Raw genomic sequence first — 60,948 nt, 5'->3', positions numbered from 1 at the left:
AATAAATAAAAAAGCCTAGGTTTTTTTGGAAGGAATATTAAACCTTGTGCTTCAGGATAGAAACCAATCTTTAATTAACTTAAACTAATTACTTAAGCAAGGAAGAAACTTTCCCTATGGGCAGTTTATCCCATAACAGCCTACAGCAGGATTTCTTGCATCTCCCTCTGAAACGGCTAGTACAGGCTACTCAGAGAGAGAGGATACAGGACTAGATGGACCATTGTTCTGATCAAATATGGTTACATTCTTACCTAACTGCTTTGTAGCTGCTGCTTGCAACACAGTCTAAATGGAACCCCCTCCTCAAAAAAGAGACTTGGAGAGTTTTTAAAAGCATGTTTATGTGACTGCACATCAATGTTTGTGTAAAAAGGGATTTATGACAGTTTATACCACAAAGGTTACAGTAAGAAAAAGCACTTCTTTATGACAATAATTCACAAATTCACAAGGATCACTTTAATATACAAAGCAATTACTACCATTCTGAAACACAAAGCAGCTAATATGTACATAGTGTTAATAAAATGCATTATAACTCAGTACAATTTTTTTTTAAACACAGATAAAGCACAAAAAGATTAAGTAAAAAAAAAATTAAAGCAGGGATGTTTCTAGAATGTAGGGAATTGTAATAGGAACTTATTTCCTGCATCAAGGTTTCTTTGTTTAGTAATTTAACTCCCACAGAAATGCTGGAGTTAAGGTTGAAATACCCTGTTTTGTGCTGATAGTTTTGGGTAAAGGATCAGAAACGGGGTGAGGTGAGCTTTACCCTCGCCATCTTAAATTAAAAAAATAATAACAATAGTTAATAATAATCCTTGCTCTAGAAACCTCCCTGAAAAACATTGTTCTAAAAACATTTCAAATTACAAATCTGGCCTAGAAATGATTTATTTTTGACATGAACAACTGATATGTGGACAAGTCTGTGCGGGGTGTGTGGGGACAGTTGCTAGTCCCCACCTCTCTCTGCCCCTTCCCTTCCTCACCCCAGAAAGTCCATACGAGCAGTAGAGTGTTAAATTTCATACAAATCTGCAGTTCTATAATTTTATTTATTTTTAAATATAAATAATTTCATTACACACACAATGGAGTGGCACCTGGATAAGATACAACTTGGGTAGAGCATCCTGCTGTCGCCGATTCTTAACTTTAACCATTTGCAGATGGCCAATGGGCACAAGGCCCTTTTCTTGTTGGTTCCCCACTTCGTGTTATCCCAGATTTCCCCTTACTTCCTAGAGATGCTGCCTAAGGCTGAGACTCAACGAACGGATTTTGATAACAGTATGCTTCCAAGTCACAAGTACAGCGAACGGTCAGCTTCTGTTAAACGTGCTAACCTTGGATCATTAGCCCCCTGCCCCCACCCTCTTCCCTGCCCAATGTATGTCTCCTGAGGACAGTAAACTTTCCCTGTTTCTTGCTGGTGAGAACGAGATCTAAAATTACAATCTTATATAGTGAGCCAAAAAGTGCAGCTGGGACCTGAACTTGCAGTACCAGAATGTAGACAGGCCAAGGTCTTTCAATTCTCTTCACAGGCTATGATTTAAATACACTTACAAAAAACACTGCAAGCTGAAAAACCTGAAACACAAACCCTTTTTGCAAACTGAAGCTGGTCCCTCTTCCCTAAAGATACAGAAATATTCAAGCTACATCCATCAACAGAGCTGAACCTACCATGAGCAAATGCCAGCTGGAACTTCAGGACCCTGTCTGTATATCACGTTGAATCCTCCCAAACTAGCTCAGCTTTATGATACGTTCAGGTCCCTCTCGGATCAGTATCTTTTATAACTAGCAAATTCAGAAGATCAAGGAAACCACTCCTTAGTCACAGTCCACACAAACCGTGAATGTACAGGACATTTGAAAAGCTCACATTCCAAGGATCCAGGGTATAGCTAAGTCATCAATTCCCCTCATTGCCACTGCAAAAGAGAGTTAGCTGTGCATTTTTTTAAAATTTTTTTTAAAAGCTGAATGGGCGTGTTATCATTAGATGCACCTCCATTTCCTGGTACATAGAATCTGTAAATCCTTTTGCATTTGTTTTCTTGGGATGCAGCTCCGGAAATGTGCTGCTATATCTCAAACGGGGGACAGGGGACTAATGTGACTGAAAAGGTTTCAGTTTCCCTTCCAAATTAATTCCCCTTTCTCACTTGAGTTCTTTGAACTAGTTCTGTTTTGTCTAAAAATAATTTAACATTCGTCCTGTACGTGTTCCTAAGAGACAGAATGAGATTCTTATACGACACCCTGGTATCTAGCCTTTTGGTACTGCCAGTTCAGATCCCCTGCCATTTTGAAGTAGCCCCTGCTGAAAGTCAGGTGCTAAGAGGCTTCATGCTGAAAGCTCTTCATGAAAGAGTCAACAGATCTGCGGAGAGGAGTGAGAGTCACAAACAGGTAGTAGGTCTGTAATAACCATGTCAGGGAGCTTTTCAAGCAAAGCCAATATCCAATTGCTCTAAGGTATTTTTCTTTTTGTCAAAGTGCACATTTTATCAAACATTTACAAAGCATATCACGTAACAAAAATAAATATACAACCTTTCCTTTAGGTCACTGGCGAATGGTCTGTCACTAACTCTGTTCTCAGGGCAAAAAATGGCAATACAAACAGGATCTCAGAAATGCAGAGAAACCCTCCTATAACTGCCACAGGCTTGTGACCACTGATAATGAACTCACTTTAGAGTGTAGACTTGTTCTTGCTTTAACCTGCAAAAAGCACCGGCTGTCTGTTTTAAAAATAAGCGGAGACCAGTTTTAATTAACAGATGACTGCCTGCAGCTGCTGTCTACTGGAAGCCCAGATTAAAAAACGGTAGTACAAATTTAGATCAGAAATGTTACGCATAGGGTGGTTTGTCCTTGTTAAATTAATCTTTATTTTTTCCTGAGTCTTTGCATGGTTCCAAACACCCCACCACCTTTCTGGTCAACATTTAGTACCAGACAAGCCAGTAGGTCTGAGACACAAAGACAAACCATAGAACAACCAAAAGCCTACAGATGACTTTGTCCTGAAGAGCATGACTGGCTGGAATTGTGCTTTCAGATACTAGCAATGCTGCTGGCAACTATCCAAATCTGGTGAAATCGTTGGTCAAATAAAAATGCATTGCCCCTACACCACGAGATAAACAAAAAAAAGTCTTACCGGTGGTTTCTTAGTAAAACCCCTTCCAATAATTTTTGCCTTTGTTATATAGCTGCCAAAGACACAAAGCACAAAAGTGAATAATTTTGAGGGAGGGGGGAGTTTTTAAACAATTGTTTACATTATTTCAAAATCTCCATCTAAGAAAAACACAATAGCCTTGAAGGATGAAATAAAATCCTTTAAAATGGGTAACTGAACAACAGCACAAAAAAAATAATCAATAATAAGCGCCTGAATAATACAGCCCAAACCTACTGAAAATGTAAGCGTGCGCACACTCACACACACACACAAAAGTAAAAATTGTTTCTGACCTCAATATACTATAATACTCAGCATTCCTGACTTAAAAGCTCTCAGAGCTGTAGATTATATACTGTGTGTGTATATATATATATATATATATATTTTACATATTATACATATGTATTTTTTCCAAGAATATCTAAATTAAGAGAGCACCTCTGACAATATCTAAACTGCCTGCTTGGTGCCTTTGTTTTGAAAAATAATGACATTACAAAAATTATATTTGAAATCAATTCTTGTTTATTATGAACATAATGGATCTAGCCCTTTCTAACCCTCTCTTCAGTTAAACCAGGCTATCAACGCTTGAAAACTCACAACCATAAGATAGAAAACAAGCCTCCCATTTAGTTTCAGCAGAAGTTCTGATCTACAGCAAAATGGCCCTAATTTATAAAAGCTAACTACCCCCAACACCTTGCTGTTTGTTACTGGATTCCTGCATTGTCTTTTTCTTTCCCTTTTTGGCCAATGTGAATAGTAAAGCATATACTGGTAAACTCAGCCAGCCCTGTACTTGGTCTAATATGATAATTTTTATTCTTGGCTTGTTTCATTTCCATTAAAGAAATCCAAGTCCCCAAATCCTCAATGCTGCATGTACAAAAAGAAAGATTCTTGTAGCTCTTTGGGTAGTTTAGAAGGCTTAGGTTTTTGTGTGTGCGACCTTAATGCTGATGAGGGTCTGGATTGTTAACCCTGAAGATTCTAGCCACAGGACATGTACAGCATGGACATTAGCAATGCGAGCTTTCCCACACTGCCCAGTCAATATGTTTCCATATGTCCTGGAAGTAGCACCTCTGGGGCTGATAGTTCAGTCTCCACAGCCTATTCCGTTCTTGGTCTCTCTCTGCTGAGAGATTAGTAACAAAGGTACTAATTAGTGCCAATTATCTAAAAGGAACTGATCTGAGATCATCAACTAATTTCATGCGGGTTCACCACAAAACCCAAGTTTTGCAAATAGATGGTTCTGTAGTGGGAAAAACCCTGCTTCAGGTGGAGTATTAAAAAGCTGTTTTAATTCTCAGAGCTGGAGTTATTACATATAATTGTTTAAATGAGGCAATCAGTAGTCCATGCCTGCAATATCATCAGGGCTTCTGCTTCTAGCACTAATTCTGAGACATTTATAGTAAGCTCTTTGTCTAGAGTGGGGGCACAAATTCACTCCAATATATGTATTCTCCATCTTTAAGAATCTGCCAATTTTAATAAAAGCACATTTGAGAATTTGGGGGCTTTCCTTAAGTTTGCATCACTAAACTCATAAAGTGACCTCTACATTTAAAAAAAAATAAAATAAAAAAAGGAAAATCAATCCTCTACTGCAGATAAAAATAGGCCATGTATAAAAACTACTTGACAATCCTAGATTTGAAAACTTATCCTTTCATAATCCTGATATTCATGTTCCAGTTTTGTTTAATTTGACATACAAACAAAACTTGATCTGAAGTTATCTCTGACCCAAGATTAAACAATGATGCTACAAGTTTAACCTGGCACTTTCTTAAACCTCTTGGAAACCGAATGCCCTCTGAAATAAGAAAGCCAGAACTTTTAATACTGCTAACAGCTGTTTGAGTCAATTGGTTACAGTCCTCTCAGTGACTTTTATTATAATGCCATCTTGGCTGTCTCACCATTTAAAAGGATCTTAAATTTGAAATTTTACCTTAAACAGATTGAGTGAACAGGAGAAAATATTAGCTAATACTTAGATAGCCTAGGTATTAGTACAGACCATAGTCTTGTGTGTATGTCTATATACACAAAGCTTGAAATAATAACCAGGACCTGAGATCCAGAGCAAACTTATTTAATCAAATGACCAAGTTAAAACATCACAGTCTGGCTTTAAAGGGCCAATACACAAACTAAGCATGATTTTTTTTGACACACAATGGAATTCCTAATGTTGAGTACAGAGCTCACTGTTTTTAACATGATACATCTACTGTTTCTTGCCATGTATTTCTGGAAAAAATAGCTATCCCCTCAGTGCATACTCAAGGGCCCGATCCTGCAAATGTCTGATGCATGTGAGCAACTTTACTCAATAAGTAAAGTGTTTGCTGGATCTGGCCCTTTACATTAAAACGATCCGCTGAATAAGTTATGTACATTTATGGTTAGGACAGGCAGGTTCATAGTCAATATTTTCCCCAAACAGAGTTCTTGCCCTAAAAGTGGGATTCAGTAGGGAATATTTAGTCACATTTGTAGTCCTCATATTTGAAGTTGTCTTACAAAGATGAATTTTAAGTAGAGAGGGAGGCCTCAGGGTTTGAAAAAGAATTCAGCAAACCAGTGTTCAACATAAAAGTAATGCAGATAACCTACGTGTTTGAGTAGAGCTGAGACATTCAGAGGAATTCCATGTTCATCAATGAATTTATACATGGAGTTGGTGAAATAGTTGTCTTGGATAAAAACAGGTAGGGCTTTAAGCATTACTCTTGTTTACTATGTAACTGTCTTCTAAACAAAAGCTGTTCACTATTGTACCTTTGGGTACTTTGAGTTCATTTCCCATCCAATATCTCGATGTTTCACTCAGTTGGTGATTTCTTTTAGTGTATTCAAAATATTGAACACACAGACACACACACATACACCTACTGCAAGAAGCAACAACTGACAAATAAAGGAAATGGTTTCTGAGGTATGGAGAAGCTTTTATCAATCTAGAAGGCAGAGAGATTACAGATGACACACCAAAAAGCCTCCTGGGCTAGTTTAATAATTTTCTCTCCATACTAAGAATCTGTATATGGAGCTCCCTTCGTTTGGCATGTCACTCAGCCATATATTTGAATTGTTTATAATGAATATGTATCAATTTGGCAACCATTGCTTCTTCATCGCGCCATACCTACTTTTATATATATGTGGTCCACAAAGTACTTCAGGCCAAGAGGATGGGGGTGATTCTGTCCCCAAGGCAATCAAAAGAGGTCAGCACAAACTCTTAAAATCATACAAAAGACCCTCCCCCCCAAGTCTTCACAAATGAACATTATTACTCCTTGAAAATGCTGGGGGGCACGAGAAAGAAGTCTTTTCTTCTTCTTTTTCACGCTCAGGATAGTTGTGATGAAAATAATCTCTTGGGAGGAGAAGTGGAGGCAAGTGTTTGAACATTCACAGTTTAATGCAAAGCACAGACGAATTAAATTCTGTAGTTGCTTTCAGGCAGTTTCGCGCATAGAAAAAAAAGAAATGTTTAGAAAATAAAAAGTTTACTTTGTCTTTCTGGTTGTGGGCAAACCCAGTCTCTATCCCACCTTGACAAGTGAAAATGGGATCCAAAATTAATCTGATTTGTGGCAGTAAAGGTCCTTAAGTGCTTTCAGCTCCTCAATCAGTGTCTTGTTTTGGTTTTCAAGCACAGCCACTCGGTTTTCTAGACATTTTACATATTCTTTCTTCTTCCTGCGACACTCACGCGCTGCCTCCCTGTAAAGCAAAAAAGGCCATTCAAACCCAGAACATTTGAGACCATGAGCTGCTTTCGAGTTTGATTGTTCAGGTCAAACTGCCAAAACAGTATCAGTGTTTTCAGAACCTGGCTATAGAATTAGAGGTATTTGTAATTCAGGAAGAAATTAAGTAGATAATGATTTACATCTCAAATCACGAACATATCAAAATCACAAGGATCCCTCCAATATATAAATAGCAGCAAATAAACACTAACAAAATTCTGCCTGGTTTAGAACTTAACTCTGAATGGTATCGTAACTATGGTGGCCTTTGTGTTGAGTGCATCACTTTGCTATCACTTCACTGGGTTCTATAATAAGGATTAAGATGAGTAAAAAACCTGCATAAGAGCAATGTTCATCTTACTAGTAAACCCATCCATTTGCTATGGAACAACTGAATAATGACAGCAGTGATAAACAAATGTTTAGTTTTGTTTACCCAATGCAACAGAAGCTATACTTAAGGCACTCATGTATTTGCCCTCTACCTGTACCAAACCTTGTTAACAATGCCCTCATTTTACTGATACTGTACATACTGTTTACTGATACTGTACACTTAATATTACAGCATTTCATTCTTAGCAACCCCTGAAGAAGCTGGCCAGCCAGGCTGATTCTGTTGAACAGATCAATGACACTATATTGACGTGACATTTAAGATCCCGAAGAAAAGAAAACACTGAACCAATGGCTGCATCAGCATTTCAATTCAACTCAGATCTTACCAGTGTCTACTGTATCCATAATACAGGGACCAAGAAGTGTTGAAGTAAGCTTCAACACAGTAAGCCGCAGGGCTGCTTTGTAAACACTGGTTCTGGAGCCCCCTAACTCAGATATCAGCCCTCTAAGCACAGTGCTGCTACCAGAATGCTAAGAGCATCAATGAAAAATATCTCAACAGCGCCAAACTAAGTGCTAAGCATCCTTGAAGCAAAAGCTTTACTAGTTCCTAAATTATGAGCACCAAAGTGCAAAGGGAAAACAGGTGTCAAAAAGCCACAATATTGCACTGAAGCAATCAGAGGCAAGAACTTCCAACATGAATAAATGTGTACCAGACCTGACTGGAAGGCTGGATGAAAGATCTGTAAAGGATACGTAGCTAGGGGGCACTGGGATCTGGTAAAAAGCTGCGGCAACCAGGACATTTGGAAGGCAATATTTACATGCAACAAGGAGTGGGTGTGACAGCCAGTCTCTGCCTGGGTGTGCTCCCTCTTTGAAGGGGAATTCTGGAGTCACCCACCAGCTGGGGGATCTCCGACAGCATGGCTGTGATGATCTGGATCACTCTGCACAAGGCCTGGATCTTCTGGTGATCCCTTGAGAGGGTGGAGTTGGGGCATGATCCCTATTTCTGTAATGACTTTCATTCAAAAAATCTCACACCACCCCTGTCGGGTACATAAATAAGATCATACCCATTTTACAGATAAGGAAACGGGGGACCAGAAGGGTTAAAACTAGTCACCAAAGGTCACAGAGGGCTTGATTCATTTCCCATTAAAATCAATGGAAAAACCCCACTGACATAAATGAGTGATGGGACAGGTCTAAAATCACACAGTGGCAAAGCCAGGAAAAGAACCCAAATCCCCTACTCTACTCACATGCCTGAAATCAAATTACACCAGAAAGGAGGTGGGAGACACTTATCCTAGCAGACCATTGTATACTGTGTGTCATCTGGAAGCTACGTAAGACTTCTGTGTAACTGCCATAAAATCAATTTATGACTGTGACCCAGGACCGCTTGATGCCAACTAGCAGAGTGAGCACACAGAGGTGCATATGAGTTATAGCTAAGGCTAAGATTTTGTCATGGTTATTTTTAGTAAAAGCCATAGACAGGTCATGGTCAATAAAAAGAAATTCACAGAAGCCGTGACCTGTCTGTGATTTTGCTGCTGCGGCTCCACATTTTCCCCCTCTGCCCACAGCAGCTTGAAGCTGCAGGGTGACCATATTTCCCAAGGAGAAAATGGGACACTCCCAGCCGCTCGTCCGAGGTGCCTCTGCCCTCGGCGCAGCTGTCACTCATTGCTGGAACCCTGCAGGGATCCCGCTGGCTGCCAGCTCCAGTCCCACACAGAAAATGTTATGGAGGTCTCTGGAAGTCACGGATTCCATGACCTCCGTGACATAAACATAGCCTTAGTTATAGGGATTCCCTGGGTCTGGTATTTACATTCTAGTTCTCCAAAGAGCGTCATGTAGTTTCTACTGAACGGCAACGCCTGTGTCACAGTGGCCATCATAATCTTTGTGAAATGTATGCACAGATAGGTAAGGAGATATATATATATATATGTATATATATATGAAATTATGTTCTTAAGGTCTTATAGTTAAAGGTAGGTCACCAAGAGGTAGCATGCCTGAAATCAAATTACACCAGAAAGGAGGTGGGAGACACTTATCCTAGCAGACCATTGTATACTGTGTGTCTCACAATGGAAGTCGATTTGCATACTGAGTCAAAGGCTAATGAAGAGATTGTGGGGACTTTACCAGAAGAAATTAACAGGAAGAGGTGAACAGCAGGGGAGAGAGAACACTGTTTGCAGGTAAAGAACATAAGACAGGGCTAATATATCTAGGGGTACAGAAAGCCGCCCTGACATCCTTCATGTGGGGGAGACAAGCTGTCAGCAGGCTTGGTCATGAAAAGAAAGTCTCAGCTATCCTGGTTGAAAAACACTTGTGAGCAGGATTTTGAGATAAGCAGGACCTCAACAGACAAAGGAGTATCATGTTAGTTGAGTTTTGGATCTACAATGCATGTTATGATTTTGTTTTCTATGAAACCCTTTGTTTCCATTAATCCTACTTGCTTCTTCTCGAATCTCTATTCTTTGTTAAATAAGCATATTCTAAGGTGTAATTAGTAAACTGTGGGATTTGGTTACTATGGGATCTGGCAATTCTGAGTGTCAAATGAGTAAGGGGCTGGATGCCACAGGGAGATGCTTAGAGGACTTTTGTTTGGCGCATACCTATTGCTAGCCTAAATGAGGGACAGGGGTGCCTGTGTGGGCTGAGAGGGGAGTGCTTGTGTTTCCTGTGTCTGGAAAAATCAGAGAGCTGGCCCTTGGCAGATACAGGCAAGGCTTCCTCATGCTAAGAGCGGGTGGTAGGGAGGTGCCTCACAATGGTGACCCTTGAGAAGCGTCACAATGATCCTATGCAGAAATACCTATGTAGGGACCAGAAAACGTCATGAGGGAATTTCTTCTATCATTGAGAGCTGGGAGAAGAGCATTCTTACACATTCCCTTGCAGAAGAAATGTGAAGTATTATTAGGGATGCATTTGCTACTACTTCAGGGTTAAGGGTGCATTCTGAAATTGGCTTAAAAACAGGACAAATTCCTGTTTTTCTCTATATAAAGGTGACTTTTTGTCTGAAATTTCAGCCTTTATGCCCTGCTATGCAGTTTTTAATTTCTTTTCATACATTTTTAATATGAATTGTCTGAAATGGGCTGTGTGGCTGAAATTTGTCCATGATGGTCTCTTTTTGTTATTTTTAAAAGAAATCTTGTCTATCCAGCCCAAATTTGATTTTTGAGAGATTAATCTTGATTGGATCTGGGGTGATGGGCAGATTTTAACAATATACATATTTAGGGTCATTTTCAGCCATTATTTGTCATAACTGAAAGATCCTTTTAAGAACAGGAAATTTACACTTTGCAAAATCACATTTATTACAATACTGTCTATAAATATTTTATGTAATCCTTCATCATATATTGTCTTCCCATCTATCTCAGGCATTAGATCATTTTTCCCTCCTTCTCTGATGTAACTCCGCTTTTGAAACACCTATTAGTTAGGCAGGCTAAATAGGCAATGTGACTCCTGCAGAAGACACCAATATCACATGGGTAGGGTTGATTTCCCATGTTTTCCTGATATTCTCCAAAACTGCAAAGCTTTCTTTGATTGTGGGTAGGATTCTTAAGGGACCTCACAATTTTAACTATGTTTTCTCAAACAGAAGAGGCTCTAGAGGGTAAACAGTTCCACCAACTATTCACTAATATCTGAAACCTGTACTGAAAGAGGAGACGTGATCTTTTGGTTAAAGACCTTTTGAACAGGTGAATTCTGCAGTTCAGCACTAGTTATTTCTTCATTCGTACTACTCAAACAATGCATAACACTCTGTTCATGTGACGTCCCCTCACAGTGTATCCACGCCTTACCAATAAACAGAAGATAAACTCCCCTAGGTAACACAGTTGGCTTTTTGGAATAACAAGTCAGTCAATCAGACCCTTCACAACCCCCAGGATTTCTTTCCCATCACAGATGACAGAAATTATTGCCATTTTCTTGGATTATACTGTTTCATGCAGAGGTGTCAAACACATGGCCTGTTCTGCAGCTCAGATAGGTCAAGGAGGGCCCAAATGTGAGGAGCTGAAGCGGGAGCCTGAGCTTGTTGGGACAGAATCAGCTAAACCCCTTTCTCCTTCTCCCGCTCCCAGCCAGCCACTTTCACCTTTACAACATCTGGACTTGAGCAGGCTCCTTCCCAGCCTCTCTCTGACCTCATGCTCCTTATATATGGCAATATACCTATCTCAGAACTGAAAGGTCATCGAGTCCAGCCCCCTGCCTTCACTAGCAGGACCAAGTACTGATTTTTGCCCCAGATCCCTACATGGCCCCCTCAAGGATTGAACTCACAACCCTGGGTTTAGTAGGCCAATGCTCAAACCACTGAGCTCTCTCTCCCCACCCTCCTTATTGCCCTCCTTCCCCACTTTGTAACAGGCTTGGGGGAGTGGCTGTTTCTCTCCTGCCTCACCAGTTCCTGCTTCTCCAAACATCCTCACCCCATAGCGTAGTTTCTTTTTCTCTCTCCCTCACCCTATCTGCTGCCACTGCTGAGTCCTGAGAGTCCAGGCTCAGAGGAGCAGCTGCTTCTCTGGCCCTCCCCTTGGTTCCTGCTGCCTCCAGAGAATAGAACCCATGGGGCAAGTGCCCAAAGGGGATGGGTGAGATGAGAGAGAGAATTCACCGAAGTGGGAGGTGGGCGCAGGGACTAGTGATAAGGGGAACGCACAGAAGGCTAAGTTAAAGAACAGAGGAAAGGAGATTGCATAAATGTATTTACTTAACAGATGCTAGTTGAAAGGGTAACTCAGCCCTTGCAGAATGAACTGACAGACAAGTCTTATGGCTTCATAACCACAATATGCTGAGTCACCAGATGTTGTTTGTGTTAGTTGGCATCTTTAAAGAAGTCTGCCCTTCTTCAGATAGTGTTTCATAAAGGGGAGGAGAATGGCCAGGAATCTATTTGCATAAACAATTACACACACACTCTTCTCTAGACCTGTTAGAAATACAAAACGTGTATATTGCACGAGTTAAACACTCATTACTCTAATTCTATACACAACTAAAGCAAAATGAACACTACACACATACCTGTTCTTCATTAGACGCACTTCTCTCTTTCGTGCAGCTTCCTCTGCTGGCTGGGTAGGAAGTGCTGGGGAGGAGGCCATGACCACGCCAGGCGCAATGGTGCTGGTGGGTGCTGTGCGAATCTGGTAGGTCTGCACATCTCCTGAGGCAGCTGAAAGGGAAGTATAGTGTTAGGTTACACAGCACTGTGAGAATCCTGTCAAAACACTCTGTGAATAACACCTAGTCACCAATCTAAACATAACCAGATAAAACGAGGTGATGACTCTAGGCTACAATATAGGAGGGATTAGCATTATCTGGGTTATCAATGGTAGTTCATTCCTAGTTTAGTATATTTATGGTTGCAATCATTCTTGCTGAAGAGGGCTTAGCTTGTGTCTGACAACTAGGTTTATCTGCAGCTGCTAGTCCTACTGTACATTTTTCTTCCATTGGATTTTTGACGGTTCTATTTTGTGAACAGGCTAAGCAACCATAAATCTAGCATGGTAAGCAGGAAATAGCTTTTAGGATCTTCCTAGGCAAACAGTACTTTTTAGGTGAACTCCAAATGACTAACTGCAGATGCGAACTGGTAATTGCATGTGTAAGTATCTGGGGGTTTTGTGCAAAAATGTAGGATTTGTATCCATAGCAGGCACATGTGCAATTTAGACACTAATCGTTGAAACACAGCCCATAGCACAATACTATTTCTTTAGTATGATCAGCTTTTATTTACTTGGGAGTCTATTGCATTTTCACTATTACTTGGAAAAAGGTCTTTTAAAAAAATATACATGACAGAAGATCAACAAGACATATTTTCCTCAGACACATACATTAACCTTAACATACTAATATTCATCAAGGCTTGAAAGTCTCTTCCTTGAATGATTTGAACAGAGTCAGAGCAAAATCAGAAACATCTTTTTTTAACAATGTCTGTTTTGTACTGCCAGAAAGAGCATTAAAAAGGAACAGTGATTTCTAACTGGAGAGGGCAGTAAATTACTAGTAAAGGAAAATTCCCCTATGGAAAGAACACTGTGAACAGATCTCTGCCCAAAGAACAGGAAAACATTCCTAAAACTTTACTTCTAATTTATCATCATTGCAGATAACCACTTGACAGAAATTAGGAACTCTCAAGAAATTTGTGTCACAGGTTTTGGGGAACAGATAGCAAACATTCTCTTGAAAGAGCTGAAGGAAATAGGGTATGGACAAAGCAAAAGTGAACTAGCTTTCAGGAACCGAAATAAAAGCATTTTCTATATCCAAAAATATCTTAAGTTTGTTCTGAGTGAGAGAAAATGTGACATGTTTTTTTCTGGAATTTATTTGATCTGTTTTAGAATTTGATCTGTGCCAAAACTGTTAATTCCTTTTTCTGACATATTTGAGGGAATTATTTTGGCAAGTTAAATTCCCCTAGGACTAAACATAAAATGATGGATTATTCTTACCTTGTACAACAACTTGGTTACTCGGTACAAGAATCTGTTGTCCATCAGTGGTCTGTGCGTATTGTAAAATGGTGGTGCCAGGCTGGGTTGCAGCTGCGTTCGTCATGGTCAACGTCTGGAGGCCCTGTACTCCATCTGTGCCATTGTTAGCCAGCTGTATTGCTCCTCCTTGGGTGATAGCAACTGAAAACAAATACATTTGATACAATAGTTAAAAGATTAATTTATTTGACATGGTTATTTACAGTTTACAGCCGAGTTACAGAAGAACGGTTTGAAACATCTGAGTTAAATCCCTTGCACAACTACATATCTTAACATCAGATAGGTCACTGTAACTGTAGTCATTCTTCAGCAGTGACCTACTATCATTTCATTCAGTACCATAAGGTTGCTACCTTTCTGACAGACAAAAACATAGACCAAGAATTGCCTCTCCTACCAATCACATCTCTAAGGGCTAGTCTACACTTACCGTCCGGGTCGACGCGGTGAGTTCGACTTCTCGGAGTTCGAACTATCGCGTCTGATCTAGACGCGATAGTTCGAACTCCGGAAGCGCCGCGGTCGACTCCGGTACTCCACCACTGCAAAAGGCGGTGGCGGAGTCGACTTTGGAGCCGCGGACTTCGATCCCGCAGCGTCTGGACGGGTAAGTAGTTCGAACTAGGGTACTTCGAGTTCAGCTACGCTATTCACGTAGCTGAACTTGCGTACCCTAGTTCGACCCCCGCCCTTAGTGTAGACCTGCCCTAAGAGAAGCTACATCCCTCCCAATGTAGAATTGTAGTATTTACTGAGTTGATGATTTTCTTGTTGGCTACGTGCTCTTTTCTCTTTTTTTCCTTTTGCTCCTTTCTCTAATTCCTCTCCTCTCCATGCTTTTCTCTTCAATTTTCACCTTGCTGTGTCCATTTTGTTCTCCAGCGTCTTTTCCTGCTCGAATCCCCTTCTCATGCATTGTTTCCACACACACATATCCAGTCTCTCATTCCATCTAATAATTTTGTTTCCTCTTCCCTTTCACTCCCTCAATCCACTAATTTCCATCCCAGTATTCAGGCTGCAGGGGGAGCACATCTTACACAGATCCCCTCATTCAGCGCCTCTAGAGTATTTCTCTGCTTTTCCACACATATATCAGGATGTATCAGGCAGAGCAGATATTTGCAGGAAAAGTATTTGTACATCAATGGTAGAAGTGGAGTGTCAGCAACATCAATCTCTAAAAAAATCAAGAGGCAGACTGGGGAACCGACCAGGGAGCAACTATAGCACAATGCTTTTAAAAGGACACTTATAAGAGGAATAAGTCATTTGATAGATCTTCTCTTCCCCTTCTTGTACACTTAACAGTGAGTTCTCTGTTTGTTTTAGCTGATGTTTATAACTATTGTTTTATTGCTGCATCCTCTTGTTATTTTCCCTAGTGATTTGCATCAAAGGTGACATATCCATAAAATGTAATGAATAAAGAAGTTGCAAACACAGAAATTGAAATTTATTATGCACTTCAAATAAGGTTATGGAAGCCCTGCTTTTTTCTTGTCTATCTGAAAATGTAATTGCTACTTTATTATATATTATAAGCGTTAAAAAATTTTAAGCGAAAACTACAGAAATATTAGCTAAGAAGGAAAATTCTGAAATGCCCCAATAGCTTTCCTCTCCCAAGAAAGTTTTGAATTAAGCACTCTAATTAATCCCTTTTGTACCTTGGAAAGTAGAACATGTACCATACTAACAGCAACCAACAGGCCTTGTGAATGTAAATTATACATTTTATACGTCCACAGCTGGAATGTACTTAAGTCACAGACCCTAGTATATATATAATCATGGAACAGGATTAATAAGGCTTCTGACATTGCACAAGGGTCAGATTAAATTAGTGTTATATTGACTTCTTTTACCCCAGCCCAAACAGTCAAGCAAGTAGAATTTAACAGTTCTCTCTCTTCCGGTCCAACTACCACAACCAATAATAAATGCAACTACGTACTGTACTGCCCACTGCTGGTTTGGTAAATTGGAGTTGGCACTGTTACAGTGGTGATGGCAGGTGCTGATGTCTCCTCTTCGGACTTTTCTTCTTCAATCCTTGGCACTCCTGGGGCGTCTGAGGACAAGTCATTCAAAATTTTTCTGGCAAAGACAGTGTGTTGTAAAAATTTTAACAAAAAGTGAAAGTAAAATCAATTCTACTGGCTACTTGGTGCTGGGGAAAACTCAGAAGTGCAGCAAATAAGGAAATAAAATACATGGGATGGGAAGAAAAATTAAAGCACACTTTAAAACGATGCTAGGTAACCGTGTTAAAAATGCCACAGGAAAAGGGTGGTGTGGAATCAATCTAGAACAGTCTGTGTGTTTCTGCATACTTGGATCTAGAACTCACATTTTCCCTTTTTCTTCAAAAACTTCATCTTTGATACACTTTTTACAAGTTTCCTGCTCTCAGTCACAGAACGATGTGAAAAAAGAAAGCAAGAGTATTTAAAGCACCAAATCTCCTCATTGCCACCATCCACATCCAGAGGACGTGTTCCTGCTGCAGAAGCCACCAAGGCCTAAACTTCACCCAGGGACTTAAGTTTCAAAAACTTAGCAGAAATGATTGTGAAGTGCAATCAGCTTATGACCTAGCATCTGTTCAGAAGACAAGGCTGGGCATTTTAATGAAAGTCACACAATTAAGTCCACAGATTAGGGTAATTGTTCTGCTTGAGAAAGCTTTCCGACTTGCAATAGTAAAGGGAGGGAAGAGCAATTTGGGTTTAATTACTGAGTTGGCTTAATTATTCAAAGCCAAAATGGACAAAACAAAATACTGTAGAATCTCAGAGTTATGGACACCAGAGTTATGAACTGACTGGTCAACCTCACACCTCATTTGGAGCTGGAGGTATGCAATCAGGCAGCAGCAGAGAATCAATCAATCAAATCAATCAATCAATAAGCAAATACAGTACAGTACTGTGTTAAACTTACACCACTAAAAAAATTGAGAAAGTTTAAAAAGAGATTTGACAAGGTAAGGAAACTGTTTCTGTGCTTGTTTCATTTGAATTAAGATGGTTAAAAGCATTTTTCTTCTTCATAGTAAAGTTTCAAAGCCGTATTAAGTCAATGTTCAGTTGTAAACGTTTGAAAGAACAACCATAATATTTTGTTCAGAGTTACAAACATTTCAGAGTTACGAACAGCCTCCGTTCCTGAGATGTTCGTAACTCTGAGGTTCTACTGTAGTCATAAAGGCCATGGATCTCACTGACTATGACTAGAACTGACGGGGATAGATGCTCAACAAAACAGCTGCCCAAAATGCTTGGGTCTACCACCTGCTCTCTGTGCTGCAACTGGACTGATAACTCTCTCTACCAAGAATCTGGAGGAGTGGCAAACTCTCTTTTATTGACTGCATGCGCCATCATATGCAACTGCAAAAGGCTTCTTTAGGCAACAAGGCAAATTGGGATTTTCTTTTGTTTTTGTACGAAGCGCTATTCGTTCTGTTGTGGACTGCACCCCTAGTTCTCATCCAAAAACATTTGAAGAACCCAGGCCCAGACTACACTGAATTTTCCTGCCTGGCTTTGGTAGCCAAACCTATATATTCCTGTATTCCAAGGAGGCTAGTCAATTACCAAACAATCTGAGACAAAGACAGAGATAGAAATAGGGCTTTGTTGTTATTAATTAGACTCTGTTAGTACCTAGGAACCCCAATTGAGGCTCAGCTCCCTATTTTGCTAGGCACTACACAGACAAGTAACAAAGACAACAGTCATCTCCCTGGAGAGCTTACAATGTAGGCATCGGACAGGTGATGAGACAGAAAGGATGAGACAGGTGGACAAAACAGATAAACAAGATGGGGGGTTGGGAGGATGAGGTAATAATAAAACTGAACAGCAGTTATCAGAAAAGCAGAAATTACAGCTCACCACTTTCCTAACCAATGCCAGATGGGCATGGTGGGTACTGTGGCAGAGGTAAAGTGTTAAGGAGGAATTTCAAATATGATAAGGTGGTGGCTTTACAAATTTAGATGGGGAGTTTCTCCCATGCACATGAGGTGGTGTGGAAAAAGTGAAAGATATCTGAGTTAAAAATGGACAAGCAAAGTGAAGGTGGGGTCATCAAGGAGCTGGTTATGGCTTCCTGATTCTGTGGGCTGATCTCTACCAGCCCTGTCCCTAATGTAAATTACAACAGCCTGGTTATGTTATCTGAGAACTGGCAGAACACTGCTGTACTCTGGCCCCGACCCTTTCTGTTCCAACATGATCCTTCCGCTGGGGTGGGGAGGCTGGCTGGCATAGGAGCCAGGTACACCAGCTTTACATCAGTTGAGTTTCCTCCTGCCTAAATGGCACATAGAAGCTGGCTTGAGGGGGACAGAATCTGGCCCTAAGTGGCTTCCCCAAAGCTACAGATGGAGTCAGTGTTAAATGTGGGATTAGAATGCATGAGTCCCTTGTTCTCAGTGCTCTGCCTTGTTCACTAAACTCTGTTGCCTCATTTTGCTCAACTGCCTTTTCCTGTGGTCAGAGGTCATACTGGGTGCTCAACAGCTCAGCTGCAGACAGCTGACTAGGAGGAAGTCTGTGGCAGATTTAACACCAGTAGCCCTCCCCTCCACAGCTACAAACACAAGTGGGGCACTTTTAAAATCTAGAAGCCTGCCATCATGGCTTTAATTGCTCCCCAAAGACCCTGAATGGCTATAGAAGGGGACACAGAATAACGAGTTCTCACGCCTGTTGACTGGCTTATATTTTCAAGCCAATTTTCAGAAAAAAGGGCTAGAAACTTATAGCTGGATTTTCAGAAGTACTGAGCACCTACAAATCACTTTGACACTGAGGGGAGCTGTGACTGCTTATTAAAACTGCGTCGTTAATATGTTTTAAAACAAAAGATGAGATTCTCATTTTAAGGGCCCCCAAATCAGAGATTTAGTGTGCATATGATTATGGGTCCCAAGGCCAATTCTGCTCCAAATAAGTGATTCCAGTACTGTCTCCATATCTGCTACTGACATTGTCCCTGCACATTTTCTGAGGATGTGGGGCTCATTCTAGACCTTCACATGCCAAAGTAAGGATACATGTCAGTTTCAGCACACCAAAAAGCATTGCTGAATGGAATTACATATAATCAATGGCTCCACGGGACTGCATTTTAAAAATGAATTCATTACTCAAAGACAGAAGAAAATTCCGCCCTGCCAGAATGAGCTGTTCTTTGTAACATTCATGGGCATTTACTAAAGGAAGACATGAATGTCTGATTTAAAGAAAACTACCAGTTGTTCTGCTGCATAAGTGCCTGCATGCAAGGTAGAGATGCCCAAGGCTAGTTCTAACTCACATCCAAGACCTTCCTGCATTTTGAAGAGAATAATACATGTAAACTAGCTTGACTAGGCCACTTCCCTCTCTGCTGGACACCTGCAGCCTGTTTGGTTATCCGCTAGTTTTCCCCAAGAAGCACGGCAAATTCTAAGAAATACCACCTACAGCAGTTATAATGAGCCACACAATGTCATGTTTCCACTGGACGTCTCAGGTGAAGGAAAGAATTAAATCTGACTGTTGCTAGTGTTTCAACATTAACAACAAACAGAAAAGTTGATTCTACAGAGACTACAGAATATACAGCAGCAACCTGCCTGCACATTTCAGTGGCGCGCCAAGAATTAAATATCTGTTTATGTGACTTCTAAGGCTTCTCTCACAGTTGTACCTAAATGCTACACATATAGATTTATTTAGCATTGAACTTATTCTCAGCTGATTTTCTTTCCTATCTCTCCATAATGGCAGATGTTTTTCCTCTTCCTCCTTATCTTATTCTGCTGATCTCCTGGCATCCCACCAGAAATTGGTCATGGAAAGGTCACTGAAGGAATATTTTAGTAAAAAAGGTAGATCTCATATTAACTACAGAAACACACTATTTGTCTACCCATTTGTCGAATAAATGCATCAAGCAAAATGCTTCAGCTTTTAACATCCATACCTGTAGGAGGGTCGTCTGGAAAGGATCTCTCTGCGTTTCTGAGAGTCTGTGACACTGTCCACTGACTCCTGTGAATCTTCACTTTCTGCAATAGTGGAGATCTGTAAATAAGAACAGAATAAATTTACCATTGTAAGCAAGTTTAACAAGCCACTTCTACAGTAATAAATCTACCACTATAAGCAAGTTTTCACAATATGCAAAAAGACATTATCAATACAAGTACTATACAGGACTTTGACCTCGAAAATCAAAAGTAATAGTTGATCACTGGTTACTGGATACATAGATGCCCAAAGTCAACCATCTAGCTTCAGAAATGTATTTAACAATTAAGTCACTCAAATGAGAGAATATATAATGGGCAAATTATTATAAATAATGGTTCCACCCACTTTTTTCTTTCCATAACTCCTTCTTTCTATCCTGCTTCCATCCAGTCCAAAGAACCAAAGCAAGGTAGGCAGTCAGGTCTGGAGACACAGTAACTAGAAGCAACGTGGGATTGAAAGCAGAAGGGTCTGGAGACAAAGGGAATGAGGAGTGCAGTTGTGACAGAACCAATTATAAAACTCTACAAGGATATGGAGGTCCTGCAGGAGCCTTTCCTGGTTTCATGCTGTATACTTGGTGCTTAAGGCCTCCTGGGTGCCATGCTAAAGGGTTATACAACCATAGCAGACTGTGAAATATTGGCCTGTAAATATCACCATTCAAAATGCATTTTTATACTTCATCATCCGTTCTGAATTCCAGCATGATTTCAACATCACTCTCTTACCTTGAATCACTAGAGCCAGAAACTAGTGCCACATACCACCTGAAAATTGTGCAGCTCCAGATTTCTAACTGGGTAAAACATTAAACTCTAACTCCAATAGTCCGAGGGAGGTAGAGCCTGACAAAAGTACATAACTGAAGCAATACAAGGAAATAACCAAGATCATTATCAGAATGATCCAATTTTAAAGTGTGAGTGTCACCTAATTTTTTTTAAATCATTACTGGTTTAAATACCTCTATAAAAAAAAATCTCAATAGTTAGCTTTTAATTTAGTTTAGTTCTCATCTCTGTGGGTTCCCAATGCCCAAAAAATGATTTACCACCCTTATCTTATGTGGTCAGTAACAGCCTAAATAGTTCCTGCTTCCATGTTCAGCAACACTGGATTTAAAAGGTAATTTAAAATGTTGCTCAGAGACGGAACCGCAGTAGAGATTAAGACTAAGGCTTTCTGGACTACTGAAGCCTTTCTCCAAGTCTTTAATAAATTCTGAGATTGGCTTTTCACCCTGTGAATCATGAACTGTATTGTCTTTCGTTTATACAGCATCAAGCAATTATTAAGGTTTTATAAAGTTAACATTCAAAACATGAATATTAAAATCACTTATCGCAACCTGCCAGAGGTAGAAATACACACGTAAACCAGTACAAATGTTTTCCAAGAAGCAAAAACTTTGATTCCTGAACATCAGCCACATTAATAATTCAGCAATCTCTAAAATTCTTGTTGTTGTTCATTTAAGATACAGAAATGAGACATCTTAGAAGTCACTAAACAGACATAAAAATGGTCTAGTAATGTTAACTTTGCAGCAGGTAAAAGCCAGATATAGAAATAGTATCAGCAAAAAAGCACAACCTAATAGGCTTACCAACTTCTAGAGGGAAATGAAACTCAATAATGTGTAGAAACGAAAAGCAGATAAACCATAAAGAAAGAGACAAAAGGAATGGGATAACAAGTACAGTACAGACTTTCCTTTCAGCATATTCTAAGTTGACATGACGCAGAACACACATAAGTTTGATTAAGGTGGACTGATAAGGTTATATAGAATGCATGAGTTAGGAGTTTGAAATCCTTTAATACATACCTGAACCGTCTGGACCTGTGGAGACTGAATAACTGATGGCTGGGCTGTCTGAATAACTCCATGGACTTGAACTGTCTGCCCATTAGGCAACTGTACTAAGGTCACCGTTGGGGCAGAAGACGTTGCATGAGCTGTCGGCATAGATACCTACAAAAGAGAGAGAAGGAATATGTATTAGATTATTGCAGCATCTCATTATTTGACTACCAAGAACATTCTCAGCAGTAAAAGGATGATGCCTCTTCTCCTAGGAAGGGCTTTGATAACCAAAAACGTTTAAAAGGGACACCAAAAAACAAACAAACACACCCCTGTCTAGGCCCAACATTTGTCCTAATTTGTAACTTAATCTTCTGAAGAATGTCCCCCTGGCTCTAAACATCTTGTTATAAAACCACTGCCAAAAAATGAAGGAAACACCTCTATTTTGAGGTAATGTGATCAAAACCTAATATGCGCCCTTCCCTTGCAGCAATTAAATATTGCTAGAACTGTGAATATTCCTACAGTGAATATTTCCTTCCAAACACTGGAATGGGTTACCTAGGGATGTGGTGGAATCTCCATCCGTAGAGGTTTTTAAGGCCCGGCCTGACAAAGCCCTGGCTGGGATGGTTTCATTGGTGTTGGTCCTGCTTTGAGCAGAGAGTCGGACTACATGACCTCCTGAGGTCTCTTCCAACCCTAATCTTCTATGATTCTATGATATGTTGCTGACTCTCAGGCAGAAACATATGGGAGCTGAGCTACTTTTGTTTTCAAACTAGAAAATGCAGGAGAGTATTTGCCAACTGTAAAATGTCAAAATTAGTTAGGGAGTCAAATTTTCAGACTTGTTAGAAAGTACAGCCACAAAGTAAATCAAATCAAGTAGCTGGCAATGTCCTTTTAAATAAAGCCCACAGACCAACTGTTCAAACGGAGTAACAATGCATGCTTTTAATGGAAACAAATGGCTTCTAGGTAGTCATTTCAATGCTATACTGCAAGATACACAACTAAGAGTTAATTTATTGCTACAAAGAACAATGGCTACAATTTTCAAACATGGGTGCCTAAAGATGGTTTTTGAAGCTTAATTTAGAGTTTGTCTACATGGTGCAGCAATGCACACTAGAGCAGTGGTTCTCAAAGCCGGTCCGCTGCTTGTTCAGGGAAAGCCCTTGATGGGACGGGACGGTTTGTTTACCTGCCACGTCCGCAGGTTAGGCGGATCGTGGCTCCCACTGGCCACAGTTCGCCGCTCCAGGCCAATGGGGGCTGCAGGAAGTGGCGCGGGCCGAGGGATGTGTTGGCCGCCCTTTCCACAGCCCCCATTGGCCTGGAGTGGCGAACCGCAGCCAGTAGGAGCCATGATCGGCCGAACCTGCGGACACGGCAGGTAAACAAACCGACCCAGCCGCCAGGGGCTTTCCCTGAACAAGTGGCGGACTGGCTTTGAGAACCACTGCACTAGAAGGGTGTGATTTGTAAAGCACGCCAATATGCTGTGCGCTAACTGGTCCATGTAGACCCTGCTGGCGAGCAAAAAAGTTCCATGTAGTGCTACGTTAACACGCAACTAGTGTACATTGCTGTATCATGTAGACAAGCCCTCAAAGACCCAAGTTTGGAAATGCTAATCAATGTCACTATGTTTAATGGAGTTTTCAGGAAACGTAATAACTTTTGACTAAAAATGCAGGAAAGATTACACTTCTCTCTTCCACGAGCTTCAAATAATGTCATATAGCAGCATTAATATTTATTGTAATGCAGAAGTGAACAAATTTATATCTTGACGAATGAATGATTTTCAAAACACTGATCTCTGAATTTCCATAACCAACAATCCTTTATGTGGAAGCTTTGTTTGACAGAAAATCAAGGGAAATTGTACTTGGACAACCCTGTTGTCTCCCCTTTATTCTCCAAATTTGGTGCCTGTTTTTTTGCTCTTTATTGTGAAGATGGCTACTGCAAAGACGCACTGCATTCTTGCAGAGCAGCACTTGACCAATTTCACATGTGCCATCTGCAGCTGAAACTAGCATGGCACTACTCTTCTTTAGCAGTTATGGGGCACTTGTGCCATGATGTCAGTTGGCTGGAGGAAGGGTAGTAAACAATCTGGGCGACAAGCTTCTCAGGCAGTAGAGTACAAACTTGCAGAAAAATCCTCTTTTTAATGTAATTTTTTAAGACAAATTAAGTTCCATCATCATGTGGCCTTATTAATAATGAATCCAACTGACTAAAGTAGCTCTTGCCAACGAAAGAAAAGCTGATCAACTGAAAGCTGTTCTGCTGTTGAGCTAGGCCAACATCTGATAATCATTTCGGCAGATGTTTCTGACTCATACCTTATGGAATCAATTTACCTTACTCAAAATAGCAAGTATAACTTTTCTCTTTACTAGGGGAGCATTCCCTAGCCCTCAACAAATGCAACAACAAAATTATAGAATCATAGAAACATAGGGCTCAAAGGGACCTCCAGAGATCGTCAAGTCCAGCCCCTGCACTGAAGCAGGACCAAATAAACGTAGACCATCCCTGACAGGTGTTTGTCCAAACTGTTCTTAGAAACCTCTAATGATGGAGATTCCACACCCTCCTTTGGAAGCCTGTTCTAAATAGGTAAAGTATCCTTATAGTTAGAAAGTTTTCCCTAATATCTAACCTAAATCTTCTTTGCTGCAGATTACTTCTTGTCCTACCTTCAGTGGACAGGCCGAACAATTGATCACTGTCCCCTTTATAACAGACAAACATATTTGAACACTGTTATCAGGGCCCCCCTCAATCTTCTTTTCTCACGACTAAACATGCCCAGTTTTTTTAACCTTACCCAACAGGTCAGGTTTTATCATTTTTGTTGCTCTTCTCTGGACTCTCTAATTCGTCCCCATCATTCCTAAGGTGTGTCATCCAGAACTGGACACAGTACTCCAGCTGAGGCCTCACCAGTGCCAAGTAGAATAGGACAATTATCTGCAGTGTTTTACATATTACACCCCTGTTAATACATCCCAGAATGCAACTGCATCACATTGTCAATTTATGATCCACTATAATCCCCAGATCCCTTCTAGCAGGGCTACCACCTAGCCAGTTATTCCCCATTTTGTATTTGTGCATTTGATTTTTCCTTCCTAAATGAAGAACTCTGTACTTCTCTTTATTGAATTACATTGTGTTTATTTCAGACCAATTCGCTAATTTGTCTAGATCGGGGTAGGCAACCTGCCGCACGCAAGCTCATTTTCAGTGGCACTCACACTGCCCGGGTCCTGACCACCAGTCCAGGGGCTCTGCATTTTAATTTAATTTTAAATGAAGCTTTTTAAACATTTTAAAAATCTTATTTACTTTACATACAACAGTAGTTTAGTTATATATTATAGACTTATAGAAAGAGATCTTCAAAAATGTTAACATGTATTACTGGCATGCAAAACCTTAAATTAGAGTGAATAAATGAAGACTTGGCACACCACTTCCAAAAGGTTGCCGACCCCTGGTCTAGATCATTTTGAATTCTAATCCTGTCCTCTAAAATACTTGCAATCCTTTCCGCTTGGTGTCATCTGCAAATTTTATAAGTATATGAAGTGTTATAAAGAGAGAGTAACATCTCTCTGAAAATGAGATCATGAAAGAATTACATTGATATTATTATTTATTTGGATTGTAAAAGTGATTATAGGTGCACATCCCATGCTCTTGATTGCCATAACACAAGTTAAAAGTCTTATAATAAAATAACACTTTAGTATAAAGTTACAGATAGGGTAAAGCTAAGATGGTGTGAAAAAATGCAGCAACAGAATTATAACTTACTCAAAGTAACAAAAAAATCTGTAAAATAGTATAGTGAGTATAGGGATTAAACCCTTATTTGCAGTTACCCAATTCTTAATTATCTAGGATCCAGTTCTATATTTCCTACTCATGCAAAACTTCCATATGGACTTTACTGGGAATTTTGCCTGAGTAACGAGTACTAAATAGAGCCCTATTATACAGCTAAATTCTCAGTGTTTCAATATGGCTAATTACATAAGACTATAATCCCAGTGAAAAGGGTTAACAGCTGCCTATTAAAGGTGTCATGTATTTTTGTAAACATGAAAGTAGTAAATGATTTCATAATCATGCCATAAGACAGACATCAGAAATTCACAAAATAAAGAGATAGGAGTGAGACGTCATTTTACATACTTCGGGAGAATGCAAATCATTTACAAAGTGAAACTGTTACACAAGGGACTGATGCCACAGGCCACATTCTATACTCATCTACACAATGGAATTATTCTTGCCAAACATCAATGGAACCCAGGGTAGAGCTGGGTTCCCGAAATTAAGAAGATAATTAGGTTTGCATTATTTCTGGCCTCTACAAAGTAACTTTTTTGAGACAATAAATGGTCTAACAGTGCCCCAGTAAACAGGAGACAACTCTGCAGAATCTGAGTTTCTGATAATGAGCAAACAGCATAAAACAAATGGAAGTCTGGAAGTTGCTTATAATTTTTGTTATATCCATCCCTTTTGTTAATTTATGCACTCTCTGCATTATTTAACCATATAAAACAAATCAGTTTGTTTTCTTAAGAGATACCTGTACTATCATAACAAAGTTCCTAACTAAAATAAGCAAAATCCTGTTTATACAAGTCAGTAGAGAAATTCAAAGTTTCAAAGTATCTTTAAAGAATGGTGGGAAGGAATGCTACAAGTGAAAAGAAGTAATTCAAAACTCTGTATCTGTAGTCACGTTATAAATGGATTATACATTAAAACAGGGATCGGCAACCTTTGGCATGCGGCCCGCCAGGGTAAGCACTCTGGTGGGCCGGGCCAGTTTGTTTACCTGCTGCGTCCACAGGTTCGGCCGATTGCGGCTCCCACTGGCCACTGTTCGCCACTCCAGGCCAACGGGGGCTGCGGGAAGCGGCAGCAAGCACATCCCTGAATTAAAACTACTTCAGGTCTAACACAGTTCAATATGATATTGAAGATAAACCAACAAGTGGTACTGTACAACTCTCATTACAAAATTAAATGAAATATACATATTCCCTGTTCTAGACACACATAAAATGGAACATTCTCTCAACCGCCTCAGAAAATAGTTTCCTTCTTAAACCTTATGCAGTTTGGGAACAATGCTGTAAAAATATTAAACCAAATCACTTTGTACCTGAGCTAATGTTGCAATCTGCGGTTGTGCCTGTACAGTCATCTGTTGGGTTTCTGCCTCTGTAACGGCTGCATCTCCACTCTGCTGGTTCTCTGCACCAGATTCCATGGTCATTTAGTTACCTACAATCACAATGATGTGTGTCATGAGTATGGGTTTGCCTCTTTCATGGCTTACATATCCATGTAACTCCATTATTACTGGTGGAGCTGGTAGCAATGCATATAGTTACTGCAGCCCAACATTTTGTATTATAAGACCTAGTTTTCAGTTGCTTATAATTTTTCTTTTAACCATTCAAGAAGAAATTTTCTGTGCCAGGTGTCTGTCTCAGACTGAATTTTCTGTGAAGTTTCAGTAAAAATAATTTAGCAATTTCTAATAAGATGAAGAAAATATATTGTTTGCCCCATGTTAAAATATTCTTACAACCATTTTGTTGAGAAGTTCTAGCACTTTCAGGGACTCAAAATCTCTCAGGAGGCTTTCTCTGTTGTCAGTTTTGCCTTTTGCCATCCCCATGAAAACCTGCCCAAATTTGGCCAAGTTATATAAACCTTCAAAAAAATGGCAGTTTGCACATGCTCAGCAACTTAAGTTTGGCAGCTAAATTCTCTGAAGATTCTATATGAACTATTCATGCTCCATCCCCACAAATCCTATCTGTGATCACAGTGTGCACGGGCCATCGCCACGGAGCAACTGAGTATGTGCCATCCCAGGGACTGAGCAGGGATGTTTCCTACAAATGCTGTTCCTGTGGATAAAATGTTACCCACAATTGTGGATAAAATTCACCTGCCAAAGAAAATAAACATAGATAATATTGGAAGTCACTTCCAGAATGGACCAACACCAACATAAGGGATTTGCCATGATTTCCAATAATCAACCCATGATATTTTGGAATATTTTTGAAATTACCTTTATAAAAAAGTTAGAAGGCTTTATGCTGTTTTGTATATAACGTGAATTTTCCTTGACTAAATTACGCATCCTAGACAGCTCTTAATACAATTTTATTTTGAAGCGTTAATTGAATAAGTGTGTCTCAGTAGAACATACAAAATTCTATACAATGAAATTGCACAACCCCAAAGAGCAAGCATGTAGGGAGAGTTTATTGAATGTTAAATCTGCACCAATCTGTGAAAGTCACTTTACAATCGCCTTTAAATACTCAAAAGAAAATATTTAGCATGTAATAAAGAACTGTCTCCAAGTTTAGAGAAGTCTTCCAATCACACTACCTTTCAATGAGCACCTGGATATTGTACAACCAGTCACTTCTTAATGGTCTAAACATTTCATTTGAAATATTATTGTAGAGAAGCTTCCATTTCAACAAGAACTGTGTTTCAAAATTACTTTGGAATGTATATTCTTTGCGAACAGGCACTGCTCTCTTTTAAAGCAATCACTGTCTTTCACATTCATTCTGTTTATCACATTTCAGTCCTGGGTAAAATATGAAATCTCGATGGCTTAGATTAGCGTTACTGCATATCAGACCAATGAAAGTAAACAGTATTAAAACAAGTATCTGTGGAATGATAAGCAACAATAAGTGTGAATTCTGGACCAGTTTGGCCTCTACTGAATATTTCCAGACCGTTAAAGAAAAAGCTCCATAAATACTGAAAGCAGCAACAGACGACCAATTTTGCATAAACACTTTTGTTTTCTTCAGGAAAAATAGCAATGGAAAGATACAGGTGCCAACTACCTCAGTCATGTTCCATGGGAACAGAGCAAGCCACTGTGCATAAACCAAAACGTGGTCATTCCAATACAAAAAAATATTCTCTCAAATCAGCAACTTAGTTTTAGTGCTATCAGGTACCACATATGTAGTTCCAACATCAGTTTGGAAACGCTTAGAAAAGTCCCTGGTTTGGAGTGAAACTGTAATAAGTATCAGTAATTTAAGGGAACTATAACATAAGAACACTGTAATTCTAAAAATCCGAACACTACGGAAAGGAAGGAAATCAAGGTTAAGTTACACTTAAAAAACATAAAGCACAAAACCCTCTCCATTTTTGGAAAAAGCAAGTTAGGTTCTCCTAAGCATTCCAAACTGCCCTGCCTCCCACTGATGCCAGAATTTGTATATTCCACAGAAGGCAGACATGAGTCTGACAAGTATCACAGCTCATCGATACCTGATACTCTATAATTTGGTAATCTGGCTGTGAATCTTGTAGTTTTAATGTATCTTAAGCAGTATACCTTATAAATTTTCATTAGGACTTCAAGAAATACACAGCCTGTGGCTGTGCAACCATCATGAACCATGCAATCAGAATCAGCTTGCAGGGGCCACACTGTTGTACATACACAGAATACAGTTTTCATCTATTAGTATCCACAGGAAGCCTGCCAATGAGGATCAGAACAGTTTAAGATTGGTGCATTGCATCCAATGGTGGATCTGAGGGAACAATATTAGGAAGGTAAGATGAGATTTGGATAGGTCTTTGTGTGTCTGACCTCTAAAAGGTGTGATCTTCGGGTTGCTAATAGGTCAGGAGAGAGCAGACTGGAGATACTACGGCCGTTTGGTTGGCAGATGATGCAGATATTAGTATTTCAATTGTGGGATGTGTAGTACATGGCTGATCTTATCTTAGTTGGAAAATGTAAAGCTTGCTTGCCTGAGGCCTGGTTGGTCCAAAGTATTTTTAATAAATAAACGGACAGACGGCATAGCACAGACTCAGCACGCAGCTGCGTGACGAGCGTAACGGAAAGCCAAAGAATCAAATGGACGCTCATGGAGGGAGGGGGGAACGAGGACGCAAGGTATCCCACAGTTCCTGCTGTCTCCGAAAAGCATTTGCATTCTTGGCTGATCTCCAAATGCTTCTAGGGTCAAACACAGTGTCCGCGGTGGGACGGGGCATAGCTCGGCAATTTACGCACCCCCCCGACCCCCAGAAGTAAAAGGGAAAACAATCCTCTGTTGACTCTTTTACATGTCACCGTATCTGTACTGAATGCTGCAGATAGACGCGATGGTGCAGCACTCAACACCAACATCCTTGCTCCCCCCACGCTATGGATGGCTGATGGTACAAAACGATGGAAATCCATCCTCATCATCAGCCTATTGGCACATGGGGCAGTGCAAAAGGGCTGGTAACCATGACAACCGTACCAACTTGCTTGGGACCGGTCGGTCAAGGCCGCCTGTTGCTAATTTTTCATGGTAGATGGTGCAGTATGGCTGGTAACCGTCCTCATCATTGCAACAGGGGGCTGAGATCCATCAGCCCCCACCCTTCATTGTAAAGAAAAGATTCAATTGCCCCTGGACTAGCAGAGGGATGAGTGGCTCCCTCCTCCACACCCCTTAATGTCATCTCTGGACTATCATTGCAGCTGGAGGCTTCCTTCCACTCATTTCTCACAAACGACTACCTGTGTCTTATTCATGCATTCTATATTACTTCATCACACAAGGGGGGACAATGGTATTGGAACCCAGGAAGGCTGGGGGAAGAATGGAATGAACAGCTGGGGTTGTTTCAGGAGCACACCCTGTGAATAGCGTTCAGCTCAAAATTTATGCAGGATTGGACAGAGAGCAGCTGTGGTCTCTGATTGTATGATACAGTGGTTCTCTAGTACACTTGCACATAATCTAGGCAGGACTGATTCTATTTTTAGATACCCAAAAAGGAGGGATTGACTCGGGGAGTCATTCCCAAATTTTGCTTTTGCGCCCCTGGCTGATCGACCAGGGGCACTTATGACAGCACCAAATGGCGCAGTGCAAAAGGACAGGTAACCATGACCATCTTATTACCGTCTTCTTACCAGTTCATGGTATGGTAGACGGTGCAGTATGCCTGGTAACCATCGCTGCTGTCATGCAAAAGCATAAGCATGCTGCTGTGTAGCGCTGCTGGTCCGCCTCTATCAGCGGCATACAGTACACATACGGTGACATACACAAAAGGCAAAATAGGGTCCATTGTTGCCACGCTATGGCGTGTGCCAGGGCATTTCATGGAAAACGTGATCGAAATGATTGTCTGCCCTTGCTTTCCCGGAGGAAGGAATGACTGGCGACATTTACCCAGAATCCACCGCGCAAATGATTTGTGCAACAGCAGGCACAGGGGTCTCAACAAAAAATTCACAGAGACAGCCTAGATTCAGTTAATTGTTCGCAAAAAAGTATCATTGCAAGGAATTAACTAACTGTTTCCCATCTCACAGCTTCCACTGTCTCCAGACCTTCCACAGCATCCACCTCGCAGAGGCTGGCGAAGATTAGGCGGCGAAAGAAAAAGACAAGGGACACGATTTTCGATGAATGTGTGGGCTGCTACCTAGCCGAGGCGGACCAGCAGAGGCAGTGGAGGGAGAAAGTCTCTCTGTACCAGTGCTCACACAGCGAATGGGAGGAGAGGTGGCGTGAGGAACACAAGCAGGCGACTCAAGCAATGCTTGTACTACTGAGGGAGCAAACGGACATGCTCCGGCGACTTGTGTATGTTCTGCAGGTCCGCTGCAGGACAGAGCCCCCGGCAGTATCTCTGCAACCGCCCTCCCCCGCCACAAAGTCACATACCCCCCTCACCCTAAATAACCAGGAGGATGCCCGCCCTGGGCCGTGAATACTGTCACTGCACCCCAGCAGAGTGCTCAAGTAACCAAAAGCTCTCATACCCTACGTTTGCATAAGTCCTTCCCTTCCGGACTCAAACAAGTCCCAATCCCAGTCCCATCCCATAACTGTGTACTTAAGTAATAAAAATACTTTGCTGTTAAGTACTGTTTCCGTCATGTTTCCTCACTGAAGACTGTGTTTGAATGGGGTGCGTGGGGAAGTGCGTTGCTAATTGCATAGGACAGGCACCTTTCGCAGGGTACAGACACGGGGGCCGGATCAGCAGCGGGTAACACACACAGTGCAGTCAGCAGGCACCGTGGTCGGTATGGGAGGTGGTTTCCAGGTTCTGTGTGGGCGGTGGGGATGTGACTTTTTAGCGGGGGAGGTCGGGTACAGATCTTATACAGCGGTCCTTGTTGTGGACCGCTGAGTCACGCAGCAGAGGAATCTGTATCCGTCCTCCTCCGCCACAAGGCCACATAGCCGCCCGCACACAGAATCCCAAAAAGGAGGGATGGCAGGCTCCGTTGAAACAAGCAGTCCGGCAATGCGGACCGCTGTATGATCAGGAGCCTGTCATTCCTTAAGTTTAGAGGCGGTCTTTACATCAGCGCACACCCTACCCACCGCAGTCTGCGTTCCAATTTTGACCCTTTAACGAAAAGTCATGAATAAAGAAACCTCTCCTCAGTAACAGTGTGACATGTATTTTATTTTTACACGTGTCTTGGAAGTGGAGGAAACGGGGAGAACGGGGTATTTAACCGAAGAGGAGAGTCAACAGTAACTGGGTAAAGAAACAGGGGCAGGTTCAGCTTCTCTGTAAAGAAACTGAACAGTCACAGGTCACGCTGCTCGCTGCTCGCTGGTATTTGAAGAGTTCCTTGTCGCTGTCCCAGGCGCCTGTATAGGGCTTCATGAGCAAGTGCATTAGCGGGCAGGCTGGGTCACCGAGGATCACTATAGGCAAATGCACATCCACAACAGTTATTTCGTGGTACGGGAAGAAACTACCTTCCAGCAGGCGTCTGAGCAGCCCACAGTTCCTGAGAACACATGCATCAGGAACCTTGCCCGGCCATCCGACGTTCATGTTGGTAAAACGTCCCCTATGGTCCCCCAGTGCTTGCAGAACCATTGAAAAGTAGCCCAATTTCTCAGCAGCTGAATGTGGAAGAGGTGGACGATAAAGTGCGAGGAGGAGAAAACGGCGAGGATCGCAGCGGGCTCCATGCTTGCAGTGCTGTGGCGTCCACGCTGTCACTGACCAGAAAAGTGCACGAACAGATTGCCCGCAGGCGCTTTCAGGGAGGGAGGGAGGGCGTGATTGACGGTTCAATGACGACAGTTACCCAAAACCACCCTCGACACATTTTTTCCCCCAGCATGCATTGGGGGGAAATCCCAGAATTCAAATGGGCAGCGGGGACTGCGGGAACTGTGGGATAGCTTCCCACAGTGCACCGCTTCGAAAGTCGACGCCGGCCCCGTGAATGTGGACTCAGAAGTTCGAATTAGTGTATTTAGTATGGATACACAAATTCGACTTCATAAGGTCGAATCCACAAATTCGAATTAAGTAGATTCGAAATAGTCCTGTAGTGTAGACAAGGCCTAAGAATATCTTATGAACAGAGTTTGAGCATAGACAGAATAATGGTGTTCAGATTGTTTGAGACAATTTAACTCATCATTTTTATATATTCTATAGTTTGTTTTGTTCGATAGTTCAAAGTTATTACATTTTGTTTAAAGATAAAACCTTAACTTTAAAACTTCCTTCCTTTGTAGTGCTTAATTTTGTGGACTCCAGTGTTTATCTATCTTTAAAGTTAGAAAGATTTATTTACAATCTCAACGCTAACTTTTAATTATGTTTTTTGCATGGAAATCTCTTTATGGTATTAAACAGATATTAAGAATTGCTGCGTAACAATCTGATGTACATAATTATCTTCTAAACTAGGAACATATTTGTAGTGTGAACCTTCACGGGAATCCATGCATTAGTTAGCCCATGATCCACAGCTGTCCTAAACCTTTCAACCCAAGCTGTTCAGGTGAGGACTTCAGGAAGTCAGCAAAGATTTTAGTCTGCAAGCCACAATGAAATATCTATAGCACACAGAAGTGTCATTCTGGATATTATAATGTCTTCTTTAGACTACGAAGACTTCCTAGTCTTCCTTAGGTCATCAGACTTTTCCACAGCATTAAAAGTTCACTGTAAAATGAATATAATTTACATACATGCTATTCATGGCTTTTCCATTGACTTAATATTTGTGAAACGCTATGTATGTGTGCAAGTCTTTTTTTTGGTATGTACAGTAAAGCAATTCTATGTCAAAGAAGGGAAGACATATTCTTGCTGTCTGACAAACCTTAGCAATGTCTTAATCCAGACTTCTCTAGAGATAAAATCTGATAGATTTTTAAAAACCTATTTGCTAGAATATCACAAATCTTTTTCTTGTTCCATTTAATTTTCCCCAAAAAGTAACAAAAAAACAAGCCCTATGCACTATTACTACTTATTAGTTGTATTACCATAGTAATCATAGACATCATAACTGAAACAAACTGCAAGTTTGCACTCCACTGCACTGCTTATTAAGGTGCAAAAATGACTTTTGACTTTTGAAACAGTAATCAGTCTATTTAAATTAAACTCAATTGGTATTGTTCCTCTAAGTCCTCTTGTCCACAGAGTCTACACGCAAAAACAGAGTCAGAACGGACATCTGGAGAAGAATCTGAGTGAGGGTACATATAACATCTTTGTCATAACCTTACAAAGCTTGTATGATCATTTCAGGTTCAAAATTCAACTATAAACCAGGAATTAATGGAATCAAGTAAGGCAGATACGGACATTGTTGAGAAGCTAGATGATTTCTTTACAATAGCCTTCACCAAAGAGGATGTTATTCCTCCCCCAGATCCACTCCTTTCTGGTAATAAAGATCATATACTACCAAAGACTAAGGTAACAGAAGACGAGTTGCTGGAACAAACAGATCACTTAAAAAGCAGTCACTTGGCCCAGATCACATATATCCCAAGAGTTCTGGAAAAGTCTTGAGTGTCTGAACTGCTTGCAAAAACATGTAAGCTCTCATGAAAAACAGCTACCGTAACAGAGAATTGGAGGGTAGCAAATGTTATACCTATATCTAAAGAAAGAAAAAAAAAAGATATTGGGTTGATCCAGGGAATTACAGACCAGTAAACTTAACAAATGTGCTCCTCAGTATCCACCTGTACCTCTGCAGTCTCCTTCCTGTCCCTCACATTCCCCTGTTCCTCTCAGTCTATTCCTATCCCACATATTCTCCTAAGTGCGTCACTCTCCTTGAACATCATATTCCACTCCCTCTCTGCCTCTCCCTGCATCTCCACACTCCCCTACCGCTCTCACTTTCCACTGAACCGTCACAAAAATCAATTGCTGCCACACGCTGGGGATCTGACTTTTCCTCAACATGGCTTAGATGCCCTACTGACAGCCAGAAAAGATTTGTTTTTATGGTTTCTTGTTTTCTACATTAGAAACTGAAGTCTTGTCTCTCCTGGAATACTGTATGGATGACTGGAGAATTAGTATGATCTTGACATCTCATAGAAAGGAACTGAACCCCCATTAATTGAAATGGGAGTGTTTAAAACTCAGACTGTTTAAAACTCTTAGCTGTCATTCACCTATCACACTTCAGAAAAAATTTCTTGTTAAAGATTTAACATCCTGCCCCTTCAAGAAAGGGGTGAACAAGTTATCCCTACATATTTCTGAGTCTTCCAGTAAGCTCTCCAACAAAAAAAAGGAACATCCCTTGATACATTCCTGATATTTTTAAGGAAAACGTCAAGTAGAAAACCTTTCAGGACTTCTTCATACAACAAAAATAAGCAACAATATTATTGGTTATATAAACCAAAGTATATTTAACAGAATAAATGTAATTACTATTTCAAGAAACACTGTGTCTTTACATAGATACACAGATCCAGTTTTTGAATCTTTAACAAACTGCCTGGATTCCATTTTGACCCCTTCTATGTCACTTGTGTGCACACATTATTGGCACTCTTTGGCATTAGATCGTTTCAAGGATGTTCAGGTAGGAAATAATTAGCATTATAGTACCTTTTTGTACTACAGTAACTAAACAAATTTCATGTAGCTCCAATTAATCATTTCACTACTTCATTTTGGCTATCTAAATGACAAACTACCAGCAAAAATGATTGGGACTACAATTATTTTCATCCTCAATTACAATCTCACAACAAAGAATGCCAGTGTCTGATCTCATCATAAGTACAAAATGTAACATGGGAGCTGTGGAACACCCAAGTCAGGAAATGCCTGTGTACTTTTTGGCACACACTAACGGCAATACAATAAAATTTTCCTTTAACAGGAAGAATGAGAAAGAGAAAATATACATGCAAGATGTCGGAGTGAATGTTGCCTCACATTCTTAACTATTGGAATTTCCTCATTTGAACGCTTAACAGTACAACCAGAACGTTACACTACTATCTAGGATTTTTTTAATTCAAACTGTTTTGCTTTAAGTAAAAGAGAACATGGTGGTGATCTAATTGTGGAGTTTATTTCCTGTTGCACACTTTCCATGAACAAATACAAGTGTGCATTTATGGTCTGGTCCTGCAAGCACATACATGCATGCATAATTTAACTCATATGAGTCATCCTATTGCCAGACATTTGCAGAATCAGGGCCTGAACTAGTAATGCTCCTCTTTGATAAACTAAAACTATTCTTTTTGAATGACCAAAGTCACTAGTTTGACATTTGATACTAGATAAGGACATTTTTTGTGTATTCTGCCAAAAAAAAATGGATGTTTAGAATATTTTTAAATGGGCGTTTTCCCTCACTTTTGCTGAACTTATAGCTGAAAGAATTTTCCTAAAATTTTTTTTTAAAGTATTTACACAGACTTGAAGCATGGAATATTCTAGTCCAAAATGTGAATGTTTTGGGAAGCCATGAGCATGTAAAATTCAGGCAAGTGATGGGGGGGAATAGAAAGAGATGTGTGTGATTTTACACAATTTCTGATTTATTTATTTATTTATTTTTAAATTTTAGAAATCCAGGTCTTACCTATCTGCAGCTGGGAGTATGCCTCCTAAGCCAGGCAGACAGATGCATGCTGGCTCTGCTCAAGGTAGAGCGCTAAAAATAGCAGTGTGGATGTCGTGGCATGGGCAGTGGCTTGGATTAGCTGCCAAAATCCAAGCCCACTCAACTCCTTAGGTCCAAGCTCAGGTGGCTAGCCGGAGCCTCTGACCATGCCACAATATCCATAGTTTTTAGCCCACTAGCTTGAGCAGAACTAATGCAAGTCTGTCTATGCAGGCTGTAGAAATACCCTAGAGACCTAGCTGAAGTATGACCAATGATTTCAGTGGGCTTTGGATTAGACCCTAAACGAGAGAGGAAAATATTTTTATTCAACTCTCTTCCTTTTCTACAAAAAATAACAGCAAGTTTTGTGACCCAGGAACCTCTTGGTGCCAACTGGCAGAAAGAGCGCATGAAGTTTTACAGGCATCCCCTGGGTCGGATATTAGCATAAATCACTAAAGGGTGGCACGTGGGAGGTCTCTACAGAGAGCCAGCAGCCCTGTGGTTGTAATAATCACTGCAAAATGTATTACAGATAGTATTTAAGGAGTTGTGTGTCTCTACTGAAAATGATGCTCTTAAGGCAGCTAACTAGGAGGTGATATGTCTCAGGCAGATTCCTTTCAAGCAGGAGGTGTGTCTCACAATGTGTATCTATTTGCACACTGAGCCAAATGTTAATCAAGAGACTGCAAAATCCTCAAGAGATAAACGGCAGGAGGAGATCCTGTTTATGAGTAAAGACAATGGATTGTTGGGGTATAATGCTGGCTGTATAAAGGCTAGAAGGACTTTGGGTGAACATTGCTCTGTAAGATATGAAAGTATCTAGATAAGTGTAGTGTAGTGGTAGAATGTTTGTTATGATTTTATTTTATATGTAACCATTTGTTTCCAATATTTCTACTTGCTATTACATGAATCTCTCTGCTTTTTTAAATAAATGTAGACATGTCAATAGCGAAAACAAGAATAAGTGCTGTGTGTTAAGTGGAGTGGTGATCTGAAGTGAAATCGGTAAGCTGGGGAATACTATTTCTTTAGAGGAAACAAATCTGTGAATACTGCGAATGTTCAATTGACCAGGGGCTGGATGCTCCAGAGACATGATCGGAGGGCTCTGGGGGTGCCTATCACTAGCTTGTAGAGAAAGCAAGGTCTGCATGGGCCTAGAGGGGAGTGCTTGTGTTGCCTGAGGAGTCAGAGAGCTGACCCATGGCAGCTACAGAGGAGGCTTTCTCATGCTAAGGGCAGGTGACAGCTAGGTGCGTCACAACCCTGAGTACCCCTGGGCATCACTGTATTTAACTCAAATACCCGATTTCTAACTGTTTAAGATTCTATACCCTGTCCCTTCAACTAAGAGCTGAAAAAGCTTTTATTCCAGTTCTCTGGATCCTCCAAAGAGGCTATCAGCAGAAAAAAGGAGGACCAAACTTAATATTTGAGGTGGATGTTTAAAAAAGCCACCACAAAAAAGATTCCTTCTGCCATCCAAAATATTACCTAACAGAAACAGAACCAAAACAGAAAAAGGCACAACCTCTACTCCCTTTTAAAAAGTTATTTTAGAAGTCACCTTCAATTCGTGAATATGATTTACTGCTTCCAGCGGGATGCACACATATAGGATACTAAAAGAATAATTAGTTTGTTTGCTTTTATTTGAAATGTTGATATATGTTCCAGGATATGAAATACAGTCAGAATATTACTAGTAAATACCTTTGATAAGCATGCAAACAAAAAGAATAAAAACAAAAACAAAACAACCTCCTCCCCACACACCTCCATGCGCTGCAACTATACAAGCAATAAAGATTCTGAAGGCTAAATTTTGCCCTAGAAAGTATGTGACCAACTCCCATGGACTTCAATAAGCATACCGCACACATTATTAAGTACAAATCTTATGTGGTTTGTTCACTTCTGTATTCCAATTGTATTTCACTGCAGCTTGGTATCTTTTCTTTTTATTTATTTACTTTTATAAAAAAAATTAAAAGTACCTTATTTTTAACCCCACTGAGTTTTTTTGTGGTTCTCTTTAATAGTACACACAAAATTTTCCCCTGACAAACATGAAATGTCAATCACACCTTTTAACTTGGTGCTGATATCAAAGATCAAAATAATGAAGCTACTATAATTCAGAAAGTTGCACTCTTGCTCACTGTAGCAGCACACTAGCCCACTAACCTGACTGATCACTATACTTTGGCCAGTGTGACTTAAACGCCAAAGTTTTTAACTCCATGTAAAGTGTAGGTGTCAGGTTATTTTTTGATGGCAGAATCTGGGAGCTGATGCTCCTACTGTATGCTAAGACACCTACCTCTTCTACAAAACAAGTTCTTGACAGGTAGTGTAGGCCTGGTGAACTAGCAGTCATGCTCAGAAATATTCTGTTCGCTAATGGGTTTAATTTTTATCTTTGGCCAGAATCATGCTGGGTATAGAACTGAGGACTGGAGAACGAAAAGGACACTGAGAGTTTACATTTCTTGACAACTTACCTTGAAGCCAGTGACTGTAGCAAGTCATAAATTGAACTCTTGTAACACTGTCACTTGAGTCCAGCATTAAACTACAAACCAGTTTCCATTTTGATTGGCAGTTAAAAAAACATCGCTACAATCACATCAGTATTAAGACATATGGCATTTGGTTTATGATCTCAAATGGGGGCCCCTATACCGCTGCTCTCAAATACTGCAGCTCCCTAATGTAAGGGGGTACAACACAGTGATTCTCTTCTCTTTTGCTATTTAATAGCAGGTGAAATGTTTTGGGGAATCTCCTTTAGTGGCAGGAGGCTCGGAACGTTAGCATCTGATGGGCCTTTGGCTGAAAGAGCGAGGTAGCTCAGAATAACAGAGAGAAGAGCGAATTCTGAAAGCAGACCCCTTGAGAGGAAGTGAGAGAGCAAAGCGAACAGAAAGCAGGGTAATGTGTGTGTGAACAGTAAGAAAAATGACAGAGACAGGAAATGAAGATGCCAAGAGACCCAGGAAAGAAGCAACGGCAGATTAAGCGCCACTTGAAGAGGCAAACATGTACCCGTTTCTCACTGTGTGGAGTTTATCAGGATTTGGAATTGATGGCAGACCTAACATTTTCATTTAAATAGAATATTTATTTTTCCCCCAAGAATATTCTAATCTCTGAAGACCCCATCCAGTTAGACCTAGAGTCACCGCTTCAGGAAAAAGTGAGATGAACGAATTTAAGGCTCTTGATCCATGTGCCATATTGGCTTCATACATACCAGTTCACTGGGTGAGGGTCAGTGCATACATAACTGATCCACCAGCTCCAGAGGCTACGGTAGTCCTGAACCTCCGTGGCCTGGTGGTGGTGGTGGGTTCCTCCTTTACGGAGAAGTTTGCACATATCCCAGTCACTTAGGCTGCATGTTGAGTGTATGATTTTCTATAAGGCAATAACTAGTCACTGCCGAGAAGTGGGTAGTGAAGGGTATATTAGTAGTACAGGGAAACTTGGTTTAAACAACCAGTTGGGGGAGCAAAGACTGGTTGCTTAACAGAGGTGGTCTCCTAAGAAAGTGAAGTAGAATTGTACTCATATTTGGGGGATACTTTGCAGCTGGTTTAAGATATCAGGCTGTCTAATAAGGATAATCTCTTGTGCAGACTTTGTTTTCTCTCTGCAGTGCAAAGATTCACAGACTGATCATTCAGTCCCTCACATACTGGTTAAATTAACAAAGTCAAAGTTACTCTGAAATTTTAATTTCCTTTAAAGAACTGACATTAAGTTTCCTGTTGCAGCTTTCTTTAAACTACTGCCCTCTGAAAAAGTCAGTAGCTCAAAACTTCTCTGCAGCCATAGAACACTAAATTAGACCTGCAGTAATCTACTAAACCTGAATGCCGCACATCCATGTGCAAGTGGCAATCTTGTAGCTATACTAGAGAGCAAGGAAATTGCCTCAGTACAGGTGTTTCCTTATCTGATTTATACGGTTACTCTTAGAGGATCTGTATAACGGATACATATGTATGAAGGCTATAAAAGCAGGTATCAGAAAAAACACTACACATTGTATTAGATGCAGTGCCATTATTTGTAGTCTTTCAAGCCAAACTAATTTGTTTATGGACCATGGGTTAACGTTACAGTGTGAACATAGAGTGCAATCCTTACACAGATCAAGGTATCCCATTTTAGGATTGGATTGATGGCCCAGAGAGATCACAATCAGAATGGAGGTGCCATCCTGATCTATTATGTACGTAAGGTTATGTTTTGAAATAAAATACTAGTGAAAATCCCCAAGATTCTGGAACTAAATAGATTCCAGACAACAAAACATGTCTTCTCTCCCTACCTATAACACTGGGTGGCAACTCTGAGTAGCTAAAAATTGTTATTCAGTCACAAAAAAGTAAATGATAAATTAGTCTCAGTGCTTGATTTCTATTATCCAGACCACACCTTTCCTTTCTATGTTGGAGTGGATTTGAATGCTAAAACCATCTGAGCATGAAGCAAAATACTGGAACTTGAAAAATCTACTGCTGAAGCTCCAAAGTGGTAAAACCAACATTTACAGTCAGAATGATTTTGTATTATAAAGACTGGCAATTGAGTCAAGACGTTCAGTGCAAGAATGTCAAGTTTTAGATGTGATCAACAGAATTACTAAATTCTATATACTCTGTAACAGAATGTCAGACAACTACTCTTTCTCTATGCTCAGATTTTACAAGTTGATCAGAAGTGACAACTTCATTTTGAATGTATCTGACCCACTTTAGAATCTAGAGCACTAAAGTAAGCACTATTGTAAGTCAGGTTGTACAAAATCATTGCTTCCTGTATAAACTGGAGCTTTTACAGGCATAGATTGTTAAAAAAACAAAAAACATTTTTCATTATGTTTGATGTTTGGAATATACACGAGAGTTCAAATATTCAACCCCAAACGTATGAATAAGAGGTTATGTCACATGATGAACACTGACAAGACTTTTGTTTTAAAATCTGTTTAATGAGTTCATAAGGAGAAAAAAAACCAAAATGGACATGTTCACTGATTTTTTTCTACTAGTTTATTAATGGATTACTATGTGAAGTGATCATCTGGAAGCAAGATGGCTAGAAATAACAGAGGCCAAATGTTTGTAGTGAATTAAGAACAATAGTCAATATCTATGAATTCAACGTCTGGAGTGTTATTGTTTTAAAGTTTTACTCGCTCCATTATGCACAAAATAAATCTTTAGAAGCCATGTGCACTCAAGGTCACACCTTAAATTTTGAGACACTTACAAAGAATATTGTACACACACACACCCCATTCTCTACAACTACTTTTGTCTTTCAGGCTCCACTAATTTTGAAACAAAATTCTCAAAGTCATCTTGCTTTAATTGGTTGTGTGGTTGATACGCTGGAGGGTAGGGATAGGATACAGAGGGACCTAGACAAATTAGAGGATTGGGCCAAAAGAAATATGATGAGGTTCAACAAGGACAAGTGCAGAGTCCTGCATTTAGGACGGAAGAATCCCATGCACTGCTATAGACCAGGGACCGAATGGCTGGGCAGCAGTTCTGCAGAAAGGGACCTAGGGGTTACAGTGGACGAAAAGCTGAATATGAGTCAACAGTGTGCCCTTGTTGCCAAGAAGACTAATGGCATTTTGGGTTGTATAAGTAGGGGCATTTCCAGCAGATAGAGGGATGTGATCATTCCCCTCTATTCAGCACTGGTGAGGCCTCGTTTGGAGTACTGTGTCCAGTTTTGGGCCCCACACTACAAGAAGGATGTGGATAAATTGGAGAGAGTCCAGCGGAGGGCAACAAAAATGATTAGGGGGCTGGAGCACATGACTTATGAGGCGAGGCTGAGGGAACTGAGATTGTTTAGCCTGCAGAAGAGAAGAATGAGGGGGGATTTGATAGCTGCTTTCAACTACCTGAAAGGGGGTTCTAAAGAGGATGGATCTAGACTGTTCTCAGTGGTAGAAGATGACAGAACAAGGAGTAATGGTCTCAAGTTCCAGAGGGGGAGGTTTAGGTTGGACATTAGGAAAAACGTTTTCACTAGTAGGGTGGTGAAGCACTGGAATGGGTTACCTAGGGAGGTGGTGGAATCTCCTTCCTTAGAGGTTTTTAAGGTCAGCCTTGACAAAGCCCTGGCTGGGATGATTTAGTTGGGTTTGATCCTGCTTTGAGCAGGGGGTTGGACTAGATGACCTCCTGAGGTCCCTTCCAACCCTGAGATTCTAATTGAACTCCCCCATTTAACTCAATGTCACTACTCTTGTCAACTGTTTCTTAAGTGACACAAGGAGACTTGACTCTATACTCATTGTCCTAATGTACTAAAACAATGTAAAGTGTAAGCCACTTTTGGCAGCACCCCCAAAAAAACTCTAAACCTAAATTTCCTAAATTTAAGCCTTACAAAAAATAAAAATAAAAATCACTCGGTGAATAGTTTTTCCATGTATTTTTAATCAGTCTGGCCATTGTAGGAAGGCATTCTCAAAAGAGGGTCTTGCAATATGCCTTATGGGTGGTCACAGTCTGGATTACTTTGACCTCCACACTCAAACCTCCCCAAGCTAGAACACTAATACTTCATCTTGAATTTCAAGAACTACATTGCTCCAGAGCAGCATAGCTGTCTTGCTAGGTAGAGGATGGCGATGTGGTTCTGAGGTATTGATGACTTTGAAAATCAGGACTAAGATCTTGAACTGGCAATGGAATCAGACTGGGAGCCAGGAGAGGGAGTGGAACACATGGGTGAGGTACCTGCAGCAGCTTATCCTGTTGAGGTAGTGGGAATCCTCTTCCTGCACAAAACTGGAGTCTCTGCTTTGCTTCTAAGGTCAGCCCTGGTACAGTACGTTACAGTGATCCAATGTGGAGATAACAAATGCATGGATAAGTGTGCCCAGATCCAGAAAGAAGTGGAGTTTCTTAACCAGCTACAGATGAAAGGTGTTTTTTTATTTTCCTGTGCTGATGCTATTTTATCTTTTAGTCAAACATGACTTTGATGGAAAAGGAAGACAATGTCCAGCTTAGTTCTTAAATGTATTTCCCTGCTTCCAACAGTATCACTTCTGTTTTGGCTGGACTGAGTTTGAGCCAGCTGCTCTTCATAGATATTTATTTCATGTACACATTGGCACATGCTTGTGATGCTGTTAGTTGCCTTGGTGTAAAATAAAACAGACAGGTAGGTGTCAATGGTACACCATTGGCACCAGTGCCCCAGATGTCTTACCATCTCCGTAAGTAGTCATGTAGATACTGAAGAGGACGGGAAACAGGATGGATCCTCAAGGGACCTCACAGGGCAGGGCCTTTGGGATGAAAAGCATCACTACTCTCTGTCCCCTGTTGAAGAGGAATGATTTGAGCCACTGTAGTTCTGCTCGGTCTACTCTAGTTATGTCATGAATGTGAGTGGAAAAGGAAAACCCCATGCTCGGCTGGAGCCAAAACTACAGGCATATCAAACAGTATGTGCATTAAGATTAAGTCTCTCTCCATTTCCAGGAGGAGATCATCTTTTAGTGTACCTGATTGCAATGTATCCAGTACGTTGACAGAATCACGAGACAGAGCTTGATTGTCACTATTTTATCAATTATTTTCCCTAAGCCTGGGAGTTTGGAGATGGGATGGTAACTGGAAAGGTTTGCTGAGTTCAGTGCAGGCTTTTTGGGGATTGTGTAGGCAATTACATTTTTCTTACAGTAGCTTCTCTGAAAAAAGTGTGGATTATTTATTAGCAAAGGGCAATATTGTTCTTCTCTGGCTTTCACCAACCAGAAGAAATGTGAACTGCTCTGCGATGCACCTTAATCCTAACTGGCAACATTCTTGGTAATCCAGTTTTAGGTACAATTCTTACCTAAAAAAAAAAGAGCGAAAGAGAGAGGCCAAGCTGCATATCGTTTGAGATAAGGACAGAACGAAGGCCAAATTCACCACTGTCCTGCAGAGTAGGAAGCATCATCAGTGAGTTCTAAGGGGCAGTGTCCCCTGAAAAATATACTTCCTGCCTTGCTCCAGCAGCTGAAAGGGACTGCTCAGATCCCCACCAAGATGCTGCCCCTGGACTCTGTTTGGGGGTTTCACATTTCATATTATTTATATCGATATTATCATAGCACCTATAAGGTTCGGATGAAGGAACATGACATTTTGGAGTTCTTACTTTCACCTGTCTACCTGGAAAAAGGGGGACCCAAGGTGTTCTCCCACCTTGCCTCTTGCAAGGATCCCTTCCTTGCCCCTCTCCCCCCAACCTATGACTTTTGACAAGGGATAGCTATGTTCCCCCCACACATGTGCACACTTCTGAAAGGGGGAATGTCTCCGCTAGGTCACCCACATACTTTGGCCAGTCACAGCTTTCACAGCTTCAGTATGGACAAGTTTACATGACTTTGGTCACTGTGGACAGAAGCAGTTAAAGTAGTCAGTCATTGGTTCTTGCCTCCGCCTATACTTGGAATCTGCATTTGTTACTTTCATCTACTGGAGTCACTCTGTGAGAATGAAGCAAAAGGGAAAAGACTCTTCCTATCCTGTTCCCCTGCAGGAGTTTTTAGAGCAGCAAGAGAGAAAAAATCATGGCTGTGATCAGTTTCACAGAGCGTGACCAGAATCCTGTTGTTTTCAGGATACTGGTTTTATAGTCTCTCTAGAGGAAGTTGTCTACACCCCACTAGGGTCTGGATTTTTTTAAGCCCCGCTTACATCTCCTACTGCACTTTGTGGAGGGCACACACAAATACATTTGAGGGTACTGCCAGTGAAGCAGAGCCAGAGGAAGAGTTTAGCAGAATAGGGACCAATTCAGGCAAATCATGCTTTTTTTTTTTGACTGTTCAAGGGGGTTTCGATGGAAACCCATACTGGAAGAAGGTTATCGTATTCAAGCCCTGATCAGATGTGCTGGTGGGTCTGTTTGCAGAACAGAATGATGGTCTATTCTCTGCTGCTATTGAGATGTCAAGCAGAAGGCTTAGAGCAGTGTCTACATAACAGAAGAAGAGAGGTAATCAAAGTGCCAGAAGGTTCTGAGAAATTCTGTTGCAGTTAGAGCAGGAGCGGGCAAGCTTTTTGGCCTGAAGGCCATATCAGGTTTCCAAAATTGTATGGAGGGCCAGTTAGGGGAGGCTGTGCCTCCCCAAACGGCCTAGCGTGGCCCGCCCCCTACCCGACTCCCCCTGCTTCTCACCCCGACACCCCCCCGGGACTCCTGCCCCATCCAACCCCCCCTTTCCCTGTCCCCTGATGGCCCCCTGCTGCCCCATCCAAACCCCCTCTCCTTCTTGATGCTGCCCCCTCCCCCGGGACTCCTGCCCTCATTCAACGCCTCTGTTCCCCGCCCTCTGACCGCCCTGACCCCTATCCACACCTCCATCCCCTAAGCTCCACCCTGAACTCCCCTGCCCCCTTACCGCGCTGCCTGGAGCACCGGTGGCTGGCAGTACTACAGGCGTGCTGCCCAGAGCAGCAGGACAGGTAGCCGTGCCGCCCAGCTGGATCCAGCCACGCCACCACGCAGCACAGAGCTCAGAGCACTGGGTCAGGCTGCGGCTCTGCAGCTGCACTGCCCAGCGAGACCTCGCAGTCCTGCTGCCCCGAGCACTGCGCTGGTGGCAGAGTGAGCTGAGGCTGCAGGGGAGGGGGCTAGCCTCCTGGGCCAGGAGCTCAGGGGCCGGGCAGGAGGGTCCCATGGGCTGTAGTTTGCCCACCTCTGAGCTAGAGAGAGCATTTAGACAATTACAGTAACAGAAAGCTCAAGAAATGGGCAGGGAGGTTGAAAAATTAACAAGATGAATAATAAAAGCATGATCAAGGAAGGAAACAGAGCTGAGAAAGGATAACATACAAGGTAAAAAGTGCCCCAGGAAGACAATGAAATAATGAATGTGACAAGATAAGTGTGCGATTGTGAAATATTTGAAACTGCTGCATCACATTTTAATTTATATTGCACATATAAAAAAATTCAAATTTACATAAGCCACTCAGCACTGCAGCCACAAGAATAAGTCCATATCATCCATCCTTTGTTATAAATGCATCCATAATTTTAATATTTAAGTCTGTCTGGAAGGTAGTAAGTAAATTTCAGATTGGGTTCTTGGTTGTCCCAGGCTGCTGGACAATAGGATTTTTTTCCCCTAGTCTGTCTGTTCTTGAAAGGATGACTCTATTTATCAGGAATAGAAAGGGTCTGTCTACAGAGCAATCCTAGGCACTTTCTCCCTTCAAAAAAAATACCCTGCCTAACCCAAGGGAATGAGGGACAAAATTATCCTCAACCCAATACGCTATCACTCAAATAATACTTAATAAAGGATTAGAGATTTATATGGTTAGTCACATAAAACAGTATGAAAATGTACATAAAGGGCATAAATGCTTATGCTTCAGGGCATCAGCCAACTGCCTCTAGAGCAGAGTAACAAAAGTCCATGATCAGGTTTCTAGCACCTTCTTCTAAAGCAGCTGATGCTGAGTACTGTTGGAGGCAGTACTTCAGACCAGACATAAGACCATAAGAATGGCCAAACTAGGCCAGACCAATGGCCCATCTATCCCAATATCTTATCTTCCAACAGTGGCCAATGCCAGATGCTTCAAAGTAAATGAACAGAACAGAGCAATTATCAAGTGATCCATCCAGTCCCAGCATATGGCAGTGAGAGGCTTTGGGACACCCAGAGCATGGGGTTGCATCCCTGACCATCTTGGCTAATAGCCATTGATGGACCCACCTTCCAGGAACGTAGAGTTCTTTTTTGAGCCCAGTTATCCTTTTGACCTTCACAACATCCCCTGGCAATGAGTGCCACTGGCTGACTGCGTTGTGTGAAGACGTACTTCCTTTTCTTTTAAATCTGCTGCCTATTAATTCCATTGGTTGTTGTGTTATGCAAAGGGGAAAATAACACTTCCTTATTCACTTTCTCTACACCATTCATGATTTTGTAGCTCTCTATCATATCCCCACTTAGTCATCTCTTTTCCAACCTAAACAGTCCCAGTCTTGTTAATCTCTCCTCATAAAGAAGTTGTTCCATTCTCTTAATTGTTTCTGTTGCCCTTCCCTGTACCTTTTCCATTCCTAATTATCTTTCCTGAGACAGGACTTCCACAACTGCATGCAGCAGTCCAGGTGTGGGCATGCCATAGATTTATATAATGGCCTTATGAAACTGTCTTATCTCTTTCCTAAAGGTTCCTAACATTGTTAGCTTTTTTAGCTGTCAGACCACGAGTATGATACCACTAGGGCCAGGCCACTAGTATGATCCAGAATGGCAATTCCTATGTATTTAGCACTATTTTAGCCCCGCTCACCCAAGGATCACAAAATGCATAACAACCAACCACCCCTGGAATACTCTGGTGAGATAGGCAGGTATGCCCATTTATTAAGGTGGAAATGGATGCACAATAATTAGGATTTGCGCAAGGTTATGCATGAGTCATTGAGTCAGACACAGTAGCAAGATAATGCTTAGAGCTGTATTTTAACAGCTAAATATGCTTCCTCCAATTTTCTTACCCTTGCCTATCAGGAGACTCCCACAATTTGTTTTCTTCTCCTAGATGGGTAGTGTACCAGGGAAAACAAGAGGGAATAGGAAACTGAGGAAATCCTTGTCTATTTCAAACGACTGCTTTTGCCAACATCAGGGAGAAAGCAGCATGGGAATGTGCACTCCTGTCTTTCTTCTTAAAATATGCTGCACTTCTATGGTCTAAATGTAAAGGTGTGAAGCATTTACCAAATATTGGCAGCTGAATAGGGAAACAACTGGGAGAAGTGGAAGAGAAACACTCATCTCCATGGAGTCTTCTCAACAGTCAGACATAAGATTACAGATGTTCATAATCACTGACCACAGACAAGGTAGCTTGACATTTTACTTTAAGGATTCAGCTCCAGTGAGATAGCAATACAAATAATAAAGTTTTAACACGCCAACTGTATCATAAACAACTTTACAAGATGTAAGAGTATGTAATATCAATGCTCAAATTTGGACAGTTATATATATATACACACACACACACAAAAAATTTAAAAAGATTGCCATTCTGTTCTTGATGTGCTCATACCTATCAATAAAAGACTCCAGCCAGGCCTGCTAGTTGCAAAGAAAGCACTGAAGATGGGAAGGTAGCGTGTAACTGATAAGTGATATCTACTTTATCTTTACAAATGCCTAAGTAGGGCCTTACCTACATTAACAACATTTGCAGCTACATAGTGATGTAAAGCTCTGCACTAGTGCAAGACAGGGCTTGTACTGATACTTTTTATTCCAGCAGAACAGTGATTTACTGCAGTAATTCGTGTCAGTGTGGCACATCTACAGTTGATGACTGTAGCAGCATAACACCACCAGTGCAAGTTTTGTTTTGCACATGGACCCTAGGATAATCTTAATGTCAATATTGTTAGTTATGTCACTGATGATTAAAGCAAGTAAGGAATAATCAGGTTCTGAAGGTCTACCCCCTCATGTTAAGGATATCAGTACTTGGGAGATACCACTACCCCCGTCCCACTCCCACTCTGACCTATGAAGCCAAAGCGGTGGTAGCACATAAGCCACTCCACAGTGGAGCCAGAGTCCAACTGGGTAGCCAACACCCAATGGGCTGGCCTCTCCCCTCTGCTAGAAGTTCAGTCTCCTCCCTTCCCAGGACAAGATTCCCATACAATCTAAAGAGGGCATTAAGTTTATTGACAAAAATATAGACACATTCACAGCAAACTAATTTACGCTTTAATATTTTGATGAGGGGAATAGTAAAATTCTTAAACAGGTATTTTGCAGGTTAGAAAGCAGTGATTTAGCATCTTCCTTCCTATCCTCAAATAGAACAGGTTTGGGAGGGATGAGAGGTAAGTCTCGCAGATGTGAAATAATAAGATTCAAGTTTTTACTGTCACTTTACTTACACTTTTGTACTAAAAAACAAAATCCACTTCACTAAGAATGAATTACACAAAACAAAAGCATGTTATATTTAATCACTGAATCACCAGCCCCCTGAAATCAATGGAAATGGTGCTATATCAGCCCTTCAGTTTCCTAAGATTTTCAAGCACTCCTCTATTGTCAAGTTTATACTGCTCAATGCAGGAATCAGAAGTTGTATGTGGCTTCCACTGAAAAGAGGCAAGAACCCAATATTTTTTGTGAATGATAAACTGTCTTAAAAAATTAATTTTGGGACATCCCAGGTTTATACAGTTGCTGCATTTTAAACACCCCAATCTTGCATTCTAATTGGTACAAATAGACCTGATTACAGGACTGAGGCCTAAAAGCGTCTCAAAAAAACAAAACAAAACATAAAACCAGCTATACAGAAGGGGAATGAAGAGACTCAGAGTATTTCAGAACATTTTTTTAACCCCAATAATCCATCAACACATGGTACTCTAACCCTTTACAGTCATCTCTTTGCAGGACTGGAAGGAGACACTCAATATTCCTACATAATTTCCAGCTTATATCTAAGAACCTCTGGAAAAAGTTAAAAATTGATTTTTTCCCCCTAACTGAAGAGTTTTATTTCTTTCACAGAGTTGATGGCTAGAGTTTTTCCAGAAACACTGGGTTCCTAGTGTGAGTTTATATATTAAAAAAAAGGAAAAAGTTGTTTTGGAGGGAAAAGACAAAGTCACATGTACTTTATAAAAACAAACAAGAATTTAAAAAAAAAATTTTAAACCTACTTTAGGAATCACAAGGGCGCCAGAACCTTTGCAGAAGTGGGGGGACCAGGGAGCCATACCCCCACCCCCTTGGGCAGGCACAAAGCAGCACCAGGAGGGGCTGTGCTTCATGAGGGGGGAGCTGATAAAGTGAGAGGGCCAGGCCCCCTCATCGCACCCTCCCTCCCCCACAGGTTCCAGCACCCTTGTATCACAAGTACTTAAAAAAAAATAAAAGTTGAAAACACTGTTCCCTTAAATTAGCTGCAGAGTATTTTAAAAGGTTACTGTACAAGAAGATGCAGAATCCTAAGGCTGAAGCAGGTGTACAACAGCACGTGAAAAATCCCAGATTAAGAATTTCTAGTATGGACATTGAAGAGGAAGGAACAAAAATTGCAGTCACAATTATCAGAAAGAAGTATAAAATATCTAAAAAGATTTTTCAGAATTATGGGCAACATGGCAGAGATAGCAAATATTAACAGAAATACTGAGGAATAGTACAGGTCCAATCCAACTATCATTCTGTCTGCAGAACTCCCACTGAAAGTTTCTTCAGTGGGAAGAGTGAGCGCTGAACCAAAGCTAACTACACAGTTATACTTATAACTAAGTACAGTTATACTTATGGTGAAATTCATTTTTTTTAGTATTTTAAAGTATTAGCAACATTGTGTATCTTTCTACTACTATATACCAGGAATATGCTAGGAACAGAGATCCGAATCTTTATTATTTGCTCTGTGATATAAGCCTCTTCAGTGTTTCGACTGAACTTTAATGAAAAACAAGGTGGTGGTAGACTTTGGGAAAGTTTCTTCTTCAGGCCTTTCTGAACTGAATATTTGCATACCCCACTTTGAAAGAGGATCCCATCAAATCAAGTCTGGCCCCAAACAAACTCTTAAAAAGTTTTTATTGGAGAAAAACTATTTCTGTAACAAGCTAAAACCACTACACGTGTTTTTATAGAGTTTAATTACAGTTTCTTAAAGCAGATATTCCGAGACAGCACAGTGCAGCATACCAGTCGGAAAGTGAAATTGACTATAAAACGAGTGAAACTAACTAGACTGTTCAGTATCCAAACTGAATGGAATAAGCATGACGAGAAAAAGCTTTTAAAATTCAGCTTTAATCTAAGAGATTTTGTGCCATACGGGATCGGCTGTGTTCACAGTAACTGACCCTTAGAACTGAACTGTCTGCCCGCAGCCCTTGCAGGCTTCAAAAACACCTTTGAAGAGTAAAATATCGCCCTACTCTCGCATGTTGACGGGGGGAAAGGGGAAGAGACCTGCTCCGGGGCCGGCCGGGCTGTGGGGGGAGGGGGGAAAAGAGGGACGATCCGCGATGGGGCTGGCCAAGCTTGAGAGGGCCGGTGAAAGCAGCCGGGCTCTGAGGGGTGGAGGGGACCGATCCACGGCGGGGGCCGGGCAGCTCAGTGGGGGGCGCGGGGGAGTCCGTCCCGGGCTGTGGGAGGCGGGCGATCCAGTGCGGAGCCGGGCTGGGCTTTGGGGGGCTGATCCGCGGCGGGGGGGGGAGGGGGAAGGGACCGGGCTCTGGGCGGTGGTTGAGGGAGGACGATCCGTGGGGGGCGGGCTGAGGGGACCCGCTGTCCCGGGGGGACGATCCGCGGCGGGACCAGCGCGGGCTGTGGGGGGCACAAGGCACTAGCGAGGCGCCACTTCCCTGACAGCGGCTCCTGGGAGCGGCGGCGCCCGGGTCCCGGCCGGCGCTCCCGCAGCAGGGCTCTCTCCGGAGGCGGGAAAGGAGCGCTCCCTACGGGGCCAGCCCTTCTCCCCCCGCGGCCAGGCGAAGGGACCGCAGCCGCCGCTGCTGCTCCCCCTGCCCCCGCCGCGCCGAGCGCTGGCGGCAGCCACAGGGGCTGCGGGCCGGCTCCAGCCGCCATTACTCTTTGTTCGCCGCGCTCGGAGCGGGAGCGGCGGCGGCGGGGATGTTGCAGGGCTCGGCTCGGCTCCATCTTTAAAGCGGGCGCCCCTCCCGCTGGCGGTGCAGGCCGGGCCGCGTCCTGCGCCTGTTGCTCCCTGCGCCCCGCCGGCTCCATCCCCCCCTCGGCTGGGCGCCTTCCTCCTCTTACCGGTTACGGGCTGCTCCGTCACTGCTTTCGTTCGCGCCTAGGCTCTCGCCGCAGTTTTATTCTCTCCCCCACGTAACACACCGCGTCAAACTACACCTCCGCCGCGTCACTCACACACAAGGCTCTCCCAGCCCGGCGACAGGCAGGCAGCGGCCGACTGAGGAGAGCCAGCCAGGGAGCAAGCGCCGAGAGCGCCGCGGCCCCGCGCGGAAAACGCCGAGCGCTCACGGAGAAGGCCGAAGCCACACAACGCGCGGCGGCGCCCGAACGCCGCCGACCGGAGAGCACGGAAACAGCCGAATCCATCCGGAAAAGACCGAAGCGCCGACCTGTGGTCACGGCCACTCCCGAATGAACACGGAAAAGGCCGAACCGCCGACCTCGTTCACGGCAATGCCCGAACGGGTACGGAAAAAAAACCGAAGCGCGGGACGACTGGCACGAAAACTCACGCCGGCGCCCGAATACGTACGGACCCGGCCGAAGCGCGGGGCAGCCGTCGGAAACTAACAGCAACCCCCGAAAGTGCCCGGAAATGACCGAAGCTCAGGAGGAGAGAGTCGCTGGGCGTGGCCCCGAACGGAGAGCTCAGCTCTCCGGAAATGCCCGAAGTGCGGGGGAGAAGCGCGGAAATTCCCGATTGGGGTTGGCGGAGCCTAACACCTGCCGGAATAAAGAATAGAAGAGCGGCCATACTGGGTCAGGCCAAGGCTCCAGCCAGTGCTTCTATAGCCTGGGAAATTTCCCCAAATCTGGGAATTTTTGAGTAAAATGTTTCAGCTTGGGAAATGGGGAATTTTCATTCAAAACCTAAATAATCCTGGGAAAAAAATCATAAAAAGTAAAAGACTTTCCAAATCTCAAAAATCCTGGGACGTTTTCATAAAAAGTAAAATATTTGCGCGTGTTTTAAATGTCCCTCAAAATGCGTTCTTCGATTGGTGAATATTTGTCATGTGATTTTCATAATGGGGCTGTGCTGCTCTCCTATTGGTGGTGGTTCAACCTACTATATTATGACGGCACAAGTAAAGTGAGAAGTGCGCACATGCACTCACAACAAACCAACCTCAGCAACAGCTGGCTGGTGGGTAATGAGGAGATGGTTATCAAATTTCTCTTCTGGGGGAGAGGGGTAGCTCAGTGATTTGAATATTGGCCTGCTAAACTCAGGGTTGTGAGTTCAATCCTTGTGGGGGCCACTTAGGGATCTGGGGAAAAACCAGTACTTAGTCCTGCTAGTGAAGGTAGGGGGCTGGACTCAATGACCTTTCAGGGTCCCTTCCAGCTCTATGAGAGAGGTATATCTCCATATATTATTAAAGGTAAGGTTTCTTCCAATAATTAAATATATTGCAATACTTACTCATTATGATTAGTTTCTTGATCTGTCATTAAATCTCTAAAATTTTGTATTTCGTGCTTGCAGTTGCACAGAGAATGTGGACCAGAGCATTTGGCTGTTCATAAATTTGTAACAGCACCTTCCTCCAAGCAAATATTAAATATCTTCACCTACTGTGTTAGGTAATAATATATAATATGTTCCCTTCTTTGATTGAAATATAAATTGAAATATACATTATACTAATTATCGCATTCCATTATTTTAGAGATCTCTTTCCATTTTTTATCTAAAGTAAAAAATGAATAAAGAGACCGGTAAGGCTGGTGAGAAGAGAAAGAGGACTGCAGGAGCAGACAAAGATCCGTCCACGTCGAAACGAAAACAACGGGAGAGCACTCCCGACAGAATATTGAGGACTCGGGGTGAACTTCCACCAAAAGAGAAGCCATCTACTTTCAAAAAAGCCTTTCAAGACTTGTGGCTTCAAGACTGGCTGCAGAAAGTAGAAAACAATAGTTTTTGAGCTTATTTCAAATGTGATGTAAAAATCCAGGCAGGTACTAATGAGTTAGATAAGTACGCTAATGGTAAAAAACATAAACAAAAGGTTGAGACAGTATCTAATACAAAGAAAATTGAGGATATGTTTAATAAACAAGATTGTGAAATTAAAAAAGCACAAAAATTTGAAGAGCAAGTTAAAAATGCAGAGATTAGAATGGCCTGTTACTTTGCTGAACACAATGTCAGTATTCAATCTGTAGAACACTTGACTGAAGTAGTTAAAAAATGTTTAACGGGTTAATTTGAAAAGGCAGCTTGGCCTAGAGATAAGGAGAAAGCTGCTTTGCGTTCAAGGACAAGAATCGACACAGACCATGCAAAGCATAAAAAAACCAACAAAGTTTAGAGGCTGCAGAGATGGGAAATACAGATGAAACAGCGAAAGGAGGAGCCGAGCTTCATGTCCCCCTGGAGCCAGCGTGGTTTGGGGACACTGAAGAAGCCACAGGCAGCTGGCCTGGACTGGAATCTCTGAAAGAGACACCGCAGGAGACCCAAGGGCGTAAAAGAGCAACCCTCCCAAGAGCAGAAGCAAGTTGGAGATTGCACAGCATATCTCTGGACAAGCTTTATACAGGATAATCTCCCGTCCACCTCCCCCCCCTTCTCTGGACGTTATATACAGACGTGGCCAGTCTGGATGTATGTGTGTGAGTATGAAAGTGGCTTAAAGCTTGCAGCATTAATGTTTTTCTTCCCCTGAGTGATGTGGGAGCGTTCCCAACACTCTCTGTTGTTGTTTGATTATTTTATTAAAGAAGCTTTAAAATTCAGTCATATGGTGTGTTTTCTTTATCTTCCCCCAATGATCCTGCAGTGTCAGCCTGATCACCAGACACGAGGGATAAATTGGTAATAGAAATCTGTCTCAGTTTGGTAGAAAATTGAGAAAAGCGGGGAGCCCTGCAGAATGCACACCATCTATTTGTTTTGCCCTTGTTATTTTATGTTTGCGTTGCTTGGTACTGTTGGTGTTATATGTTGAGGATTGCATGATTAAAGGTGTGCCCACTCTCAGCCGAAGTAAGTCTGAGAACCGGAGAGGGGTTTAGCATTCCTCTCTCCACCCCTGTTGGTGGGGACAGAGTGCAGGTGGGTGTAATCCTGGTTGTAGAAGTCCAGGTTGGTGGAGGGGAGGAGTCGGGGAGTCTCACTCCACGCTATAATCCTTGGTGCACATGACCTTAGCTATAGCATGCCTGGGTACAAAGAGGAGTTGGGGGAAAAGGGAAGAGATGTGTACTTGAAAACTAGAATTGAGCAATTAAGAGCATAGATCATGAACCAGGCAGCAACTCAAACCTATGCCCAGGGCAAGTTGCAAGCCTTGAGACAGGATTTCCAGGCAGAAAAGGAAGCACTGGCTATGCAAGTACCAGTCCTTCAGGGACTTGTCAAAATTTAACCATTTGTGCTCAGCATACACCGTAACAGCAGTGTGTTTGCCACAAAGAGAAAATTGAATAGTTAAACACCCATGGGCCATGCATTTTTGCCCAGGTGGCAAGCCTCACGGGGGAGGACTCAGGTAGCCTTGTGAGTAAGAATGTTTAAGGGAAGAGACCAGGAAGGGTGGGGGCTAGTTGAGAAGCCCAGCCTCATAGCTAAACTGGTAGTGGAACAAATCTGGTGCCCATGGAAGGGATGGTTCAGCGAGAAAAGCAGGATCGGGCCCAAGCACGCAGGCAACAAATAGAGACATTGGAAAACAGCTTGGAAACTTGGAGGACATAGTAAAAGAAAAGGAGTAAGTAATTACAGGAATAGGAAACTTAAATCCCTGGAACAATAATTGGAATGGTAAAATCTGAGTTGATTGGGTGTAGTTTTGGGAGATAAGCAAGTGATTTAAGGAAGTAAAGTGAGAAGTTAACTCTGTAGTTGCTGGAGGGAATTAAGCAGTTGAACTTTGTAAAATACTAGAAACAGGGCCGGCTTCAGACCCCAGCGCGCCAAGCGTGCGCTTGGGGCGGCATGCCGCGGGGGGCACTCTGCCTGTCGCTGGGAGGGCGGCAGGCGGCTCCAGTGGACCTCCCGCAGGCATGCGTGCGGAGGGTCCGCTGTTCCCAGGGCTCCGGTGGACCTCCCGCAGGCATGCCTGCGGATGCTCCACTGGAGCCGCGGGATCAGCGGACCCTCCGCAGGCACATCTGCAGGAGGTCCACCAGAGTCGCGGGACCGGCAACCGCCAGAGCGCCCCCCGCGGCGTGCCGCCGTGCTTGGGGCGGCAAAATTCCTAGAACCACCCCTGACTAGAAAGAAAAAGAATTCTTGGTTTCTTTGCAGGCATTTTGAAGAAAAATGGACCTTTTTCCAAAGGAATGCAACTATACAGTGCTACTTAATTAAAATCCTATTAGGCTATAAGGGACTACAATAAATGTTGTCTCCCTTTCAGATCGCTTTGTGTTTGAAAGCAGGAGTTAAAAGTAAAAGGCAATCAAAAGTCTGGTAAAGTTAATTGTGACCCTTTTAAAGTAAGAATCTTTAAGTTGTGGATAGCTTTGGCTCCAGAAGCAAGCCAGAATCATCTGTGTTAATGAAAATTATCTAACTGATAAGATAGGCAGCCCAGGTTTCAGTGGCTTCTATGAAACAAACACAAGAAAATATGGGTAATTCCTCTGTTTTGCCTCAAATCAACAAGGGTATTTGTATAAAAAGGAAATATTTTAAGTAATGACTGACTGCCCAGAAGGGGTAGACATATGTTCTTTTTTCTTTCAGAAAATCAGAAAAAGCAGATGCCAGCTGAAAAGTAATCAACATACCATGCATTTATTGGCACAATAGGAATTGTGTTTTGTGTTCAACTAGAAAAGGCCACTGGTCTTATTACTGGAGCACAGCTGACCCAGGTGCAAGCTGGAGTTGGTGAATTACATGTTATTTCTGCCCTTAGGTCAATGACCCAGGAGCTGTTGCCAGAGATGGTATTGAAGATCACTGAGGCAGGAAAGGAATTGCAGTGGGATCTGGCATGTTCAGAGATTCAGGATTTGCCATTCGGAGTGATCTCAAGCATGAGGTGTGGCCTACTGCCCTTACAGATACCTCAGGAATGTCATCTGATTTGTGGCCATGGAGACATACTCAGAGATTTTCAGGCTGGAGTTGTATATACTCGCAGTGCTCCTCCCAAGCATATGGGCCGGTAGGAGGGGTGTGGGCTCCCACATACCAAATCCTGTCAGGTCCATGGGGAGGATGCATGTGGGACTGGATTATTCACCGTGACATCTGGGAGATTAGACCACCTGGTATGACTAGCCAATTTGTTGTTAGTGCTTCTGGAATAACACTCTATATTTGGATTGGAATAGAAAATCAGTGGACATTATGGCCCTTAGAACCCCCGCAGCTTCAGTGCGTAAGGAAATTGAAGCAAGGGGAAGTTGTCACAGTGTTTGACAAAGTTTGTTGGGAAGGTATGGGACAAGGAACTACCCTGACAGGACAGTTCCTGTTCCAAGCTAATGATAGCTGTGTATATGTTAAGGCCACCACTTTGCTAGACATGCATTTTAATCTCACCACGGCTGCAGGAAATCACATTATTTATTGGCCAGCTGACAAAGCCCTCCAATTAGACCTTAGGTATCAGATTTCTTTTAATTGGACCACTTTGATACCTGACCAGTTTCAAAATTTATGCTCACTCCTACCGGAGATTCAGAAAATGTCTGACTTACAGGGTCAAATCCATGTGCTTCAGAATATATATCAAATTGAAAAACATGCTTTTTATACAGCCTATAGAGTGTCTACTTTGTGTACTAATTATGATGTAATGTGCTATGTAATTAAGGCAATGAAACAACCCCAGCATATTATTACAATGGGGACATTAATGCTTGTATTGCTTTTGTTTAGTCTAGGAATATGTTATTGTTGTTGTAAGGAATGTACTAACAAAAATACCTTTCATGTTCACACTAATCATGCATTATCATTATATCCAGTTAAGACTATAGGGTTGATTCTGATCCTCCTGAGCTAGAAACAGAAATACAAGGCTTGATGCAGTTGGAGGTTTAAGAACGTTAGTTGTGCTAAAGGAAGCACAAAAGCGGGGAGTGTGGAAAAGCAGGGAAAGAAAGAGAGGGTTTAAGTGCAGCCATTTAAGTGTCAGAGACAGAGCAACTGTTCTGTTAAGTCTTAGCCTAATATCGTGAGACTTGTAGAAGCAGGGCTCATGTCAGAAGCGAGTAGAAAACAGCAGAATAGTTAGTGTGACCCAGCCTTGAGATAACGATGTTTGAGAAGAGAAAGTGAGAAAATACTGGACTAGATCGCAAATAGTTTAAATAAAAAGCAGATGTTTTTAATTAATGCACGTCACAAAGAGGTATAAATGCTTGTGTGATTTTGCTTGTACTTTGGAGAAACTGAGGCAGAGATGCTCTCTGGAAGCTGCGTTCTTCCTTTGCAATTGCATGTCCTGAATAAAGCTGTCCCTGATTTTGTTGCTTCCAACCTGAGAGTGGAGTTTGTTTCTTCCACAGTCAAAATCTTTTGGTTTCTGATTTTTCACTAAAAGCTTGACATTTTATGTGGAAAGCAGACCCTTTTCATGAAAACAATCATATAATTGAAAACCCAACTTTCCACCTAAGAATAGTTTTAATGGAAAATGTTTGACCAGCCCTCATAGTAATCCGCTTTGCATTCAGTTTGTGTTGGTGTAATGACTATGTAAAGTCTAGGGCAACTGAGAATCAGCCCCAAAAGCTTTCCTTCCTAGGCTTCTTGGTAAAGCTGGGAGGTTCCCCTCAGTTAAGAAAGTCTTGCAAGAGAATGAAATCGCATTCAACTAGAAATACCCTGCAGCCTCAATTGTGGGCACAGCAAACAATTCTTTACTATACAAAGAAGCATTTAAAGCACTAACACTTTTCCCAGGTAAACAACGGCTCAGGTATGGACATGAGTCCTGGTGAAGCAGAACTAAGCCATTTATATCTGGGATGCTGTGGCAGCTACCTAATTATTGGCTCTCTCTAAAATAACTTGATCAGTTCACAAGGGGTTTTTGTTTGTTTTAGGGTGTGAGTTCATTGTGTAGCTCTGTGTGAAAAATTTGAGGAAAAGCTATTGAATACATTTTTGCATTGACTTGTGACAGTGATAGTTATTCTTATCTCTTGGGAGAATAAGTTTCACAGGCGATGCCCTGCTCCTGCACACACGAGTCTTCCGTTATTGAAGTTTAAGTGTTCCAGATAGGGGCAGTGTCCTGGGATAAAGGAGATGTAGAGCTGTGTGTTAACTGCGTGCCATTGACACTTCAGCCCATGCTATTTCACCAGCTCTTCCAATAGCTTTGTATCAATATTGAATAATACGGGCGAGATGAGTGTGCCCTGGGGACTCCACAGTTGAGAACTCTGGAGGAGGAGGAACAATTTGCCATACTTATCCTCTGAGTTCAGTCTGAGAAGGAGGACCTGAGCCATTTCCATTCACTTCTGTAGCTTCTTGGAAGTATTTTCTGATTAATGGTATCAAATGCCATGAGGAAATCCAGCAGGATGCATTACATACATCCCTTGTCTATGGACAGGAGGAGGAGATTGTCCACCCGAGCAACAAATGCTGTCTTTATAACATGCCATAGGCTGAAACCCAATTTACAGCCCAAGCAATATCTCCACAAAACAACTGCATGAACCAGACTCTACAATGTTATTCTTATTGGCAAATTTTGAAATATTACAGCAATTTGTTAGATTGTGTGTATATATAAGAAAATGCTTACCCTTTCGATACTTATGTCACAGTACCTCCAGGTGGCATTGTATATGAAGGTTTAAATAATTTGATTTTGTAACTTCAGTTTAAATTAGATGGAAATATTTCTTCACTGTTGTATGCAACTACTGTATAGCAAACCACCACTAATATCTACAACAGAGTCACACAAAAGTACTCAATATCTCTTCTACCTCATTAGCTGATGGGTTTTTTTAACTCATGGTTCTCCAGCTGACTCATTCTTCCTTACAAAATCCCTTCGTTCATCACTGGGACTGGGATTGTGAATTGTGTTCCAGGGTCTCTTAATTTCCCGCCCCACGGTTGAGGCACAGAAGATCTCTACAGTGGAGCTGGATGTGAAAATCCCCTCTGTGGGAAGAGGAGTAGAGCTGTGTGAAAGTTTTGTACATGTTCTCGTGAAATTGCATGCCAGCTATTTTGCCATCTCACTCTGGGCCCTTTCCCACCTAGGCCTTCCACATATTCTCCCCCCAGCCCCAATCAAATTGGAGTGAAACACTGAAGGTAGGCAAAACTGGGACTTTAAGATGCAAAGCCATCTTTACCTAAAAATGAATGGACGTTTCCCAAATGCCTGCATGTTCATTTTCACTGCTGTCTCAGCAGGGAGTTCCCTCTTGTAAAAATGTGC

At 41.8% G+C, this 60,948-nt stretch overlaps 1 protein-coding gene across 1 annotated transcript; it reads right to left on the bottom strand.

Moving 5' to 3' along the window:
- Window positions 1-324: 324 nt before the first annotated feature.
- Window positions 325-52,936, bottom strand: CREB1 (cAMP responsive element binding protein 1). The gene is made up of 8 exons (XM_045032560.1): window positions 52,628-52,936; window positions 26,992-27,113; window positions 21,804-21,950; window positions 19,923-20,023; window positions 15,898-16,040; window positions 13,896-14,078; window positions 12,445-12,595; window positions 325-6,964 (listed from the first exon to the last, which is right to left on the bottom strand). The coding sequence occupies exons 2-8, from the start codon at window positions 27,103-27,105 to the stop codon at window positions 6,820-6,822; spliced, it is 984 nt and encodes a 327-aa protein (XP_044888495.1). The 5' UTR covers window positions 27,106-27,113; window positions 52,628-52,936; the 3' UTR covers window positions 325-6,819.
- Between the last annotated feature and the right edge of the window lie 8,012 nt (window positions 52,937-60,948).

This window comes from Mauremys mutica, chromosome 10, assembly GCF_020497125.1.
Source record: "Mauremys mutica isolate MM-2020 ecotype Southern chromosome 10, ASM2049712v1, whole genome shotgun sequence".
Classification (NCBI taxonomy): Eukaryota; Metazoa; Chordata; order Testudines; family Geoemydidae; genus Mauremys; species Mauremys mutica.
Note: the sequence above shows the minus strand (reverse complement) of the source record. Positions and strands in the feature narration are given on the sequence as shown.

What these genes read in the sequence shown, in the direction of transcription:
- CREB1 (XM_045032560.1), bottom strand. Translation starts at nt 27,105, where the DNA reads ATGACCATGGAATCTGGTGCAGAGAACCAGCAGAGTGGAGATGCAGCC. An exon ending in CACAGGTCCAGACGGTTCAG is followed by an intron (nt 20,024 to 21,803) that starts GTATGTATTAAA and finishes TCTTATTTACAG; the next exon opens with ATCTCCACTATTGCAGAAAG. An exon ending in AACCAGCAGTGGGCAGTACA is followed by an intron (nt 14,079 to 15,897) that starts GTACGTAGTTGC and finishes ATTTGTTTTCAG; the next exon opens with TTGCTATCACCCAAGGAGGA.